At 38.6% G+C, this 72,089-nt stretch overlaps 1 protein-coding gene across 2 annotated transcripts; it reads left to right on the forward strand.

The window, feature by feature from the left end:
• The first annotated feature begins 18,431 nt into the window (after positions 1-18,431).
• RRAGB (Ras related GTP binding B) lies at positions 18,432-50,897 on the forward strand. Of its 2 annotated transcripts, XM_036931564.2 has the most exons (11): positions 18,432-19,088; positions 19,924-19,957; positions 21,849-21,948; positions 26,311-26,394; positions 28,289-28,355; positions 30,264-30,486; positions 33,519-33,614; positions 35,817-35,939; positions 48,305-48,396; positions 49,412-49,527; positions 50,364-50,897. In XM_036931564.2, the coding sequence occupies exons 1-11, from the start codon at positions 18,997-18,999 to the stop codon at positions 50,459-50,461; spliced, it is 1,125 nt and encodes a 374-aa protein (XP_036787459.1). In that variant the 5' UTR covers positions 18,432-18,996; the 3' UTR covers positions 50,462-50,897. The 2 variants fall into 2 exon arrangements, with proteins under 2 accessions (XP_036787459.1, XP_036787460.1); XM_036931565.2 differs by lacking the exon at positions 26,311-26,394.
• The last annotated feature ends 21,192 nt before the right edge of the window (positions 50,898-72,089 follow it).

The following is a 72,089-nucleotide window of genomic DNA, read 5'->3' on the forward strand; positions in this document are numbered from 1 at the left end:
TATCTCCTTTGATTCTGAATGATAATCTTGCTGGGTTGATGATTTTGGTTGTAGGTTCTACCCTTTCAGTACTTTGAATATTTCATGTCACTCCCTTCTGGCATGAAAAGTTTCTGCTGAGAAATCCACTGATAAACTTATGGACTTTCCCTTATAGGTGACTGTCTGCCTCTCTCTTGCTGCTATTAGGATTCTTACTTTATCTTTAATCCTTGCCATTTTAATTAGTCTATGTATTGGTACTGTCTTCTTGGGGTTCTTTTTGTTAAGGATTCTCTGAGTTTCCAGGGTCTGGGTCTCGAGTCTATTTATTTCCCCACATTGGGGAAGTTCTCAGCTATTGTTTCTCCAAAGAGACTTTCTAACTCTTTTGTCTTTCTCTTTTCCTCCTGGGAACCCTATTATGAAAATGCTATTTCATTTGGAGTTGTCACACAGCTCTCTTAGCATCTTCTCATTTTTCAAAATTTTTTTCTCTCTGTTCCTTGACTTGTTTACTCTGCTGTTCTCTATCTTCAATCACACTGATTCATTCCTCTACTTCCAGCAGTCTGCTATTGATTCCCTCTATTGTATTTTTCATTTCAGTTATTGTATTCTTCAGCTCTGAGTGGCTCATTTTCATGTTTTCAATCTCTTTGTTGAAGTTCTCATTGAGATCATTATTTACCTCAGCTTGGTGAGCATCTTTGACTGTTACTTGGAATTATTTATAAAGAAGATTACTAGTCTCCATTTAATTTAGCCATTTTACTGGTGTTTTATCTTGTTCAGTTATCTGGAATATATTCCTCTGCCTTGTCATTTTGTCTGGGTTTCTGTGTTTCCTCCATTGTATTAGATAAATCATCTATGCCTCCTGGTTTTGAAAATAATGGCCTTATGAAGTGGGTATCTGGTGGTGACCAGAAGCTCAAGACTCTGCTCACCAGTACCTGGTCCTGTTTTGTAGCTAAGCCACAGTTGCTGTTGGTGTGCTGTTGGCAGGGACCATCTTTCTGCTTGTCTGCTTAGAGTGTCTGACACCCACAACTCACCTCCATGTGTTCTTTGTGTGTTGTGAGGTGCTTCTGCTGGAATACATTATGGGCAGTGTTGTCCTTTTCCTGCTGGTCAGTAATAGTGGACTACTGCTAAGTCGAGCATGCCTGTAAGGTTGTGTACACAGGCAAGCACTGTCACAGGGCTGAGCTGCCAGCAAGGGAGCTGGAGAATTTCAGATCTGACTTCTGCAAGCACCCAGCAGGTTGCCCAAGTTGGGCTGAGGGAGGTCTGGGACATCCAACAAAGTGTGATCTATGCTCTGCCTGCCAGTCAGCAATGATGGACCACTGCTGGCCTGAGCATGCCTGGTAGAATGAGAGCACAGGGGAGTGATAACACATGGATGAGCCACAAGCTAGGAAGATGGAGCATTTGTACTGGTTCCTGTGAATGCCCAACCTGGTGGGCTGAGATAGGCCTAGGAAAGCATCTTTAACCTGACCTTTCTACTGTGGAGAGAGTTTCTTCTGACTCCAGCCCTTCTGGCAAACTTCCCACTGCTGGAAAACCTTTCAAACTGGTTCTTCTGTGTTAGGTCTTAGCAGTACAATGGAATGTGCCTGTCCTCCACAAGTGATAGGAGTCATGGCCCCGCAGAGTGCTCCAACTATTCCTGGTGTCCAGCACCATTAATCACCAAATCCCAATGCAATGTGGACTCATGTTCCCAGAGAAGATCTCCAGGGCCAGGTGTTCCAAAAACCTGAGCGTGTATCCCCTGCTCATTCCATTTGTTTCCCTGCCACTTGTAGGTTGGAATGGGGGAAGGGCTTGGGTCCCAATCAATCACAGCTCTGCCCCTTTATCCTTTTCAATGTGGTCCTCTTTTCTTCACCAGGTACTGATGGTCTGTTGTGCAGTCTTCAGGTCATTTTCAGAATTAGTTGTTTTCGCTGTAGCTGCTTCTTTGACATATGTGTAAGGTGGATAAGGTTTTCACCTTGTTTCTCTACTCCAACATTTCTTAGTTGATAATTCTATTTTTAATTGAACTTTTTGAGTTGTAAGAATTCTTATATATTCTTGATTTGAACACCATATCCAATCAATGATTTGCAAATATTTTCCCCAATTCCATGGGTGGCCTTTTTACTCTGTTGATTTTGTGCTTTTATGCACCAAATTTTAAATATTCATGTAGTCCAATTTACCTATTTTTTCCTTCCTTGTTTATAGTTTTGGTGTCAAATACAATAAATCATTGCCAAGTTTGATATCGTGAAACATTTTCTTTATATTTTCTTCTAAACTTTTTATAGTTTTAAGACATGTTTAGTTATTTAATCCTTTTTTAATTTAAATCCATATGGTGGAAGGTAAGAGTATAAATTCATTTTTTTTCATGTAGATATCCAGTTTTACCTACCCCATTTTTTGAAGAGATTGTTCTTACCAATTGTGTGGTCTTGGCACTCTTGGCAAAGATTATTAGACTATATATAGATAAAAGGATTTGTTTCTGGGATCTCTATTCTATTACACTGGTCTGTATGTCTTTATTCCAGTACTACAGCTTTGATTACTGTAACTTTCTAATAACTTTTGAAATCAGGAAGTATGAGACATCCAACTTTGTTCTTTTTCAAGATTATTCTGGTTAATAAGGGTACTTTGAGATTCTATATGAATTTTAAGCTGAATTTTTCTATGTCTACAAAAAATGTTTGGGTTTTTTTAATACAGATTTCATTAAATCTGTAGATTGCTTTGGGTAGTGCTGACATCTTAACAATATTATCTTTCAATCCATGAATATGATGTGTCTTCCCATTATTATTTCTTTCAAATTTTTTCAGCAACATTTTATAATTTTTCTTATACACATCTCTTGCCTTGTTGGTTATATTTATTCCTAGGCATTTTGCTCTTTTTGGTGTTAATGTAAATGGAACTATTCCCCTTAATTTCCTTCATGGATTGTTTATTGTTGTATAGAAATACAACTGCTTTTTTTCTGTTCATTTAATATCTAGAATTGTTTACTCATTTATTTGTTCTAAGAATTTTTTTGTGGAATCGGTAGGGTTTTCTGCATATAAAATAAGGTCATTTTAAAACAGAGATAATTTAATTCTTCCTTCCCCAAATTTTCTTGCCTAAGTGCTGTGGCTAGGGCTTCTGGTATTATCTTGTAAAAAATTAGTGAGGAGGGATAACAACCTTCTCTTTCTCCTTATCTTAGAGGAAAAGCTTTCAGTCTTTCACTACTGAATGTAATGCTATCTGTGGGCTTTTCATATATGTTATAGTATGTTGAGGTAGTTTCCTTCTATTTTTGCCTTGTTAAATGCTTTTGTCATTAAAGTGTGTTAAATTTTGTCAAATGCTTTTTCTGCATCAGTTAGGATGATTATGTGTTTTTTTCTCTTCATTCTGTTAATATTCTTTATTATATTGACTGATTTTTCATTTGAAACATCCTTGCATTCCAGGAACAAACCATCATGCTGTATAATCATTTTAATGTACTATTCAATTCTGTTTACTGGTATATTGCTGAGAATTTTTTTGCATCAATATTCGTAAGTGATACTGGTTGTTAGTTGTTTCTTGTGGTGTCTTTGTCTAGCTTTAGTATCAGAGTAATGCTGCCCTCATAAAATGAGTTGAGAACTGTTTCCTATTCTTTCCTTTTCAGGAAGATTTTGAGGATACTTGGTGTTCTTCCTTCTATAAATGTTTAGTAGATGTCAATAGTGAAGCCATTTGGTGCAGGCTTTTCTTTGTTGGAAGTTTTTTCATTACCTATTCAGTTATAGGACTGTTCCGATTTTCTATTTCTTCATGATTCAGTCATAGTAGTTTGTGTGTTTCTAGGAATTAATCCATTTCTTCCAGATATTCAATTTGTTAGTGTACAATTGTTCATTGCATTCTCTTATTTTCATTTTTGTTTCTGTAAAATAAGCTGTGATGTGTCTGCTCTCCTTTCTGATTTTAGTTGATTCATCTCTCCTTTTTCTTAGTCAATACAGCTGAAGGTTCAGCAATTTTGTTGATCATTTTGAAGAACTAACTTGATTTCACTGATTTTTCTCTATTGTTTTTCTGTTCTTTATTTTATGTATACTCTAATATTTATTTCCTCCCTTCTGCTGGCTTTGAGTATAGTTTTCCTTTTTCTAGTTATATAAGCTATAAAGCCAGGATGTTGATTTGAGATATTTATTCTTTTTTAACATAAGCATTTACAGCTAAAAGTTTCCTTCTTGGCACTGTATTCAGTGCATCCCATAAGTTTTAATATGTTGTGCTTTTGTTTTCTTTGTCTCAAGATATTTTTCCTTGTGATTTTTTTCTTTACTCATTAGCTGTTTAAGTGTACATTGTTTAATTTCCACACATTTGTGAGCTTTCCTGTTTTTTTTTCTTTTTTTGCTATTGGTTTTTAGTACAATTTCTTTGCAATAAGAAAATATATTTTGCATAATTTCAATCATTTTAAATTGTAAAGGTTTGTTTTGTGACCTAATATATTTTCTTTGAGAATATTGTATGTGCACTCCTATCAATTCTGCCAATATTTAATTTATATATTTGAAAAATGTATGTATTCAGCTATTTTGGGTATAGTGTTATAAATATGTCTGTTAGGTCCATTTGGTCTATATTGTTGGTCAAGTACTTTATTTCCTTATTTTTCTTATGTCTGATTGGTCTGTCCAGTTTTGAAAGTGGGATATTGAACTCTCCTAGTATTATTATAGAGCTATCTATTTCTCCCTTCAATTATGTCAATATTTGTTTCATCTATTTAGGAGATCTAATGTTTGGTGTATATATGTTTATAATAATATAATCTTGGTAAGTTGATGTTTGTCATTATATATTGTCTTTATTTTTGTCTAATAACAGTTTTTGACTTAATGTCTATGTTATCTGATATTAGTATCACCACTTCTGCTTTTTTGGTAACTTTTTATATAAAATAACTTTTTCAGTCCTTTTACTTTCAATCTTAGATTTAAAGCCAGCCTTTTGTAAACAGCATATAGTTGAATCTTATTTTTAATATATTTTGCCAATCTATGTTTTCTGATTGGAAAGGATAATCCATTCACAGTTAAAATAATTAATGATAGGGAAGAACTTACTATTGCCATTTTGTTGTTTCTTGAATGTTTTATAGCCTTTTTGTCCCTCATTTCTTCCATTATTGTCTTCCCTTATTTTAGCTGATAATTTTTGTGGTGACCTGTTTTGAATTCCTCTTCTGTATATTCTATAGATATTTTCTTTATGGTTACCATGGACATTACCTGAAATATTTTAAAGTTATAATAAATCATTTTAAAGTGATAAAAATTAAATTGCATACAAAATTTTACTCTTTTATAGCTCTGCCTCCCAAGTTTATGTCATTAATATCAAGAGTTACATATTTATATATTGTGTACCCTTTAACATATAAATGTATAAATTGTATGCTATTTGTCTTTTATTCTATGAAAAATTAAAGGTGAAGTTATAAACCAAATTAATACAGATTTCTATATTTTATATGTATTTAATTTATCAGAGAACCCCATAGGTTCATGTAGTTTCAAGTTACTCTCCAATGTTCTTTTCTTTCACTTTAAAGGACTCCAATTAGCATTTTTTGTAGCACAGTTCGAGTAGTAGTGAAATACTTCAAATTGTCTACCTAGGAATGTTTTAATTTCTCCCTCATTTGTTCCCTTTTAAATAGACTTCATTTTTTAGAGCAGTTTTAGGTTCACAACAAAACTGAGTGGAAGGTATAGTGTTCCCATATACTCCCTAACCCCACACATAAACAGCATCCCTCGCTATCAGCAACTAATACCAATGTGGTACATTTGTTACAACTAATGAACCAACTTTGATCCATTTATGATCTGAAGTCTACAGTTTACAATATGGTTCACTCTTGGTGCTGTATATTCTGAGTTTGGAAAAATATTTAATGACATGTTTCCACCAGTGTGGTACACAGAATACTTTCACTGCCCTAAAAATCCTTTGTTCTATGCCTATTCATCCCTCCCTCCCCCTAGCTCCTGGCAACGACTGATGTTTTACTGTTTCCATAGTTTTGTCTTTTCTGGAATACAGTTTGAATCATATAATATGTAGCCTTTTCAGATTGGCCTGTTTCACTTAGTAATATGCACTTAAGCTTCCTCTATGTCTGTTCATGGCTTCATTGCTTGTTTCTTTTAATTGCTGAAAAATATCCCACTCTGTAGATGTACACAGTTTATTTATCCATTCACCTATTGAAGGACATTTTGGTTGCTTCCAAGTTTAGTCAATTATGAAAAAACTGCTATAAAAGTCTGCAGGTTTTGTGTGGAAATAAATTTTCAACTCCTTTGGTTAAATACCAGGTGCAATTGCTGTATCATACAGCAAGTGTAAGTTTAATTTTATAAGAAACCACCAAACTGTCTTCCAATGTGGCTGTACCATTTCCCTCCATCAGTGAATGAAAATTCTTGTGATTCCATAATCTGGCCAGCATTTAGTCCTCTAGGTATCCTGGATATTGGCCTTTCTAATAGGTGTGTAGTAATACCTCATTGTTGTTTTAGTTTGCATTTCCTTGATGACATATGAATGAAGGATTTTCAGAAACTTTCTTTGCTATCTTTACATCTTCTTTAATGACGTGTCTGTTAAGATATTTGGCCCACTTTTTTTTTCAGTGGACTTGAAGACAGTTTATTGTATATTATTTAAACTGAATTACAAAGAGAAAAATTTGAATAATTGAACAGAGTCTCAGTGAACTATGGGAGGGATAGCACCAAGGTCTCTAGTGCGCTTTTTTTTTGTATCATTAATCTACAATTACATGAAGAACATTATGTTTACTAGGCTCCCCCCTTCACCAAGTCCCTCCTCACATACCCGTTCACAGTCACTGTCCATCTGCATAGTAAGATGCTGTAAAATTACTACTTGTCCTCTCTGTGTTGCACAGCCTTCCCCGTGCCCCCCAAGCACTATACATGCTGATCATAATGCCCTCTTTCTTTATCCCCGCCCTTATCCCTCCCTTCCCACCCATCCTCCCCAGTCCCTTTCCTTTGGTAACTGTTAGTCCATTCTTGGGTTCTGTGATTCTGCTGCTGTTTTGTTCCTTCAGTTTTCCTTTGTTCTTATACTCCACATATGAGTGAAATCATTTGGTACTTGTCTTTCTCCGCCTGGCTTATTTCACTGAGCATAATACCCTCTATCTCCATCCATGTTGTTGCGAATGGTAGGATCTGTTTTTTTCTTATGGCTGAGTAATATTCCATTGTGTATATGTACCACATCTTCTTTATCCATTCATATACTGATGGACATTTAGGTTGCTTCCATATCTTGGCTATTGTAAATAGTGCAGCAATAAACATAGGGGTGCATCTGTCTTTCTCAAACTGGAGTGCTGCCTTCTTAGGGTAAATTCCTAGAAGTGGAATTCCTGGGTCAAATGGTATTACTATTTTGAGCATTCTGAGGAACCTCCATACTGCTTTCCACAATGGTTGAACTAATTTACATTCCCATCAGCAGTGTAGGAGGGTACCCCTTTCTCCACAACCTCGCCAACATTTGTTGTTGTTTGTCTTTTCGATGATGGCGATCCTTACTGGTGTGAGGTGATATCTCATTGTGGTTTTAATTTGCATTTCTCTGATGATTAGCGATGTGGAGCATCTTTTCATGTGCCTGTTGGCCATCTGGATTTCTTCTGCCCATTTTTTAATTGGATTATTTGCTTTTTGTTGGTTGAGGTGTGTGAGCTCTTTATATATTTTGGATGTCAATCCTTTATCGGATCTGTCATTTTCGAATATATTCTCCCATACTGTAGGATACCTTCTTGTTCTATTGATGGTGTCCTTTGATGTACAGAAGCTTTTTAGCTTGATATAGTCCCACTTGTTCATTTTTGCCTTTGTTTCCCTTGCCCAGGGAGATATGTTCATGAAGAAGTCACTCATGTTTATGTCCATGAGATTTTTGCCTCTGTTTTTTTCTAAGAGTTTTCTGGTTTCATGACTTACATTCAGGTCTTTGATCCATTTGGAGTTTACTTTTGTGTATGGGGTTAGACAGTGGTCCAGTTTCATTCTCTTACATGTAGCTGTCCAGTTTTGTCAGCACCGTCTGTTGAAGAGAATGTCATTTCCCCATTGTATGTCCATGGCTCCTTTATCGTATATTAATTGGCCATACATGTTTGGGTTAATGTCTGAAGTGTCTATTCTGTTCCATTGGTCTGTGGCTCTGTTCTTGTGCCAGTACCAAATTCTCTTGATTACTGTGGCTTTGTAGTAGAGCTTGAAGTTGGGGAGTGAGATCCCCCCCCCCACTTTATTCTTCCTTCTCAGGATTGCTTTGGCTATTTGGGGTCTTTGGCGGTTCCATATGAATTTTTGAACTATTTGTTCCAGTTCACTGAAGAATGCTGTTTGTAATTTGATAGGGATTGCATCGAATCTGTAGATTGCCTTGGGCAGGATGGCCATTTTGACGATATTAATCCTTCCTAGCCAGGAGCATGGGATGAGTTTCCATTTGTTAGTGACCTCCTTAATTTCCCTTAAGAGTGTCTTGTAGTTTTCAGGGTATAGGTCTTTCACTTCCTTGGTTAGGTTTATTCCTAGGTATTTTATTCGTTTTGATGCTATTGTGAATGGAATTGTTTTCCTGATTTCTCCTTCTATTATTTCATTGTTAGCTTATAGGAAATCTACAGATTTCTGTGTGTTAATTTTGTATCCTGAAACTTTGCTGAATTCCGATATTAGTTCTAGTAGTTTTGCAGTGGAGTCTTTAGCGTTTTTTATGTACAATATCATGTCATCTGCAAATAGTGACAGCTTGACTTCTTCTTTGCCTGTCTGGGTTCCTTGTATTTCTTTGTTTTGTCTAATTTCCATGGCTAGGACCTCCAGTAGTATGTTGAATAGAAGTGGGGAGAGTGGGCATCCTTGTCTTGTTCCCAATCTCAGAGGAAAAGCTTTCAACTTCTCACTGTTAAGTATAATGTCGGCCGTGGGTTTGTCATATATGGCCTTTATTATGTTGAGGAACTTGCCCATTTTTGTTGACAGTTTTTATCATGAATGGATGTTGAATTTTGTCGAATGCTTTTTGAGCATCTATGGAGATGATCATGTGATTTTTGTCCTTCTTTTTGTTGATGTGGTGGATGATGTTGATGGATTTTCGAATGTTGTACTCTCCTTGCATCCCTGAAATTAATCCCACTTGGTCATGGTGTATGATCCTCTTGATGTATTTTTGAATTCGGTTTGCTAATATTTTGTTGAGTATTTTTGCATCTATGTTCATCAGGGAAATTGGTCCATAATTTTCTTTTTTGTCTGTGTCTTTGCCTGGTTTTGGTATTAGAATGATGCTGTCCTCGTAGAATGAGTCTGGAAGTATTCCCTCCTCTTCTATTTTTTGGAAAACTTTACGGAGAATCGTTATTAGGTCTTCACTAATGTTTGATAAAATACAGCGTTGAAACCGTCTGGTAGAGGGATTTGTTCTTAGGTAGGTTTTTGATTACCAGTTCAATTTCGTTGCTGGTAATAAGTTTGTTCAGATTTTCTGTTTCTTCCTTGGTCAGCCTTGGAAGGTTGTATTTTTCTAGAAAGTTGTCCATTTCTTCTAAGTTATCCAGTTTGTTAGCATATAATTTTTCATAGTATTCTCTCATAATTCTTTTTATTTCTGTGGTGTCCGTAGTGATTTTTCCTTTCTCATTTCTGATTGTGTTTATGTGTGTAGACTCTCTTTTTTCTTGATAAATCTGGCCAGGGGTTTATCTATTTTGTTTATTTTCTCAAAGAACCAGCTCTTGCTTTCATTGATTTTTTCTATTGTTTTATTCTTATCAATTTTATTTATTTCTGCTCTAATCTTTATTATGTCCCTCCTTCTACTGACTTTGGGCCTCATTTCTTCTTCTTTTTCTAGTTTCATTAATTGTGAGTTTAGAGTACTTATATGGGATTGTTCTTTTCTTGAGGTACGCCTGTATTGCAATATACTTTCTTCTTAGCACACCCTTGGCTGAGTCCCACACATTATGCGGTGTTGAATTATTGTTGTCATTTGTCTCCATATATTGCTTGATCTCTGTTTTTATTTGGTCATTGATCCATTGGTTATTTGGGAGCATGTTGTGAAGCCTCAATGTGTTTGTGGGAATTTTCATTTTCTTTGGGTAATTTATTTCTAGTTTCATACCTTTGTGGTCTGAGAAACTGGTTGGTACAATCTTACTCTGTGTAATTCACCAAGGCTCTTTTTGTGGCCTAGTATATGATCTATTCTTGAAAATGTTCCATGTGCACTTGAGAAGAACGTGTATTCTGTTGCTTTTTTGTGTAGAGTTCTGTACATGTCAGTTAGGTCCTTCTATAATATTGTGTTGTTCAGTGCCTCTGTCTCCTTACTTATATTCTGTCTGGTTGATCTGTCCTACAGAGTGAGTGGAGTGTTGAAGTCTCCTAGAATGAATGCAGTGCATTCTATTTCCCCTTTTAATTCTGTTAGTATTTGTTTCACATATGTGGGTGCTCCTGTGTTGGGAGCATAGATATTTATAATGGTTATATCTTCTTGTTGGATTGACCACTTTATCATTATGTAATGTCCTTCTTTGTCTCTTGTTACTTTCTTTGTTTTGAAGTCTATTTTGTCTGATACAAGTACTACAACTCCTGCTTTTTTCTCTTTGTTAGTTGCATGAAATATCTTTTTCCATCCCTTCTCTTTTAGTTTGTGTATGTGTTTGGGTTTAAAGTGAGTCTCCTGTAGGCAGCATATAGATGGGTCTTGTTTTTTTATCCATTCAGTGACTTTATGTCTTTTGATTGGTGCATTCAGACCATTTACATTTAGGGTGATTATCTATAGGTATGTACTAATTGCCATTGCAAGCTTTAGATTCATGGTTACCAAAGGTTCAAGGTTAATTTCCTTACTAAGAGTCTAACTTAACTCACTTAATATGCTGTTATAAACACAATCTTAAGGTTCTTTTCTTTTTCTCCTCCTTTTTCTTCCTCTTCCATACTTTATGTATATTAGTATCATATTCTGTATTCTTTGTCTATCCCTTGATTGACTTTGGGGATAGTTAATTTAATTTTGCATTTGCTTTGTAATTAGCTGTTCTACTTTCTTTACTGTGGTTTTATTACCTCTGGTGACAGCTATTGTACCTTAGGAACACTTCCATCTATAGCAGTCCTTCCAAAATAGACTGTAGAGATGGTTTGTTGGAGGTAAATTCTGTCAGCTTTTGCTTATCTGGAAATTGTTTAATCCCTCCTTCAAATTTAAATGATAATCTTGCCGGATAAAGTAATCTTGGTTCCAGGCCCTTCTGCTTCATATTAAAGACATCATGCTACTCCCTTCTGGCCTGTAAGGTTTCTGCTGAGAATTCTGATATTAGCCTGATGGGCTTTCCTTTGTATGTGATCTTATTTCTCTCTAGCTCCTTTTATAGTCTGTCCTCATCCTTGATCTTTGCCAATTTTTTTAGTATATGTCTTGGTGTTGTCTTTCTTGGGTCCCTTGTGTTGGGAGATCTGTGGATCTCCATGGCCTGAGGGACTATCTCCCCCTTCAGCCAGGCTTTCCACTCCCTCCCTGCTCAGTTTCTCTTCCTCCTGTGTCGTGAGCTGGGGTGGGGGAAGGGTTTGGTTCCCGCTGGGCCACAGCTTTGGTATGTTACCCTGTTCCGTGAGGTCTGCTCTTTTCTCCAGGTGTATGCAGTCTGGAGCCATCCTCTTTCCTGTTGCTCTCTCAGGTTTAGTTGCACCAACTATATTTTTTAATTGTATATGGTTTTAGGAGGAACCTTGTGTCTCTCTTCTCATGCAGCCTTCCTTAATCCTCTCTCTGAGGCTTCTTTTATGTGGTTTTGGCATGGCAGAGAGGTCCTTGATTGACAGCTGTCAGTTCTCTGGGCTTGTTCTCATTGGTGAAATGGGACTGGGGCTGGGCTGTGCCTGTGCCTCTGATGTTTCTTATGTTGGGGAGAATCTGGACATTTCCTGAGTCACCCTTGGACCCTGTGGCTTCAGCTGAATAACTCTCTGTGTCATTTCTGGCTCTCTGCCTCTATCTGATCAACTTCATGACTCATTTTTTGGGGGTGGGTGGCCCTCTCTCCTTTTCATCCCACTCATTTCTGTCTTCTTGCCTAACAAATGTAGTGGAACTAAGGTGTTAGAAGCCTCTGACAGGCAATAGGACTTGAAATAGAGGGATATTTCTATCTATAGTGTCTAACATAGTTCCTGGCACTGAATGTCTGCTCAATAAATACTCGTTGAATGAATGCATGAACAACTCTGAGAGCTTAATCAGCACTTCCTGAAAACAATCTATAATAAAAACTTTAGACAATAATTTGATAAAAATAAAAAGAAACCTTGACCTATGTAAGATTCTTTAATAAAAATGTAAAATTAAGCAGTTCAGAATACCTGGGTGGAAACCAGAATTTCAAACTCTAGACCATATAGGAATGCATTGTACCAAGTCTTGTTAGGCAGGAAAAAAGCTATGAGCTGGGTGGAGAGAGAATCCAGTAAAGCCCACTGAAAGGGACTCAAAGAGTTAACCAGATAAAACTAGAGAGCCAGAAAAGACTCACAGAGTTAATGAGTTAGTCAGTTGAAGCTCCAAAGGCCAGGAGTAAATTGGAATGTCCAAATATTCCCCAGATAAAGGAAAGTACCTGAGCACAGTCCATGTCTTCATTTTGTCAATTAGATTGTGCCACTGTAAGATTTATTTTAGCTTGCTAAAAGGCCCAGCTTATTCTTTAATTTAACCTATATGATTTTTTTGCCTCCTCCAGCTCCTAATCAAGTAATATGCAACATGGGTAGGAGACAACCATCATGATTAATTTAGGAAACAAGCCCAGATATAAACAGCATAGTAAAAAGAGGAAAGATTCCATCTGAAAGCTAAGGTTGCATTTTAAAACCCAGGAAGTTAAGAAGTAAGATTCTTAACATATTCTTTAGCCAACAGACAATAAGTCAGCCCACCTTGGGGGCAGGCAGGTGTTCTTGATTGATATGCTCCTAGAGGGAAGCTGCTACCCTCTGGAGGAACTGGATCAGTAAATTTCTTGCTTAGTCAATTTTTCAGAATTACCTAGAGGACTGATAATAGAAGAGAAGAGATGAAATGCCTCTCATCAGAGATAAACATCTTAAGGCCACTTGACAAGTCCAAACCCCTACCCTTTGTCACATTCCGGAAAAATCCTTAAAAGGGGGAGCCCCCAATATTTCAGCACACCTCTTCTCTGAGGTAGCCCACACTCCCCTTTCTCCAAGTGTGTACTCTTTCTCTTTAAATAAAACTTAAACCTTTCAGCACCTCCTCTCAGAGGTAGTCTATACTCCCCTTTCTCCGATTGTGCACCTTTTTGCCTAAATAAAACTTTTTCTCAACCTTTCAGGGTGCACCTCTGTGGATAAAATGAGAGTTCCTGTGGCCAGGATTCTCACCTGGCCCTGGTTGACTAGCTCACTGACCACCTGTGGGCAATACATGGCTGTTGACTCTATATAAAGAGCTCCGTCCACTACTCTAGGCACGACACGGTGGCAGGGCTGCAAGGCTGCAGGAGAGCAGAGGCCCAGAGGACAGCTGTGCGGGATGACTGTGCAGGCAGAGAGGCCCAGAGGACAGCTGTGCAGACAGAGGGGCCCAGAGGCCCAAGACTTGCCGCAAGCAGACTTGCTCTGAGTGAACGGGATTTTAGTGACTGACCTGCCACCGTGGGAATAAAGTTGGGTATACCCTTTCACCCCAAAGAATGTTTTGCTGTCAATTTCTTTGGTCACACTGAATCCATAGCGAACTTACCCGGGGCTGAAACCCTTTGGCAAGACAACCTCTCTCTGAGGTCACCCGCACATTCTCTGCCTTTAAATAAACTTAAACCTTTCAGGGTGCCTTTCCTCCCCGAGGTCGTCTACGCTTTTTCTCTCTTTAAGTGCCTAACTTTAAAAAAACTTTTACTGTTTCACTACTGCGTCTCTGCCCTTCAATTCTTTGTTGTGTCAGGGACAAGAACCCAGGAAAATAAACAACTCCCCCTAACATTCTTATTCATCATTCTTTGGAATCAGCTCTCAATTTGGTTTACTTCCTCAATCTTTCTTAAATCGCTTTCTGTCTACTCCCATCCTCCTACCCTATTCCTCCTCTTTCCTTTTGTCCTCCTCCTTTCTCCCCTTCCCTTTTCTCATCTCCCCACTTCTTCCCTTTTTCTTCATCCATTCTGCTCCCCTTCTTCACCTGTTCCTTATGGACCTTGAGGGAGATAGAGTGGGTAGATAAATGTGATGGTTAGGAGGATGGGATAAGGGTGACCAGCAACAAGGAGACAGTGAATTTCTATTAAAAAGTGGTTTAAGGGAACAATTTGATGGGGGTTGGAGGGTATGTTTCAAAGCTGCCTTTACATAACCACATATTACTATATTGAATGCTTTTTCTTTGTGGTGAGGTGACTGATGAAGATTATTTCAACCACTACCAACTCCTTTGGAGCTGCCAGTGTAGGAAAATCGCTTAGGATACTATTGCAATAATTGAGGACAGATATAACAATCTGGAACAAAACCAGCAGCAATAGGAAGCGAGTGGAGCAGACATATTGTATAAAATGCACTGAGAACTGCAGAACTCCCAGCGCATAACTCTGCCCAAAGCACTCACAGCCACTTGCCATGCTCCTAGGATATCACCCAGCTCCCCACTGATCTCAGCTGCTCATTAAAATGCCTGCCTGAGAAAGCTCAACACTGAAAGGAGAATTTATTGTTTGTTTGTTCTAGCCTAACGATCTGAAAGGGTATCTCCCCGCGACCCTCTGATGCCAGGGTTCTTGTTCACGAAGCCAAAGAATGAGCTTCATAAACAGTCAAGGTAGGAGAGCAAGGTACAGACTTTTATTTACAGATAAAGTGAAAGAACAGAGCTCCCGGCTTACGCCAGGAGGGGACAAGAGAGTCCGTGGTGGTGCGTTGTCTAGGGGATTTATAGGCAGTTGAGAGACCAAGAGTTAGGGATGTGGATCCACCAGCTGGTCTCTAAGTGTTTATTTTTAAAGAGACACTAAGTTTCTTATCAGTTTTCCAGACTATTTTGCGGAGTTAACATAAGAAATTTACTGTTTTGATCCTTTCTCAGAATAGCAGTTTCTTGGTTTGGGAGTATATCAGTCAAGGTTGCTTGTTTTGCTTTCAAGGTGAGCTGAGTTACTGACTTGATTAGGGCTGAAGGAGGAAAAGCAGCATCTGGGTCAAGTTAAAGATAAACTTGGCCTTTTAGCAGGCTAAAGTAAAATTTACAGTAGCCCTATTTAATTGACACAAACAAGACATGGACTATGCTGAGGTATTTTCTTATCTGGGGGATGTTCAAATATTCCAGGCTAGTTTATTCCTGGCTTTTTAGATTTAACTAATCTTCACTGAAGAATGCTTATATTCCTAGTTTGATATTTTATTTTAGAGAATTAATGTGACTCTGTCTTCGTTTAATTGTTTAATATGGAGTTTTGGTAGGGGTCTGTTTCCAGAGGCCCTCACCCTACTCTGACTACACCCACGGTCCCTGTCTCACCTCCTTACCCAGAAGGACTCAGCAGACAGGGCCCATGCAAGAGATTTTATTATCTGAAAGAGAGAGTGGCTGCCCCCAGAGGGGGGGCGGTGGAGAAAGAGAGAGCAGGGAGAGCAGGGGGACAGAGAGACAGACAAAGAGAGAGAGAGGGCAGCGAGACAGACAGAGAGACAGGGGCAAAGAGAGAGAGAGGGCAGCAGCCTGGTGCAGAGCGTTGTGTCTTTTATTGTGGTGGATCCGCTTGGCTTGTTGCCTTGGGGGAGGGTCGGGATGTTTAGAGATAAGGCGGGATAAGCATAGACAGGCCCCAGGCAAGCCCAGGCATAATTTTCACCGGTTTATGTGCTTGGGACCATGGGGCAAATGGAGGATAGATTACTATTTTCTTATATGATCTACTTTTCTCATAGCATTTACCAAAAAGTGCTTACAAGTGTGAATATGTATCTCGTACTACTCAGAAGTATCTTTCTCAAGGACCTGAGAGCCATTCCTTCAAAATGTCACCATCAGGAAGGGCAGGGCCTCTGTCTCCAGTCTTTGTGGGAAGATAGATTCCTAACTTTGGTAACTGCTAGCTAGCCAACACAGCTTAATTGCATTTACATTGACCAATCTTTTATTATTTTTCTCTTCTGTGAGCCCTAGTCTTTCTCTTCCCTCATTTTCTCTTTATAATGCCCAATTACCTCTGCAGAAATTGGAATGGAGCTCAGTTTTTCCCCCTACAGTCAGTAGTTACTGAATAAAGTCTGTTTTGACTGCTTTAACTCAGACTGTGTTTATTTTTGACACTAATCAAGGCTTAATCTCCTTGTCTGTTTGGAGAACAATAGATCTAAAGTGACTCTCTGGTTTGGGACCCCTGTTCTTTCACCACACAGGGAAAACTAAAACAGCAGCTGGTTTGGCTGAAGCTTGTGGGAAGGAAGGAGGGGATTAGCGAGTGACAGGATTAAGTAAACTGATCAGAATAGAATAAATCTGTTTTGAGGCACAAGAGCTGTGGTGATGATGCCGGGGTTCTTGTTTGGGGAGCCGAAGAATGAGCTTCACAAACAGTCAAGGTAGGAGAGCAAGGTACAGGCTTTTATTTAGAGAATAAGTGAAAGGACAGAGCTCCCGGCTCACGCCAGGAGGGGACAAGAGAGTCCGTAGTGGTGCGTTGTCTAGGGGGTTTTATAGGTAGTTGAGGATTTTTCGAGAACATGAAAAAATTTAGGGGTGTGGACTTGTTAAGTGATCCCTGAATATTAAAAATGAACTTAAGGTAGTGAATTTCCTGCCTTGATATCTCTCTGGGACACCTGTGCCTTGGTCTGGGAGCACATCAAAAGGCTTCCTGCCCAGCCCCCAAGGTGGGCTGAGGTATTGTCTATTTGCTAAAGAATCCTGCCTTTTGAACTACCTGGGTGTTAAAGTGCAATCTTATCTTTAATATGGAATCCTTCCTGCCTTTTACTGTGTTGTTTATGCCTGGGCTTACTTGCTAAATTAGTTGCCCAGCTTGCAAAATCACTTCATCAGATCTGAAGGAGGAAAGACAGCACATAGGACTGGGCCTTTTAGTTGCTAAAGTGAACCTTACACATGATTATAAATGGTTAGCATAATAAAACATGTGCTACTCTTCTTTATCTGGGGAACATTAACTGATTTCACTGAAGAATGATTCTAGAGCTCAATGTTTAACATAGTTTTAGCAGGGGGGTTTCCTTGCATGTAGTTACATTGCTCTGACTGCAAATATCTCGCCCTGCCCCCTCTGGAGGCCCTCACCTTACGGTCCCTGAGAAGTGATCGTATAGGATCACAATTGGGGACGTCTGGGAACAAACAGCACTCGGTTTCTGTCCAGTTTCCCTTCCCTTCCCTTCGTTCCTTCGTTCCTTCATACCTTCCTTGCTTACTTACTTCCTCTGGTCCTTCTTTCCTTCCTTTTTTTTTCTTATCAAGTAATATACATGTGGCATATGTGTACAGTACAAAAGGGCTTAAGATTAAAAGCAACAGTCTCCTCACTTCCTAGCTCCTACCCCTCTTCGGAAGCAACTCATTTTTTCGACCATTTTTCATAGTGGTCTCCATATGTAAATGTATGTAGTATGTATATACTACTAGTAATCTTTCAGTTATCAAGTCTAGACTTTTAGCTCTTGACTTCTTACTATGGTATATGAGAATTTATGTCCCTTTCAGTTTTAAACAAGTGGGGAGATGTATGTCCTAAAAATCCCCGACGAGTCCCTGGTCCCTGCAATAACTTTTATTGTCCGCTTACTAAGTGAAAGACATAATTATAATCACTTTGGATGTACTACTCATTAAATTACAAACTCGGTTACAGGAACTAATAACAAAACAGATAGAGAAAGACAATTGCTCAGTCTTCCCCACCCGAAAAACTGTAAGGGTGAAATAGCAGTAAAAAAAAAAACAAAACAGAGGCTAGCTTTGAGGCACTGAAATTGCACCCGTCTCCTTTAATTCTCCGCAGAAGGTAGGTGGGGCCAGGGGAAGGGCTGAGGGACTGGGGGAGGGGACGGGTGGGCGCATGTGGCTGGCGGAAGCTCACTAGAGAAGCGCGGGGAGGCTGGCAACGCCCCATCAGGCCAGCGTCCAGTGAAACCATGGGCACGTGACGGCGACAGGCGGCACTCTGTCTTCCTCCGCACAATCTCTATGGTATTCTTCCCAGTCCGACCTTCGTAGCGGCAGTCACGTGACAGGCTCTGGGTTTACGGCAGGTGCCCACGTGATCCTAGCCTGCAGTCGGGTTCCTTCTTTGAGGTACCTGGTTGCCTGAAGGGCAGACGGTTAGGCCGTTACTGCTGCCGACCGACTCTCGTGGGCGACCAGGCTGGGAAACAAAAGAGCCGACTGAGGCGTTCACCACTTAGTGCGTACGGCAAGGGTTTGCTCTTTCTACCACCTCCGCCATCCCCACCTCTGCGGGTGAAATTACCTTTTGGTTTCGAGACCTTGTGGCCTGAGGCCCAAACTCGAGACGAATCCCCACTCCTCCTTCCCTCTCATCCTCCATCTCTTGCTGCGTACCACCGAATCACTAGCCTTTGAGCTGGCCTGCTCAGCGGTGCCTTGAAGCCAAGTTCGAGGCGGTAAAGGTAACCGTGGGGAAAGCAGCCCTCCAGTGGACAAAGGCGGAGGCAAGAATAGAGCTGACCTACGGGCCTCATGCGATGAGAATAGGAGGCTGAGGGGTTCAAGAGGGCAAAAAAAGCGGGCGGAGGGGTGGTGGTGAAGAGAGCTGCGGCTTAGAAGGTACTGGAAAGGACTTGTTGCACGATGGAAGAATCTGACTCTGAGAAAAAGATGGAGAAAGAGAATCTGGGACCGAGACTGGATCCTCCCATAGGGGACTCGGAAAGATCGCTAGGGTGAGTGAAAGATATGTCAAATGTGGAAGCGGGGGATGGGGGGATTGTAATGGAAGAAAGTATTGTGATTTAGAACGTGCCACCGTGATAAACTGCTTCAGTTTACTAGTGAAGTTGATCTGTATGCTTTTGGTGACACTGATTACGCTAACTGACCAGAAACAACCCTTGGGCTGGGCTTGATAACCAGTTCTGGGGAGGGGTGTTCTAATTGAAGAGGCAGTTCTGAGTTGCTTTGAATTATCAGTAAAGGAGATCTGACATCATGTTATGGAGAAGACTAGAAAGAGGGTTGGCATTTCTTGGCAATGATCAGTGGCATGACAGTGTATTCTATGCCAATTTGTACCTGAATTTGAGACTTGTGTTTTATATACTTTGGCCTGTAATGAGTGAAATACGACTTGGAAGAACAGCTGAGAGACTAAAGCTACTTACAGATTTTAAAAGTAGGAAGCTGGCTTTAAAAAATAGAAGATACTCAAATATGGCAATATTGTTTGGTTTATCAAAGCTCTTGGTGTATGTTGCTTTGATACATTTTTTAAGATGATGAACAATTGAATCTTGAATTTGAATGGCTCATTTATATTCCTAAATAAATCTTCCTAGAGTCTATTTCCTGAGCATGTAATGAGGGAATAGAAGCCATAAATCCAGTTTTATAATTTTGGACAATGAGGGCCTCTACTCAGTTGAGGTCCCACAAACAGCTGTACTTAGCTGTTGTGTTAAACTTGCTCTTTTGTACTTCCACATTTATTTGTATTTCTTTAATTCCAATTTCTAAGGCAGTTGGATAATGGAAGCTCTATCTTTTGGTTAATATCTGCAGGTGGGTGCTACCAAATACAGCCATGAAGAAAAAGGTAAGACGTTTTAGGTACATCAGAAACATGAAGGTAAAGGTGAGAAGTTAACTATCCAAGAAGTATATGTGTAGGTGTATATATACCATCTTTCCTAGACTGTTGCAGGAACCTTCTGCATGTTCTCCTTGACTCTTGTCCCCTTCTTTGCTATCAGATTTAATTTTTCCAATACATAGATCTAATTGTGTCATTCACATACTTAAGAACTTTTTGTAACTTCCCAAATCCATAGAATCAAATCCAGATGACTTGATTGCAACGAATGCCCTTTGAAAATCTATTCCTCACTAAACCATATAAAGCCATGCCTGTGTACTCTTATCAGAGCCATATAGAATCTGGTTTTCTCCAAATATACAAATTAATTTACGTTTTGTGCAAGCTGTACACACACACTACACAGGCCTCTGCCAGTACATTTATGTGGACCTCAACTCAAATGTTACCATATAAGGTCTTATGAATTCTCTGGATGAAATTGCACAGTCCTTACCTTGTGCTCTTATAGTACTGTGCCCCACCTTGGGGTTTTGTCTGAATCAGTAACAGCACAGCTCTGGAGCAAATTTTTGAACCTTTTGAGCTTTCAGTTCATTTGTAAAATGGTGATGATGATATTATCTGTCACAGATTTTGTTATGAAGTTTAGTGAGCAAATGCATGTAGAGCATTTAGATTAGAATCTAACAGCGTTCTAAGTCTTTCATAAGCAATTGAGGTAAGATTTCTTAAATTAGAAAGCAAAAATGCACTGTAGGTAGCCTTAACTTCGTGTATTTCAATTGTATAATTTCAGTTTACTAAGGGAATGTTCTTGATGAGCCTATCTAAAGTTGCTATCAACAAATATTCTTAAAAATACCAGAATTTTCTACATGATTAAGAATAAAAAAAAACTTGACATACAACATCTGTCATATATTAGGCACTGGATATACAAAAGGGGTTCTCCCTGTCATTCAGGATCAGAGTCTTGTGAGAGACAGACCAAAAAAATAAAGGATAACTGCAATGCATTATGGTCTTCGTGGTGCTGTAAGACTGCCATGGGAGGAGAGAAGTGAGACACATCTAAGCCAACCTAGGGCACTGGGGTCAGAGAAGCTTCTTGAGTTGATGATTACTGAATCAAGTCTTGAAGGCTGAGTAGAGCTTAGCTGAAGGAAGAAAAGGGAATAAAAAGTTACTGGCAGAGAGTACAACATAAAAGAAATATAGAGTGGGGCTCCCTGGACATCTGGGAATAATCAAAGGGACTACAAACTGCTCAGTTCAGTATAACTGGACTCTATATTAAAGTTCCAGGCCAGGAGGGTCAGAAGAAGGGGGCAGAGGAGTAGGTAAGCCAAATCAAGGAGGGTCTTATATGTAGTTTAAGGAGTTGATCCCGTAGGCTATGGGACACTTTTGAAAAGAAAAAGATATAGACTAATTAATGGAACAAAATCATGGAGGTAAATGGAAGGGATGAGATTAAGGTTAGAGGTGGAAAGGTTGACTTTGAGCAGGAGAAAGACCTTTCAGTTATGATGAATTCCCCTGCCGTGTGGTTCAGTCCATAAAACATATTATGAGAAGTCAGGATTCAGTTTCCTTTCAGGTTGGTATTTCTCTGCATATATGATAGTGCGTATCAATAGCATAATTCACTGCAGTTATATTGTCAAGAAGATGTATGATCCATGGTACATAAGTGCTTGGACCCTGGAATTCCAGGTATCTGCATTCACCATTGGTTAGAGTACTAGTTAGTTACAAGTATCTGCACCAGGTTGTTGGTACTGTCACAAGTAAACCATGAAGTGCAGGAGAGAGGTAGATCCCTTTAGACTTGATTTGCTCTAGATTGCTAACTTACTTACTTTCTGTTTTCCCACTTTGTTTTTAGGTGCTGCTGATGGGTAAAAGTGGGTCTGGTAAGACCAGCATGAGGTCTATTATCTTTGCAAATTATATTGCCAGAGACACACGTCGCCTGGGTGCAACAAGTAAGATGTTTTATCCTATCATAAAATCAGGTGATCTTAACTATTAATAATCTGCATAACACACCTGGTTGCAGTAACTTGGGGATGCAAAGTTTGAGAAATTTGTTTTGAAGCATGTTACCCCCTTTTTTCATTCCTTCTCAGAGGGGTATAGCCTAATTCTGGTTACTACTGCTTGTTCTCTTGGGAAGGTTCTTTGCTCTCTAGATTGCTTACCAAGTGGGATGACCTTGTCCAACTTCTTTTTTATCCTGCTTTTTCTTAAACAAGCATAGGGACCCTTTTGCTTGTTCGTTATTTTGGGAGCGTGTTTGTTTTTAACTACTTAGGGCAATTAATTGATAGGTATTTAATTAGCATAGTAATAAAAACTCCTAAGATTTTTCTAAAGTGCTAAAAGAAAGATTTTTTTAAAGCATTAGTCTTCATTAAAAGGTAAATTGCTGTAGGTAGGGGGCTATGGGAGAGAGGTTAACCTGATCTGTCCTCTGACGTTTTTCTTTCTGGATACACACAGGTGTTCGCAACAGTTCCAGCTCTGACTTGAAAGATGTTTCATTGCCCTTTATGGTTTGAATGTTAAATCTGGCTTCTTAGTATATGCTAGCTGGGCTGCCATGGCTGCCAGTTCAGGGGATCTATGCTCCTGGGAGACCGTTTTTGACTCTAGGCTGTCATGCCAGTTTACTTGGCAGTATCCAAGCAGTTTTGGATTCTGCCTTACTCCTTGGCCTCTAGGTAACAAAAGCATTTCTGTACCTTGCTTTCAAAGATTTCTGATCTGGATTTCTAGCATCTTGAACACTTAGGGACAAGTTATCCACTACTTCATAAGGTGTTTCACTCTGATTTCAAGAACACAAACACTCTTAAAAACACCTTATATTCTAGAGTCTAGGATACAAAGGAGAAAGAAACCTCATTTCTGTTCTTAAAGTGCTTAGAGTGTATTATATATTCTCACAATTGGGCACCTTTAATGGCTAGACAACTATTTCTTAGTGAGAGCTCTGAATCTATTTCCATTTATTTGTTTTAGCTAGTCCTCTTTCTGTTCTCTTGAGCTTGATTTAAGCATGATTAATGTCTCAGTCTATCTTAGCTGTCCCTTGCATCCCAAATCATATTTTCATTAAGTTAAACATCACCAGCTTCTCCATTTATTCCCCATTTTACATCATTTTGAAGCATTTTTTAAGAACTTGTTTGAATGTGTTTACATCTTAAAGTGCTGAAACTTGAATGCAGATATAGTCTGATGAGGGCAGAGTAGGATTATTATCTCTCATTCTGGGCATTACCTGGTGTTAGCACGGCCTAGCTCCTACTCTCCTTTTGTACAGCAGCCATTATACTGAATCGTACTGAAAAAAAAATTCTTTTCACATACATCATTATTAAAACAGGTATCTTCCTTCTGATTCTTGTGCAGTTAATATTTTGAACCTAAGATTAAATGCCTATCTCTATTAAATTATTCAGTTTTGTTTGTTTTAGCCCATGATATGTTATTAACTGTGAAGTCCAGGAAGAGTCACTTGCTTACTGGGTCTCAGTTTCTTTATCTGTAGAAAAAAGGTTGGATGCTATTTTCATTTTAGCTATTTATTACTCACCTGATACGTTAGCTATCCTTCCTAACTTTGTGTAGTTTGTACAATTTGATAAGCATGTTACTTAGTTTTCATTTAAGTCATTCATCTTGATTTTTGTTTAGGATAGGGTCCTGTGACCTATCAAGAAACTTTGTTCTTGATTTGCTAGATTTTAGATTTTGTCCAAACTTCTTCTTTTGATTTGCTTGATTTTAGTGTTTTTTTCTGTTCTCCCAAGATAATATCTGGACCTAATAGTCATACAGTTTCAGTGGATTAGAGGAAGCTAATGTTTATTGTATGTTGTTTTATTTACTTTGGTCCTCATATCAACTTCATTTTAATAGCTGAAGTAAGTAAGACCTGGAAGATAAACTTACTCAACTAGTAGAGGTTAGAGCTGGAATGTCAATCTGTGCTGCTCTCTGTTCAGTATGCTACAACCACAATTCCTGGCAGAGTTCTTTTTCTTTGTATTTTAATTCCACACATTTTATTGAAGCACTTTTTTCTAGTCCAGTTAATTTTTTTTGTTTTGTTTTCAACTAATCAGCAGACCCTAAGTCTACTGAAGAGTCTTGCAATTCAAATTTAGAAGACTATTTAAGCTATTTGAAATAGTTTTGAAATAATCTAGCAGCATCATTAAAAAGTTACAAACAGAATGTTGCAAATTATATGGACCCTTATACATTAAAGCAGGCCATTTATTCAACAAGTGCTTTTCTGGAACTTGCTTGTGCCAGGCACTGGGAATGGGACAGGACCCTTGCCCTTAAGGGTATCTCAAGTGAGACCTTTATTGATAATGCTTTGTTAGCAATTATTGTGTTTCCTTAAAGGTAGTAAAAGTATAATTTAAAATATTATATTGACCTTAGTGCTTTAGTCTATCATTAGCTAGTTTTGTCATTGCTGAGAAAAGGTCTGGGTTCTACTGCTAAACATATAAGCTAATTAAAAATGCATATAGTACATTAAATTTTACTTGTTATTCCCTTTTATGCAGTTGCTGGTTTTCTTTAAAGGTAGTAAAAGATTACTTCTTCTAAAATGTTACATAACCTTTAATGTGTTAGTGTTATTCTAGTTTGTCATTGCTGAAAAAAGTTGTTTCATTTTGTTAAACTTAGAGCCTACTGTGTTTTGAAATTTGAAGTAAGAATACAGAATGGCGATATAATTAGTTTTTTAGGGAACTGTTAAAATGTATTTGTTGGAATAGTAAACTTGTCAATAAAAATATGATTATAAAGCATTTTAGTCTCAAGCGCTGTTGACACCTCAAAGATTTCCTACCTTCTCAAAATTCCGTTTCCCTGGCTTTTATTTAATGCTTTATTTCCCTGGTTTTCTTCCTTTATCTTTTAACCATCCCTCCCCTGCCATAAGAAAAAAGAACATTTTCTTCTTTCTGCCCCTTAAGTGTGTGTGATTTCCTAAAGCTCTGTTCTTGGTTGGTTTCAGTTGCTTTCATGATAACAGGACAGGAAAACTAGGAAAGGCAGATTGCCATATGGGAGACAAGAGGCTAAAGAGGGAGGTAAAGAGGGTGGTTAATGATAAAAGTGCCTTATAAGCCAAGTCAGGTAGCTTGACCTGGGCAGAGGGCAGCACATAGAGAGTTTAAACAGAAAAATAACATGACCAGATTTTATTTTTAATTTTCAATTTTAATGGCAAAAGTAATATTTGTGAAAAAATTCAAACATTACAAAAGTATACAAAGTCTATTTCTTCCCTCATTCTCTGGTCTACTTTCCAGGGGACAACCACCGTTAGTAGTTTGAGGTTATCCTTCTGGCATTTTTTTTCTGGGTATATACAATCATACATATACAGAGACATTTTTTTTTCTTTTTAAAGAAGAGTGGAATAAAAATAATGCATTTTGGAGATATCATTATATTTGTAATATGAAGATAGATTGAAAGGAGGCAAGGGTAAAAACAGGTTGACAAATTAGGAAACTATTTTAATAAACCAAGTAAGAGATGATTAGGGCTTGACTTGGTTTAGGGTGGTGGTAGTAGATACAGTGAGAAGCAAATGGATTTGGGATATACTTAATAGGACTTACTGATAGATTTATGAGGAATGGTGGGGGAAAGAGTAGACTCAAGGATGAAACTAAGGTTTTAACTTAGGCAACTGGTGAAATTCACTGAGGTGGAGAAGACTGAAAGAGGAATAGATTTTGTGGGAAGAATAGGGAGATGATGAGTTAGTTATATTTGGATATATTGAGTTTGGGATATTTGTGGATTATTCAAGTGAGATGTCTAATATATGTTTCAGAAAGGGAGGAGAGATGTCTACAAGATACATATTTATGAGTTATCAGTATCCAAATGGTAAAAAAATAGATTAGCTTGCTTGAGGGAAGAATCGATAGAAGAGTAGGTGCCAAGGACAGAATCTTGAAGAACTCCCAACATTTAAGGGACAGAAAGAAGAATAGGAACCTGTGAAGGAAGATATGCCAGAGAGGTCATGGGTATGAGATCAGAGGCCAAGAGAAGATAATTTTTTGAAAAGAGAGTAGTCAGCAGTGTCCTGCTACAGGAAGTAAGACAAGGACTAAAAAGTCCACTGGATTTGGTAATGGGGCAATTGGTCACTTGATGAGAACAATTTCTATGATATGTGAGTAGAAACCGGATTTCTGTCCCATGTGCTCCATATCTAAAAAGTCACTGAATCCTGTCACTTCTTTTTGTTATTGTCTTTCCCTTTCTCAGTAGTACTTCTTTCCATTTTTTTTTAGTACTAGACGGTTTACATAGTCTTCAAATTAATAGCAGTTTGAGCACCTACTCTCTCGTAGACTCTGTTGGAAATACAAAGACATGTAAGATATGATTCCTTTTCGAAGGAGGGGGAAATAAGGGGAAGAAGGGAAGTAGTTTGAGCACCTACTATGTGCCAGGCACTTTATGATAACTCCTGTAATCCTCACAGTAATGCTGTGAGGTCAGTAGTATGCCTCCGAACTTTTTTTAAGAGAAGAGACTTAATACTCAGAGGTTAAGTGACTTGTACAAGGTCACACAGAGAGGTAAAGCTGGTATTTGAACTAAGAACTGGATCCAATGCCCATGTTTCTTTTTCAATAATGCTTTGCTGTTTATGAGAGGATAAAATTGCACAAAATTAGATAGTCAATTTAAGCAACAGCTTCAAGATAGTCATAGAAGAAACACCACTATGTGATTATCACATAAACTGTAAGGATGATAATTGCTAGATTTTGAGAAATTTTAGAACAAATTTTCATTATTCCTTGTGATTTTTAGTGCCTGGCAGAGAGTAGATGCTTAATAAATGTGTGAATGTATTCAGAGTGTTGATGGTAAGTGGGGGGTGGCCAGGTAGGGCTTTGAGAGGAGGTGGGATTTAAGTGGGTCTTAAAAGATGAATCTTACTTTGAAACAAAAGTGGGGAGGACTTTCTGGGCTGATGGACAGAGAAGGCGAAGTATAGGGTGGGGAGAGGAGTGTAAGGCAGAGGTCGCAAACAGGCAGCCTATATGTTGGACAAGGCCTGCCGATGTGTTTCGTTTGGCTTGTGAAATGTTATAGAAAAATTGGAATTAGTTATCAATATGTAAAAGTTTTCTTGAAAATTGGTATTTCCCACTGCTATTGAAAAATTTAAAGATCTGGTAATCCTGACCCCACATTTCTGCATGGCAAATGAGCTAGTGCTGAGTAACTGCCACCCACTCCATTGTCCCCTTGGGTGGATGTGTATTTTCTATACATGATAAAATTTGCTCTTGTATGTTTACTGGCCTGGCCCTTATTAACAAGTTTGCGACCCCTGATGTAAATAAAGTTATATTGCAAGCTGGGGAGGTAGTGGGTTTGGGAGGACTCTGAATAAACCAAATTGGACTGAAACAAAATGCTTTATTAATGTGAATCTTTGGGGAATATAAAGGTAGATTGGAAGCCAAATTCTGAAGGACCTTGAATGCACCCCCACCTCCCATTGGCAGGGAGAAGCCATTGAATGTTTTTTGAATGGGGAGTGACATGTTCAAAGTATTGTTAAGAAGATGAACCTGCCAGTAGCCTATAGGATTAAGTAAAGTGGGTAAGGCTTCCTGGTGGGAGGTAATTTTGGAGCTATTTGTAGTTGTATAGGCTTGAGAAGGTAAGGCTCTTCCTTATTGTTATTGGCAGGTTGTAAAACCAGGAGTGGAATTGAGAGATTACTAAGGAATAGCAATGAATGGAATGTGGACAGAGGAGTCAAAAATGCCCCCCTCCCCACCCACCCCCGCATAATGGGAAAATGGTAGGGTCATTAACCAAAATAAGGAAATAATAAAGGGAGTGAGTTTGGTTATATTTATGTTTGTTTGGTATTTGGTTTTTGTCATGTTTTCATTTTTTTGTGGAGGACATGGTGAGTCAGGGAAGAGCTATTAATGGTATATGTCTCTGTCTTACATGTAGAAAATTTAACATTAGTAGTATAATTGGAGATGTTTCTGCTTTAAGCACTAAACTACTAAAAAGTAAAATGACTTACATGAGAGCCAGTTTTGTAACTCAGGGCAGTTTAGGTACCCACCCTGACACTAAACTATACTACTTAGCTGAAAATCACCTTCTTGCTGTGGCTTTGAGCATTTCACTCCACTTTGGTCCTTCTAAATTCCATGGGTTAGCAGTTTGCTTATTTTGAGTATCTGTTCACATGCTAAAATTACTAGGTCTGTCATATTTGTCTTCCAGTTGATGTAGAACATTCTCATGTTCGATTTCTGGGAAACCTGGTATTGAACCTGTGGGACTGTGGTGGGTAAGTTCCAACTGCTTACTTGCTTTTAAAGCCAGTGTCAGTAATCATGGTATCTAGTGTAATCTACTCAGAGAATACTAGAATAACTATCATTTGTAATAGATTGGATAAAAATTACTTCAGAATTAGCACTTGATTAAATAAAGATCTCTGATTTATATGTAATTTAATATGTGAAAATACCTCTGCATGTAACATATTTAAGCAGCACTAACACAAGCTGTATCTGAAGTATAGGATAGATTACTCCCCAATTTTTGCAAGTGAAGAAATTAGGTGTCTGTCGCAGGTGACCTAACATCAGTGCCAAGCACTTAGTTATCACATCATACCATCTCATTCTTTGTTATTTCAATAATTATCTCCAGGCAATCTAAGCACTGTAGATCAGACCTGAGCACATATCCTCCAGCTGAGTACCCACTGTTACAAGAGTAGGAGACAGTTTTTCTGTCATTGCCAAGGCACTTCCCAAATATCCTATCACAAATGCACATTCACTGTGCTTTTGTGCCGGTATTGCTCCCTACCCTGAGGCCCTTTGCATCTCTCAGCTGAAGCAGCAGCATGTAGTTCAGTGGTTAGAACCTCAGCTCTGGAGTTAGATTTGGGTTTGTATCTCATCTCTGTCAGTATGTTCTATTGAGTAGATCATTTAAACTTTCTGAGCCATAGTTTCTCCATGTGTACAATAGGGATAAGGATGGTACCAACGCATAGGATATTTTATGATGATTAAGTAGATAATACATATAAAAATACATGGCAATGTACCTCACAAAATAAATAGACATTATTATTAGCTCAGTGTTTCCCAGTTCCTAGCCCAGCCATGGAATAGCTCAAAGAGCATTTATTAAAAGAATAATGAAATAGTCAAGTACTTTGTAAGAAAATGAGTCCATTATTACTAGCAGATGGATCACTCAGCACCCTAGCAGCTCTCTCCATATAAATCCTTCCTCATAATCATTCCTCCAGTTCTGTAATCAGTGTCCAGAGATTAGTCCAAGACCCTTGCTTTTAGGCACTAAGATGTTATCATCAATTTTACAGGTAAGGCTGCTGAGATCAAGTGAGATGACTCTCCCAAGGTCACGCAGCTAATTTGTAGCAAAGTACAGGACTAGACTCTGAGGTTCATGATTTTTTTTTCTCATGACAAAGCTCCATTGTTTCTGTTAAACAACTGGTAATTGAGATCTTCTTGGGAAGTAGCACATGGTCTAAGAAGCAAAGAGTAACATTCTGCTAAAAAGATATCTTGGAGTCATTTTCATATAATTTAGGGTATCTGACTAGTTATTCAATAAATATTCATCTAGCACCTACTATATGGCAGGCTCTCTGCTAAAAGCTAGGAAATAATGGCAAACAGTAACAGACATGATCTTTGCCTTCATAGAACTTGCTGTATAGGGAAGTGAATGCTATTAATTAAAAACTCACACAAATGTATAAAAGCATACTTGTGGTAAGTGTTACAAATAAGAACAATATATTGATTTAAGGGCCTATGGTGATTGGGTCAAGTCAAGGGAAATCAAGGGAGTTTCTGTGAGGAAGTATGGATTTAACTGAAATCCAAGAAACGAGTAGGAGTTAATTAGATGTAGAGGTAGGGGAATAAATATCACAGTTTGTATAAAGGACCTTAGGTGGATAGACCATGGGTCACCAGAATTGAGGGAAGGTCAGAGTGTATTTGGAGCAAAAGGAGAGGGACAAAGGATGGTGCAGGGTGTGGCTCAAGAAGAAAGAAGGTGAGGCCAACTGATTTGCTATTATTTGTCCTTTACTTTGAAACTTCAGGTTATCTTTCACATTGGTTAAGCCAAACAAATAGATAATAAGTAGGAGTGACTAAACTGAGGACTTGCTTACTACCTAGATTTCTTTTCCTATTAGACAGGACACCTTCATGGAAAATTATTTCACTAGCCAACGAGACAACATCTTCCGAAATGTGGAGGTGCTGATTTATGTCTTTGATGTGGAGAGCCGAGAACTAGAAAAGGACATGCACTATTACCAATCATGCCTGGAGGCCATTCTGCAGAACTCTCCAGATGCCAAAATCTTTTGTTTGGTGCACAAAATGGATCTGGTACAGGAGGATCAACGGGACCTGGTAAGAAACAGAAAGAATACTACACAAAATGATTGACATGCTTTGTAAACTTCTCTTGTAGAGATCTAAGTAAGTTTGTGCCATTCTATTTTCAGGAAAAAAAAATCTCAGCATAGCTTTCAAAATAAAGTTCTATGATTTGTTTTTAAAAGCACTCAAAATTTCCATGTTAAGGAAAAGATAATATTCATTTAGCAAATAATTTTCATATTTAGGTAAATTCTATCACATAGGAGTATGTGATATCACTAAGTAGCTTTTATGTATTTTTTAAATGTTTGCTGTCCCTGTTTTACCATCCTTCAGAGCAGGCACTTATAGTCAAGTCTAGAAGACCTACCAGGGGTGAGATGAGGAAAGGTCATAGCTGTCAGTAGGTTGACTTAGAAACAGGTATGTACCAATTCAGGTGCCAGCCACATTGTGTTAGGCACAGTGCCAAGTCCTGCATAATCGCATTGGCACAGTATATTTCTCTTCTCTTTATTTTAATTGAAGTATAGTTGATGCACAATAATATATTGGGTTCAGGTATACAACATAGTGATTCAGCACCTATGTACATTATTAAATGTAGCAGTATGGTTAACTATCTGTCAATACAGAATGATGTTACAGAACTATTAACTATATTCTCTATGCTCTGTTTTCATCCCTGTGACTAATTTTGTGTTTCCTTAGCCCCTTCACCTATTTCACCCACCCACTCTAGTCCCTCTCCCATGGTAACCACTCACTTCTCCAGTGCCTATGGGTCTGTTTTGTTCATTTTTGTTTTGTTTTGTTTAGATTCCACATATAAGTGAAATCATATAGTATTTGTCTTTTTTTGCCTGGGTTATTTTGCTTAGCATAATACCCTCCAGCTCCATCCATGTTGTTGCACATGGCAGGATTTCATTCTTTTTTATGGCTGAAAAGTTTCCATCATGTAGATGTACTACATCTTTATCCATTCATCTGTTGATGGATACTTTGGTTGCTTCCATATCTTGGCTTTTGTAAATAATTCTGCTATAAGCATAGGAGTACATCTGTCCTTTTGAATCAGTGATTTTGTTTTCTATGTTTCTCCTTTTCTAGTGAAGGAGTTAGTACATGTAAATTTAAACCAGAGAACACACAGTAGGAAAGGCAAACTCCTAGCTAGCCATGAGACTGAGACTCTGGGACTAGCAAGTCACAAATATAGTCTAGCTTTAATTTGCTTATTACAAAATAAGAAGGTTGGATTTTAATGTCTAAGCTGAATGAGAAGATCCAAGGAAAGCAGTTTTAGAATATGTAGGTGATAAGGAAGAATACAGTTCCTCTTTGGGTTGAAGCCTAGGAGTCTAAGGATACCCTTTATTTAACTAAAGGATTTTTTTTGCTAATAGCTGTTGTCAGGAATACTTTTCTTCCGTAACAAGTCACAGTATTGCCTCCAGCGTTCCATAGTTTGGGTATGTTTTGGTGTTTTTAGATTAGCTTACAGACTTAAAATAAACCACTTGACAGGGTTCCCTATTTAACTCTGTAAACTTGTATCTTACCTTTTTAGTTCCTTCTCCCTTTCCCTAATTCTGTTTCCATTCAGCAGAAAGTCCTACATGTAGCTTTGGTCTTGAGATTGTGAGGGCTTTTATTGTTATTCTTGCTGTTGTTTTGTTTTCTGTTTTGTTTCCTTTAAAAATCACTTCATTCCTTGGACCAATTTGCAATAGAAAAACCTAGGCTTTTCCAACAAATGAACTCCTTGTGTATTTTTTAATTACTTCTACTTTTTAATGATCAACTTACTGTTTTCTAAATGCTTATATAAATATCACCAAATATAGATTAATGTTCTTTGTGGGATTTTAAGCTTAAGTATACTGTAGTTCATTAAAGATCCAGACTTGGAAGTTTTGACATAAAAATGCATACGGTGTTTCCCTAAATACCAATTTCAAGCAAGATAAATATTTTCCTCTATATGTGTATATTAGGGTTCCCTAAAGACACAGAACCAGTAAGGTGTGTGTGTGTGTGTGTGTGTGTGTGTGTGTGTGTGTGTGTGTGTGTGTAAGAGAGAGAATGAGAGATCGATTGATTTTAAAGAATTGACTCATACAGTTGTGGAGTTGACAAGTCTGAAGTCTGCAGGGTGGGCTGATAAGCTAGAGACCCAGAAGAGTAGATGTTGTGGCTTAAGTAGGAAGGAAATTGGGAGACAGAATTCCCTTTTCCTGGGGGATGGTGGTCTTTTTGTCTTAAGGACTTTAACTGATTGCAAAAACACACCCACATTATAGAAGGGAGTCTGTTTTACTCAAATTCTACTTATTTAAATATTCATTTAATCTAAAAAACTACCTTAACACCAGTATCTAAGCTGGTGTTTGACCAAACATCTGGTACTGTGACCTAGCCAAATTGATACATAAAATTAATCACAATAGTGTGTACATGCACTCACTACAAACCCAACCAGTCATGGAAAATATCTGTATATATTTGTATAAATAGATACTTTTCTAGGTGTATGTGACCATAGATACATAGACAAGATGGATGGGTATTTGTGTGTGGTGGGGGGTTATATCTGTATAGCCAAATAAATACAGTCCTTTTAGAAATAATTTATGAGTGTATGCAGATATGTGTGTGTGAGAGAAAGAGATCTATAAACATTAATGTATTTTGATTTACAAAATCTTGGTATGGGTTTAGCAATCTTATAATGATCCAGTTTAGGTGATTTGGAATGTTAGATACATTTTATTAAGACTCCTCTGTATGGCAAATTTAATTTTCCAACATAGTCCTCTCAGTGAGTACTCTGCACAAGCAGCACAGGCCTGAAGAATTCTAGTAGCTGTTGCACTTCATTTTCATGACTTTAAATCATTTCTGCCATCCTAGTTTGTGAAGTAGTATACACACTGAAAAATTCCTCTGCAGAAAGAGAAAATGCTGCTGTTTAAAATATGCCAAAATACATCTCAGAATTTGCAGTGAAGGAGGAGAGCTGTTAAATTCTGATCAGTATGTTGGACCCTTTAATTCAGGTTTTTAAAGAGCGAGAAGAAGATCTGAGGCGTTTGTCTCGCCCATTGGAATGTTCTTGCTTCCGAACATCTATCTGGGATGAAACTCTCTATAAGGTGTGTATGTTTCCCTGAGTTACCTCATTTTGAGAGCATGAAAAACAGCTAGAAGGGTATTATCAAAAGTGAAAGATTTCAGACTCTTTCATAGCCATCTATGTATGTTAAATTTAAAAAAATCTACAGTAAATTATTCAAAATAATATCAAACTCAGCCTTTAAAGATTTTGGCTTTGATCTTAGATTGGGTTAACATACCTACCAAATCACACTGAATTAGCCAGTTTGGTCATGATTAATTTGATACTGATCCTTGTGACAGCAGAGTTTTCATTGGCCATCATCCATTTTAACCTGTGGTAGGCTGAGTGCTGATGGGAGCTATGTCTAACATTCAGATAGCTTTATGGGATATGAGCTAGTTTGGATAGATTTGGATATAAGCTAGTCTGCCTAATTTTGGATGGCAATAAAAGGATAATATTTAGGGGGGAGAGATTAGAGAAGGGAGTCAAACAAGACATGTTATGCCTAGAGTATGGTAGCTTCAACTAACGTGCCAAATTGGAGACTTGTATTCTTTTCAACCAGGATTGTTTCTATTGCTGAAATGGATACCACACTGCTTGCAGTAGTTGTAGAGGTTACACTAATAGCTGTGTTATGGATTAAGCTGAAATTACCTTATTGGCACATAGGGTCCTCATCCTGCTTCCTCCCTTTCACCTACTGATCTAGTGATTTGAAATACTGGCTCCTTTTGGGCCCTTCTCTGGTTAGACTTTTCCTTCAGACTGCTTCTGGGATCCATTGACAAATCTGACTCTGGGTGGGAAAGCTTCCTTCTCTGTCACTGGTAGCTACAGCCTCAGTATCAACTGCATCTGACAAGTATCTACAACCAAAAGCACAGAAACCTGATTTTCCAAGGAGAAAAACCACTGGACTTTAAAAACAGCCACTGATTTTTTAACTAATCCATTTTTTCCCCCAATATTATGTTGACCCAGCCTCACTCTAATAACAGATCATTTTGAGATACCTGTCTAGGAAATACTGTTCTAGAATAATTTGGGCCGAATTTCTCTCAAAGCCTTATTCCCATAGAACAGGTAACCGTGAATAAGGATGGACATGACGCATGATAAGAACCAACTGCGGTGTGAAGGATGGCAATACATAACACGACCAAAGACAATTGGCTAATCACAACACTGCTGTGAGTGACAATGTCTCTGCTGTGGTTAGCTTTGGTGCCTTCTCCAAGGTAAATTCAGCAGTGACATTAACACCGACCTGGGAACTTGGAACCTGAACTCCTATGCCTAAGTAATAAAACTAATTGAAACAGAGACATGGCACTACTATCTCTTACATTAATGTTGCATAGAGCTAACTTCAATTTTTATATTAAATTTTGTTCTACAAGTACTCATTGCCTATCTGCTTGATGCTGTTGGACACACAAATGACTAAGACCAGGTTCCAGTCCTCTAGTAGGAGACAGAAGAAGATCGTACGTCCTACCAGACAAATTGTAGTGATTGAAGGAAGTATTATTAATGGACATTCAAATAAAAGAACTTGAAGAGAATAAAGGGAGGGTATGGTAAATTTCAACTCCTTACATTAATCATACTCTTCTGGATGAAGTCAGTTTTAGGGAAACACACAGTTGACTTAATTCAATTGAATCAATAATTTATACAGCTGACTATAAGCCTTTTGGAATGATAATGCCACTAATATCTCTTGTAATTTCTCTTGAATGTTATCTCATTGAGGGGAGGGGCCATTTGTCCATGTGGCTCTGATATTTTCACAAAGTTGATTCTTGGATATATGTTAAATACAGCATTTTAGGTTTTGATCTTTAGAGTGATCTTCAGTATTAGACTTAAATATTTGTTGAATGGCTGGATTAGCAGCTTTTTATTTAGTCCAAGTAGATCAGTTTTCAACTGTTCCTAAGGCAACATGATGGAATCAAATTATTATTTTTAAAAATTATCAATGGAAAGAAGTTCCTCTAGCATTTTCTGAAAGTGTTTGAAATTTTTAAAAATCTAACGCAAGGATAAAAACCAGTAGTAGCTTCATTTTCTCATTTGTGTTCTGTCATATTTGTTATTAATATTTGTTTGGGACTCAATTATCATCATATTTTACTGCCCATATATTATAGTGTACTTACTCATTTGTAAAGGTCTGGGACTGGCTACTTGTTACTAATTTTGTACTGTGCTTCTGTTCTGTTAGGCTTGGTCCAGCATTGTTTATCAGCTGATTCCCAATGTTCAGCAGCTGGAAATGAACCTAAGGAATTTTGCTGAAATTATTGAGGCTGATGAAGTGCTTCTGTTTGAAAGAGCTACTTTTCTGGTGAGAACTTTCTGCTCTGTAGATGTACTTCACATTTCCCTTCCATTCAGCAATAGAGAGCAACATGTTGCCACTTACAGAAAGAACTTTTTTCCCTCTCGTCCTTACCTCAACATGTTTAAACTTGTAAGTAAAATTAGGGTAGTATTGTCAACAAGTGACCTGAAAAAAGTCCTTTGGTAAATAGCTCATTAATAGTAAAACTTAGGTTTTTGCAGGTATATCTTATTATAGCATTTTGATTATTTTTGCTAATAATTGTTCATTTGTGTTAAGATTCCTATTTCCTACTGACTTTTATTATGAAATGAGGGGTATTTTCCTTTTGAGAAAACTTCTACCCACCCGTTTCTCCAAAAGACTGAGTTGAAAACTTTCAATATGGAAGAGATGTAGTGGTCAACTCAGTGACATAACTGAGTTCAGATGGACAGATGAAAGAGAAATAGGCATGTTAGTATTTCTATTTTTCTTATAAAGTTAACTTAAGCTATATTAGACCCTACTCTGTGTATGGCCCTGAGGGGGAATGCAAAACCAATATTGTATTTATAAGTACATTTTAAATAACAATAATAGAAACTAATTTGAGATGTCACAAAGAACTGCATAAGAAATTGCTGATTAGTTAAGTAAATGTAACTTTAAAAAGCAGCTCACAGAAAATAATTTGTTTCTGAGCTCTACCAATGCTTGGTGATTTTAGACACATTTCTTAAACTCTCTGAGCTTGGTTTTCCTTCTATAACATGGAGATAATGTCTGTATCATTTTTTGAGGTTTATTTTGTGGATTAGAATGGGGCAGGTAACATTAAGCCCTAGCACAAAGCTTAGCATATAGTTGGCAAACTATTAAATGTTAGATACTTTTGCAATTATAGCAACAGAGGGCAAAGAATTCAGAATGCAGTTTTTCCTCCTTCCTCTGTGGAAACATTATTTGTAAATGTTGCTGTATTTGCGAGTCACCCTTCCTTATAGATGGCACAGCTAAGGCATGGAGTCCTAATTAGAGTGCCATTTTGCTTCAGCCCACTGGCAGGATCACTTGCTTGGAATTACACTGCCTTGAGCCCTGTTTTTCCTGTTACTGTGAATAGCATCAAGCAGGTGAGCTATGCTCTTTGTCTTGATGTATGTGGCATGGCAGAATCCTGCTTCAGCAGTAGTCTCCTGCCACATCCACCATGCATGATCATAGTGATTAATGGAATATCTAATATAAGCTCCCTGTTCCTCACTAACAGTGACAAGTGGCTTTGGTTTCTCTTGAAGACCAGGTTTAGGTGTGATTGACCATTTCAGTGAGGGGGTTGAAATCCAGCAATGGGAACCTGTTCCACCATTGGTCTAAAAATTATGTTTTAAAAGTTTCACATGATTTCAGAGAATTGCCCTTTGAATTTTCTTTTGGTGAGTGACTCAATTTTGCTTCCAACTAGAAATTTTATGTCTGTATATTTAGCTTATAGGAAATACTTGCATGGTTTTATTAAGATCTGAAAGTGCTAGGGGAAGTATCTTCAGCTGGCATGGATATACATCATGAATGACTCAGTTGTAAATAGTAAATCCTTGGTAGAATCATTCAGTATAGATTCTTTTTTTAAAAAATTTTATTTTGGTATAATTAATCTACAATTACATGAAGGACATTATGTAATTCCTTCCCCCTTCACCAAGTCCCCCCCACATACCATTCACAGTCACTGTCCATCTGCGTAGTAAGATGCTGTAAAATCACTACTTGTCTTCTCTGTGTTGCACAGCCCTCCCCGTGAACCCCACACACTATACATGTTAATATTAATGCCCTCTTTCTTTTTTCCCGTGCTTATCCCTCCCTTCCAACCCATCATCTCCAGTCCCTTTCCCTTTGGTAACTGTTAGTCCATTCTTGGGTTCTGTGATTCTGCTGCTGTTTTGTTCCTTCAGTTTTCCTTTGTTCTTATACTCCACATGTGAGTGAAATCATTTGGTACTTGTCTTTCTCCGCCTGGCTTATTTTACTGAGCATAATACCCTCTAGCTCCATCCATGTTGTTGCAAATGGTAGGATCTGTTTTTTTCTTATAGCTGAGTAATATTCCATTGTGTATATGTGCCACATCTTCTTTATCCATTCATCTACTGATGGACACTTAGGTTGCTTCCATTTCTTGGCTATTGTAAATAATGCTGCGATAAACAGAGGGGTGCATCTGTCTTTTTCAAACTGGAGTGCTGCATCCTTAGGGTATATTCCTAGAAGTGGAATTCCTGGGTCAAATGGTAAGTCTATTTTGAGGATTCTGAGGAACCTCCATACTGCCTTCCACAATGGTTGAACTAATTTACATTCCCACCAGCAGTGTAGGAGGGTTCCCCTTTCTCCACAACCTCGACAACATTTGTTGTTGTTTGTCTTTTGGATGGTAGCCATCCTTACTGGTGTGAGATGATATCTCATTGTGGTTTTAATTTGCATTTCTCTGATGATTAGCGGTGTGGAGCATCTTTTCATGTGCCTGTTGGCCATCTGGATTTCTTCTTTGGATAACTGTCTATTCAGCTCCTCTGCCCATTTTTTAATTGGATTATTTGCTTTTTATTTGTTGAGGTGTGTGAGCTCTTTATATACTTTGGATGTCAATCCTTTATTGGATCTGTCATTTATGAATATATTCTCCCATACTGTAGGAAACCTTCTTGTTCTATTGATAGTGTCCTTTGCTGTACAGAAGCTTTTTTTTTTTTTTTAAATAATTATTTTTTATTGAAGGGTAGTTGACACACAGTATTACATTACATGAGTTTCAAGTGTACAACACAGTGGTAGAACATTTATATACATAATTCTAGGTTCCAGCTATCACCCTACCAGGCTGTTACAATATCTTGACTATATTCCTTATGCTATACATTACATCCCGGTTACTAATTTATTTTACCATTGGAAGTCTGTCCTTTTTTTTTTTTTTTTTTTTTTTTTTTTTGTGAGGGCATCTCTCATATTTATTGATCAAATGGTTGTTAACGACAATAAAATTCTGTATAGGGGGAGTCAATGCTCAATGCACAATCATTAATCCACCCCAAGCCTAATTTTTGTCAGTCTCCAATCTTCTGAGGCATAACAAACAAGTTTTTACATGTAGAACAAATTCTTACATAATGAATAAGTTACATAGTGAACAGTACAAGGGCAGTCATCACAGAAACTTTCGGTTTTGCTCATGCATTATGAACTCTAAACAGTCAGTTCAAATATGAATACTCATTTGGTTTTTATACTTGATTTATATGTGGATACCACATTTCTCTCTTTATTATTATTATTTTTAATAAAATGCTGAAGTGGTAGGTAGATACAAGATAAAGGTAGAAAACATAGTTTAGTGTTGTAAGAGAGCACATGTAGATGATCAGGTGTGTGCCTGTAGACTATGTGTTAATCCAAGCTAGACCAGGGCAATAAAACATCCACGTATGCAGAAGATTTCTCTCAGAACGGGGGGGTGAGGTTCTAAGCCTCACCTCTGTTGATCCCCAATTTCTCACCTGATGGCCCCCCTGCGACTGTGCCTGTCTTAGGTTGTTCCTCCCTTGAGGAATCTTACCCGTCTCTGGCTAACCAGTCATCTTCCGGGGCCATACAGGGAAATGTGAAGTTGGTAAGTGAGAGAGAAGCCTTATTGTTTGAAAAAGTTAGCTTTTTACTTCTTTGCATATTTATGCCCTGTGGCTTCTATGCCCAGCATTTGTCTTGAGGTATCTTTACCACTTGGAAGAATTATGATACTCGGTAAATTTGATATGAGGCACGAATTCTATTTAAGGGTTGTAATTAGGAAGGAAGAAGAAAAGCTATAGAAGTAGCAGGCGGAAGAAAACTTGGGAAGATTGATTATTTCTTTGATATATCTTCTTGTAGAGTAACTTCAGCATGTATAGGTTTTAAGCTACTACTTAAATTGCACACACACATTAACATAATAGGAGTATAGTTACATAACCAAAGCATATCTGTAATTACCAGCCATCTGCAGTGAAACCAAGAAAACCAGTTAGGCACCTTAGGCATTTGTGAAAACTTATCTATGATATGGTGGATATTGTCCAAATGAACTTGAACAGTCTGAGAGAAATCAGACAAATTAAAACAACCCATTCCTGGGGACTGTTCACATGCCATATGTTCTTTTAACAATAAATAGTTTGTAGTTGTAAGACTTTGGAGCGCTACAATTTGCACTTCTCCAAATTCTTGGTTGAGTTCCAACAGTATAGATCCAGTCCAATTTTGTTGTTTTACTATATGCACAGGCCAGCTTAGATATCTCCTTCCTCATTCCCATGGCAGGTCCAGGAACTGGTGGGATGAGTGCATCTACAGCTGTAGCAGTGCGTGGATCTTTCTTGGGGTTTTTTGATGATCATCTTCTGGCATGAGTCTTCCAGAGAGTGCTGATGTTGGAAGTTCTTTTTCATATCGTATCTTAGTTCATTTTCGGGGTAGCCCAATTAGGCTTTGATCCTCTGTATAAACACAAACAGACCCTTTGCCTACACTTTTATATGCCCTTTATACCCTTGTGTAGAACTCGTTGGAGGTTACCACACAGGAACTGCCCTTTTTTTTTTTTTTGCTTTGTTTTTGGTATCACTAATCTACACTTACATGACGAATATTATGTTTACTAGGCTCTCCCCTATACCAGGTCTCCCCTATAAACCCCTTTACAGTCACTGTCCATCAGCATAGCAAAATGTTGTAGAATCACTACTTGCCTTCTCTGTGTTGTACAGCCCTCCCTTTTCTCCTACCCCCCCATGTATGTTAATCTTAATACCCCCCTACTTCTCCCCCCCTTATCCCTCCCTACCCACCCATCCTCCCCAGTCCCTTTCCCTTTGGTACCTGTTAGTCCATTCTTGAGTTCTGTGATTCTGCTGCTGTTTTGTTCCTTCAGTTTTTCCTTTGTTCTTATATTCCACAGATAAGTGAAATCATTTGGTATTTTTCTTTCTCCGCTTGGCTTGTTTCACTGAGCATAATACCCTCCAGCTCCATCCATGTTGCTGCAAATGATTGGATTTGCCCTTTTCTTATGGCTGAGTAGTATTCCATTGTGTATATGTACCACATCTTCTTTATCCATTCATCTATTGATGGACATTTAGGTTGCTTCCAATTCTTGGCTATTGTAAATAGTGCTGCAATAAACATAGGGGTGCATCTGTCTTTCTCAAACTTGATTGCTGCGTTCTTAGGGTAAATTCCTAGGAGTGCAATTCCTGGGTCAAATGGTAAGTCTGTTTTGAGCATTTTGATGTACCTCCATACTGCTTTCCACAATGGTTGAACTAGTTTACATTCCCACCAGCAGTGTAGGAGGGTTCCCCTTTCTCCACAGCCTCGCCAACATTTGTTGTTGTTTGTGTTTTGGATGGCAGCCATCCTTACTGGTGTGAGGTGATACCTCATTGTAGTTTTAATTTGCATTTCTCTGATAATTAGCGATGTGGAGCATCTTTTCATGTGTCTGTTGGCCATCTGTATTTCGTTTTTGGTGAACTGTCTGTTCAGTTACTCTGCCCATTTTTTAATTGGGTTATTTGTTTTTTGTTTGTTGAGGCGTGTGAGCTCCTTATATATTCTGGACGTCAAGCCTTTATCGGATGTGTCATTTTCAAATATATTCTCCCATACTGTAGGGATCCTTCTTGTTCTATTGATGGTGTCTTTTGCTGTACAGAAGCTTTTCATCTTAATATAGTTCCACTTACTCATTTTTGCTGTTGTTTTCCTTGCCCGGGGAGATATGTTCAAGAAGAGGTCACTCATGTTTATGTCTAAGAGGTTTTCGCCTATGTTTTCTTCCAAGAGTTTAATGGTTTCATGGCTTACATTCAGGTCTTTGATCCATTTTGAGTTTACTTTTGTATATGGGGTTAGACAATGGTCCAGTTTCATTCTCCTACATGTAGCTGTCCAGTTTTGCCAGCACCACCTGTTGAAGAGACTGTCATTTTGCCATTGTATGTCCATGGCTCCTTTATCAAATATTAATTGACCATATATGTCTGGGTTAATGTCTGGATTCTCTAGTCTGTTCCATTGGTCTGTGGCTCTGCTCTTGTGCCAGTGCCAAGTTGTCTTGATTACTATGGCTTTATAGTAGAGCTTGAAGTTGGGGAGTGAGATCCCCCCTACTTTATTCTTCTTTCTCAGGATTGCTTTGGCTATTCGGGGTCTTTGGTGTTTCCATATGAATTTTTGAATTATTTGTTCCAGTTCATTGAAGAATGTTGCTGGTAGTTTCATAGGGATTGCATCAAATCTGTATATTGCTTTGGGCAGGATGGCCATTTTAACGATATTAATTCTTCCTAGCCACGAGCATGGGATGAGTTTCCATCTGTTAGTGTCCCCTTTAATTTCTCTTAAGAGTGACTTGTAGTTTTCAGAGTATAAGTCTTTCACTTCTTTGGTTAGGTTTATTCCTAGGTATTTTATTTTTTTTGATGCAATTGTGAATGGAGTTGTTTTCCTGATTTCTCTTTCTGTTGGTTCATTGTTAGTATATAGGAAAGCCACAGATTTCTGTGTGTTGATTTTGTATCCTGCAACTTTGCTGTATTCCGATATCAGTTCTAGTAGTTTTGGGGTGGAGTCCTTAGGGTTTTTTTATGTACAGTATCATGTCATCTGCAAATAGTGACAGTTTAACTTCTTCTTTACCAATCTGGATTCCTTGTATTTCTTTATTTTGTCTGATTGCCGTGGCTATGTCCTCCAGTACTATGTTAAATAACAGTGGAGAGAGTGGGCATCCCTGTCTATTTCCCGATCTCAGAGGAAATGCTTTCAGCTTCTCGCTGTTCAATATAATGTTGGCTGTTGGTTTATCATAGATGGCCTTTATTATGTTGAGGTACTTGCCCTCTATTCCCATTTTGCTGAGAGTTTTTAACATGAATGGATGTTGAACTTTGTCAAATGCTTTTTCAGCATCCATGGAGATGATCATGTAGTTTTTGTCTTTCTTTTTGTTGATGTGGTGGATGATGTTGATGGACTTTCGAATGTTGTACCATCCTTACATCCCTGGGATGAATCCCACTTGGTCATGGTGTATGATCCTTTTGATGTATTTTTGAATTCGGTTTGCTAATATTTTGTTGATTATTTTTGCATCTACGTTCATCAGGGATATTGGTCTGTAGTTTTCTTTTTTGGTGGGGTCTTTGCCTGGTTTTGGTATTAGGGTGATGTTGGCTTCATAGAATGAGTTTGGGAGTATCCTCTCCTCCTCTATTTCTTGGAAAACTTTTAGGAGAAGGGGTATTATGTCTTCCCTGTATGTCTGATAAAATTCCGAGGTAAATCCATCTGTCCCGGGGGTTTTGTTCTTTGGTAGTTTTTTGATTACCGCTTCAATTTCGTTGCTGGTAATTGGTCTGTTTAGATTTTCTGTTTCTTCCTGGGTCAATCTTGGAAGGTTATATTTTTCTAGGAAGTTGTCCATTTCTCCTAGGTTTCCCAGCTTGTTAGCATATAGGTTTTCATAGTATTCTCCAATAATTCTTTGCATTTCCGTGGGGTCCGTCATGATTTTTCCTTTCTCGTTTCTGATACTGTTGATTTGTGTTGACTCTCTTTTCTTCTTAATAAGTCTGGCTAGAGGCTTATCTATTTTGTTTATTTTCTCTAAGAACCAGCTCTTGGTTTCATTGATTTTTGCTATTGTTTTATTCTTCTCAATTTTATTTATTTCTTCTCTGATCTTTATTATGTCCCTCCTTCTGCTGACCTTAGGCCTCATCTGTTCTTCTTTTTCCAATTTCGATAATTATGACATTAGACCATTCATTTGGGATTGCTCTTCCTTTTTTAAATATGCTTGGGTTGCTATATACTTTCCTCTTAAGACTGCTTTTGCTGTGTCCCACAGAAGTTGGGGCTTAGTGTTGTTGTTTCATTTGTTTCCATATATTGCTGGATCTCCATTTTGATTTAGTCATTGATCCATTGATTATTTAGTAGCGTTTTGTTAAGCCTCCATGTGTTTGTGAACCTCTTTGCTTTCTTTGTACAGTTTATTTCTAGTTTTATGCCTTTGTGGTCTGAAAAGTTGGTTGGTAGGATTTCAATCTTTTGGAATTTTCTGAGGCTCTTTTTGTGGCCTAGTATGTGGTCTATTCTGGAGAATGTTCCATGTGCACTTGAGAAGAATGTATATCCTGCTGCTTTTGGATGTAGAGTTCTATAGATGTCTATTAGGTCCATCTGCTCTACTGTGTTGTTCAGTGCTTCCGTGTCCTTACTTATTTTCTGCCCAGTGGATCTATCCTTTGCGGTGAGTGGTGTGTTGAAGTCTCCTAGAATGAATGCATTGCAGTCTATATCCCCCTTTAGTTCTGTTAGTATTTGTTTCACATATGCTGGTGCTCCTGTGTTGGGTGCATATATATTTAGAATGGTTATATCCTCTTGTTTGACTGAGCCCTTTATCATTATGTAGTGTCGTTCTTTATCTCTTGTTACTTTCTTTGTTTTGATGTCTATTTTATCTGATATTAGTACTGCAACCCCTGCTTTCTTCTCACTGTTGTTTGCTTGAAATATGTTTTTCCATCCCTTGACTTTTAGTCTGTACATGTCTTTGGGTTTGAGGTGAGTTTCTTGTAAGCAGCATATAGATGGGTCTTGCTTTTTTATCCATTCTGTTACTCTGTGTCTTTTGATTGGTGCATTCAACCCATTAACATTTAGGGTGACTATTGAAAGATATGTACTTATTGCCATTGCAGGCTTTAAATTCGTGGTTACCAAAGGTTCAAGGTTAGCCTCTTTAGTATCTTACTGCCTAACTTAGCTCGCTTATTGAGCTGTTATATACACTATCTGGAGATTCTTTTCTTCTCTCCCTTCTTGTTCCTCCTCCTCGATTCTTCATATGTTGGGTGTTTTGTGCTGTGCTCTTTCTAGGAGTGCTCCCATCTAGAGCAGTCCCTGTAAGATGTTCTGTAGAGGTGGTTTTTGGAAAGCAAATTCCCTCAGCTTTTGTTTGTCTGGGAATTGTTTAATCCCACCGTCATATTTGAATGATAGTCGTGCTGGATACAGTATCCTTGGTTCAAGGCCCTTCTGTTTCATTGTATTAAATATATCATGCCATTCTCTTCTGGCCTGTAGGGTTTCTGTTGAGAAATCTGACGTTAGCCTGATGGGTTTCCCTTTATAGGTGACCTTTTTCTCTCTAGCTGCCTTTAACACTCTTTGCTTGTCCTTGATCTTTGCCATTTTAATTATTATGTGTCTTGGTGTTGCCCCTCTTGGATCCTTTCTATTGGGAGTTCTGTGTATTTCCATGGTCTGTTCGATTACTTCCTCCCCCAGTGTGGGGAAGTTTTCAGCAATTATTTCTTCTAAGATACTTTCCATCTCTTTTCCTCTCTCTTCTTCTTCTGGGTCCCCTATAATACGGATATTGTTCCTTTTGGATTGGTCACACAGTTCTCTTAATATTGTTTCATTCCTGGAGATCCTTTTGTCTCTCTCTATGTCAGCTTCTATGCGTTCCTGTTCTCTGATTTCAATTCCATCAATGGCCTCTTGCATTCTATCCATTCTGCTTATAAACCCTTCCAGAGTTTGTTTCATTTCTGCGATCTCCTTTCTGGCATCTGTGATCTCCTTCCGGACTTCATCCCATTTCTCTTGCGTATTTCTCTGCATCTCTGTCAGCATGTTTATGATTCTTATTTTGAATTCTTTTTCAGGAAGACTGGTTAGGTCTGTCTCCTTCTCTGGTGTTGTCTCTGTGATCTTTGTCTGCCTGTAGCTTTGCCTTTTCATGGTGGTAGGAATAGTCTGTAGAACTGGGACGAGTGACGGCTGGAAGGACTTCCTTTCTTGTTGGTTTGTGGCCCTCCTCTCCTGGGAGAACAGCGACCTCTAGTGGCTTGTGCTGCGCGCAGACAGGGTTTCTGCTTCCTGCCCGGCTGCTGTGGAGTTAATCTCTGCTGTTGCTGTGGGCGTGGCCTGGCTCGGGCCTCTGCTCCAAAATAGTGGAGTCGCGTTGGAGCAGGAGCTGCTGGGAGGCTATTTATCTCCCTAAGGTGCCTCCCTGCTCCCTGCAGCCCAGGGGTTAGTGTGCCCAGAGATCCCGGATTCCCTACCTCTGGATTAAGTGACCCGCCCTGCCCCTTTAAGACTTCCAAAAAGCACCCGCCAAAACAAAACAACGACCACCAAAAAAAAAAAAGAAAAAAAAAATTTTTAATTAAAAAAAAAAAATTTTTTTTAATTAAAAAAAAAAAGGTGGTCGTTCGTTTTTCTTTATTCTCTGGTGCCAGCCTCAGGCCTCTGCTCACCGGTCTTTCTGCCCTGTTTCCCTAGTATTGGGGTCCCTATCCCTTTAAGACTTCCAAAAAGCGCTCGCCAAAACATAAACAGCAAAAAAGCAAAAAAAAAAAATGTTCGCGCGCTTTTCTTATGTTCTCTGTCGCCCAGCCTCCAGTGCCTGCTCACTGTTCTTGCTGCCCTGTTTTCCTAGTATCTAGCGCCCTGCACTCTGGCCCGGATTGCGGGGGCTGGTTGCTCGGCAGCCCTGTGCTCCGTCTCCCTCCCGCTCTGCCTTCTCTTCTCCCGCCGGGAGCTGGGGGGAGGGGCGCTCGGCTCCCGCGGGGCCGGGGCTTGTATCTTACCCCCTTCGCGAGGCGCTGGGTTCTCTCAGGTGCGGATGTGGTCTGGATATTGTCCTGTGTCCTCTGGTCTTTATTCTAGGAAGGGTTGTCTTTGTTATATTTTCATAGATATATGTTGTTTTGGGAGGAGATTTCCGCTGCTCTACTCACGCCGCCATCTTCCACCCCAGTCTCCCTCTGCCCATTTTTTAACTGGATTATTTGATTTTTGGTTGTTGAGGTGTGTGATCTCTTTATATATTTTGGATGTCAAGCCTTTATCAGATCTGTCATTTACGAATATATTCTCCCATACTGTAGGGTACCTTTTTGTTCTATTGATGGTGTTCTTTGCTGTACAGAAGCTTTTCAGCTTGATATAGTCCCACTTGTTCATTTTTGCTTTTGTTTTCCTTGCCTGGGGAGATATGTTCATGAAGAAGTCGCTAATGTTTATGTCCAAGAGATTTTTGCCTATGTTTTATGCTAAGAGTTTTATGGTTTCATGACTTGCATTCAGGTCTTTGATCCATTTGGAGTTTACTTTTGTGTATGGGGTTAGACAGTGGTTCAGTTTCATTCTCTTACATGTAGCTGTCCAGTTTTGCCAGCAACATCTGTTGAAGAGACTGTCATTTCCCCCATTGTATGTCCATGGCTCCTTTATCGAATATTAATTGAGCATATAAGTTTTTTGTTAATGTCTGGAGTCTCTAATCTGTTCCACTGGTCTGTGGCTCTGTTCTTGTGCCAGTACCAAATTGTCTTGATTACTATTGCTTTGTAGTAGAGCTTGAAGTTCGGGAGCAAGATCCCCCCCACTTTATTCTTCTTTCTCAGGATTGCTTTGGCTATTCGGGGTCTTTGGTGTTTCCATATGAATTTTTGAACTATTTGTTCCAGTTCGTTGAAGAATGTTGTTGGTAATTTGATAGGGATTGCATCGAATATGTATATTGCTTTGGGCAGGATGGCCATTTTGACAATATTATTTATTCCTAGCCAAGAGCATGGGATGAGCTCCATTTTTAGTGTCCTCTTTAATTTCTCTTAAGAGTGTCTTACAGTTTTCAGGGTATAGGTCTTTCACTTCTTTGGTTAGGTTTATTCCTAGGTATTTTATTCTTTTTGATGCTATTGTGAATGGAATTGTTTTCCTGATTTCTCTTTCTATTAGTTTATTGTTAGTGTATAGGAAAGCCACAGATTTCTGTGTGTTAATTTGTATCTTGCGTCAGTTTAGATTCTTGAACATAATACCAAAAACCACTTGGTTATAGCCTTCATTAAAATTAAATACATTAAATATACCTCAAAAACAACTGAGAATTTTTTTTTTTGTTTTTGATTTATACTTTTCTTTGAAATCAAAGACCACCCTGTGAAATATTGAATAAGATGAAAATTGAATGATTAAAGTGAGAAAGAATAGTAGTGAACCAAGATAGATAATACTTAAATAATCAATATAATTATAACCAAATTGTACTGGATGGGAAATCCATAGGATTGTTGAAATTATGCAAATCATTGGCAGGATGTAAGAGAGAAGAAAGACAGTAAACAAGTTGCCAAGCCTGCTCTGAAAATCGGGTTGGCCAAGGGACTGACAGATTTCTGCCTTGATGAGTAACAGTGGGTGATATGACTACACTACATGGATTTAAAGGGCTTTACTCTTTTTCATAGGTGATTTCTCACTATCAGTGTAAAGAGCAGCGTGATGCCCACAGATTTGAGAAAATCAGCAACATTATTAAGCAGTTTAAGCTGAGCTGTAGGTAAGAGATCTTGTGTAATCTATATATCTCTGGAAAAAATTACTGTCATTTTTGAGAGGTTTAAATAATTATAGTGTTCTACACTTCTATGTACTGAATAGTTCCTGTGATTGAAAAAGAAGCCAAATTCTAAGGGACCTTAGAGTTGACTGAGGTGGAAGTCATTGTCCTTTAATGCAAACTCAACTGACATAGAAGAAGCATATGAAAAATATCTAAGCACAGTACCCTTTTGAGATGTTTGATACTATTTGGGAGGAAATAAACAGGAACTGTCCAGGAGGGTTTTGAAAAAGAAGGAAGAAGGAAAATTTATCCTACCAATACCAAAATTTACTATAAAACTACCATTAATAGTGAGGTACTGATTTGGGAATGGTACAAAATAGAGAGTCTAGAAATGTCTAATCATTTTGTCTCAGCTTTGATTAAATAAAATTTGAATTTTAGTATTGTGAATATAGGAAGAAGGAATGGCTGAATATCATAATTTGGTAAAGATTTAATGATCAAAATTCTTACCCTGGTAAAACTCTTAGCCCGACAATAGAATAGGTATATGTTTACTCTTTTTATGCCTTAGCATACTTTAAGACTTTCTGGTATATTTATGGTAACATTTTATGGAAGAAAGAAATAGCAAATAACATGCAAATATATATGCTTATTTCAAAGAAATGAGATCATTTTTCTGGAATTTCTGTATAACATTCAGAAGATATAGTTATTAATGTCAATGGTAGGGAAATTACAGCTTAACCTTCTATAACATGATTTTAACATGGATCTAGGTCTAGGCACTTCCTTAATGCACTTTCTAGGTTGCTTTCCAAAACATGCTAAATTCAGATTTAGAATTTCCTTGGAAAACAAAATGGGGTTAGTGAATAACTGCCTTAATGAAGTGGTAAACTGAGGTGTAAAATGCTATGAAAATGTTTAACATGAAAGGTAAGAATTTCTTACATTCCTATTATTTTCTGTTCTTTGCTCACTTTTATCCTATATCCTATAGCAAACTGGCTGCATCTTTCCAGAGCATGGAAGTCAGGAACTCTAACTTTGCTGCTTTCATTGACATCTTTACATCCAACACTTATGTAATGGTCGTGATGTCTGATCCATCCATTCGTAAGTTTAAACTTAGCTGATGTAGATTTAAAGCCACATATTCTTTAAAGTAATTGCTGTAGAGGTAGTACTTTATTAGATCCTGAAAATCTATTTTATAATGGGGATGGTTGCAGAATAGTGTGAATGTAGTTAATGCCGCTGATTTGTACATTTAAAAGTAGTTAAAATGGTCATTCGTTATGTATATATTTTAAAGCTTAAAAATAGTATAGAGTATTATGTTTTCTTCATGGGAACTTCAGAAATCAAGTTACTCCATCTAGAGATTTTAAACAAAAGAGAACCTAAGTGTATGATATGCTCCATATAGTATAGATTTTTTAAAGATTAATCAGTCTAAGCTCTGAACTAAATGTTGAACCATTTTATATGTCATTGTATATTCCTAAGTACCATATTCCTGTATTTGTGTTACATGCATAAAGGAAGGTATTTGAGGCTTCCGTGCCACAATAGCCATATCCATCACAACCATTGAAATGAAAGTTCCAGCAGTATTTCCAAATGTTTATAGTAGTTGAAATAATTCCGATCCACTGGCTTTTGTAGCTTAGGTTAATATAAAATACAATATAAAATAATGAGTTTTATACTACTGGCCCCAAACCAAAAGATTTTGTAAATTTATTTTGTAAATTTTGTGTTTAGAATACAAACAAATCTACTTATTTGGAAAACTTAAGCCCTAGTTAACTTAGCACCTCCTATTCCTATATGTTCTCTGTGCCATCTATTGAGGGATTTGGTTCTCTTTGATTTGTTTTTACTTGCCAGACATTTCTTTGGCTGCCCCTACTTATTCTGTTGGTTATCTCCCCCATCCCTACCCTCAGCTTCTGCAGCTACTCTGATCAACATCCGCAATGCCCGGAAACACTTTGAAAAGCTGGAAAGAGTGGATGGACCAAAGCAGTGTCTCCTCATGCACTAAACATTGCCAAATGTTGTTTCAGAAAAAATGTTGAAATACTGTTAATTAATGTTAATGTTAATGTAATATATGTAGGCTCTGAAATGTTGTGATGCTTAACAATTCTGTGTTTCTTCCCTACTCCCCACTGTTACTGTTTAACCTTGAATGCTATTTACTCAAACAGCCAGTGGGGAATTAGGAGGTGAGCTGTCCATGAAGTTGGTGTGACATAAAAGTAGGTGATATGTAAGTGTTCTGATAATAGGGTTTTAATAGTGTTAAGTGTTCTTATATCTTATAACCTGGTTCTAGCAGTTGTTTATGCCAAAGCCTTTCTGAATACTTGTATTCCTTATCAGATAGTAACTTGTAAGATTGGAATACTACTGTTTTGTTAGCATGCATTAAAAATATTCCTTAACTTCAATTGCAAATAAACTTTTGCTGTTAGGGATTTCAGTGTCTGTTTTTCTTACCCTTTTTTCTTGCAGTTATTCCCTAGGAAGGGCAAATGAATTTCACAGTTATTCTAGGGGAAGGGGACATGTTGATTGTGAAACAGTATAAGATAAAATTGGATGGTAAGGACAGAGCCAGAGTTTATCCTTAGAGCTAGGCAGAAGAGTTTATATATAATGTGATAGTAAATAGCCATTGGAGGCTTTTGAGGAGGGGAATTACATGAAAGGAATTTTCAAAGAAAATTAAGCTAGACTATATAGGCTGACTGGATAGCAGTTGGAGAACCTATGGTAATATTCTAGGCCTGAGTTGTGTTGAAAATAAATATGTTCCAGGATGTTAACTAGAGAAGGAATGAATAAAAATTTGAGGGAAAATAGGATTTATGAGATATAAGTCTTCATTCTTTGAGGTCTGGGAGTAGTCAATTTTATGTATTTCATAACATCTAACAGGATGTGCTTTCATTATGCTAGTCAAATAGTAGTAAAACTTTTTCATTCTGGGAGTTGTATTTGAATTTATCCCCTAAAGAAAAAATGAAGCATTGTGAACTGGAAGAACTGGAGCTTGGCAACACTAACTAGAAATATTCAAGGCCCTAACTTTTTCAGTTTCCATAGATAGGATGACAGAACACGAAAGCACTGAGAGAATCTACAGCACAGTAGAATTCTCTTCTCTCTATGCCATGAAGAAACTTCGTCTAGACCACCAGAACTTCACATTTCCTTATCATATTATCCTCAGCTGAGAGATAGTTTTCATTCAGCAGCAAAATCATGTTATTTTTGGGGGTAACCTATGTTTATGTAGATTAAAAATTTCAAGGGTGAGTCCAGGGGAAGATGGCAGAATAAGAGGATCCTGAGTAACCTCCCATGGACACATCAAGGCAACAACTACATATAATGCAACTTACTCTGAAAACCTGAAGACACAACAGATCTTCCATAGCTAAAGACATAAGGAGAAGGCCACATCAAGAAGGGCAGCGGGGCAGAGATGTGGTTGGAACCAAGCCCCAGGCATGGCAACACACAAGCAGAAGGAATATCACAGGTGCAGAGGCCCTCCCTGAGGAGCAAGGGGATCAAACTCCACATCAGGCACCTCCAGCCCTGGAAACCTGCACTGGGAAGGTGACGCCTTATGTCTGGTTTTGAAAATCAGTGGGGCACAACCTGGAGAACCTGAAAGCTATAGGAAACTGACTCCATTCTTAAAGGGCCAGTGTGCTATATCACTCAGTCTGGGACCCAGCACAGAAGCAGCACTTCACAAAGCACCTGGGTTATACATGAAGATTTATTGACTAATTTCAGGGTGTGTGCCAGAAGGGCAGGGATCTGTAGGAACTTTCTCCAGGAACAGAAGTGATGTTGAGTACCATTTTTCTTGCCTTCCTTCAGCCTAGCTGGCAGAACACTTGTGGGAGCCAGTTCTGACACTCCCATTGACCTTGTTAGCACTAGTTGCCCTCCCCTGGCATTTCCTTGCAGACCTGCCCCACCCCACCACCCCAGCAGGTGTCCCACAAAGTGGATCTCATACCTCCAATGTGGATCTTGCTCTACCACACCCAGGAGACAGATTCAGTAAAGACCATCATCTTCCCCAAAGTGACTAGCCCACTGAAACACCCCATGGGCAGCCCTGGATGGACCTGGTATCCTTCCAATATGACTCCTGCACTGGAGATGGGAGGGGTAGCTAGTCCTGCCCACAACCATATCTGCAGCAACTACAGTTGGATTTCTCAGCTAACCATGCCAGAGGGAAGCCCTGTCCACCAAGTCACCCACAGCAGTCATGACTAATCAATGCAGCAAGCCAGGCTGGGGTACCAGCCCTGCCCACCACTGTACTTGCTGTAGTCATAGCCCAACATCACTAAAGCCAGACTGAGAGCCATCCCTGTCCACCAATGTACTCACAGCAGTTACGGCCCAGTCACAACAGGAGGGCACATGCAGCCTATGCAGGGAATGCACCTGGAGTACCTGGTTCTGATGACCAGGGATATTGTGCTATTGGGCTCCACAGGATACCTTCTACATGAGGCCAGAGAGGGCAGCAAAAAGATGTAGGACAGCAAAGAAAAAAACTCCCACATATAAACAGAGGAAACAACTACAGCAAATACAACTAACCCTGGAAATGACCTGAAAAATACAGAACAGGGGCTGGAGCCAAGATGGCAGCATGAGTAGTTCAGTGGAAATCTCCCAAAAGCATATATATTTATGAAAATATAATAAATACAACTATTCCTAAAAGAGACGCCAGTGGATACAGTACAACAGCCAGGCTACATCTACATCTGTGAGAACTCAACATCACATGAAGGGGGTAAGATACAAGCCGTGGCCCGGCCGGACCTGAAGGACCCCCCCACCCCAGAACCCAGTGGGAAGAAAGGAGTCGGAACGGGGAGGGAGTAAAAGCCCAGGACTGCTAAACAACCAGCTCTAGAAATCCACACCCGGAGCAGAGACACATGGTGCATGGGGTGCTGGATATTAGAGAAACAGAAAAACAAAACCTGTAGGCAGCTCCCTGCAACTGGCTCCCCTGAGACAAAAGAAAAGCGAGTGCTTTTTGCAAGTCTTAAAGAGACGGACCCCACAGCTGGACGAAGTCATCCCGGCACACTTAGCCAGCAGCTGAGAATCCTGGGGAACTTTAGGCACCCTAACCCCCTGGGAGGCAGCGCATCTCTGAAGACCCTCACAGCAATAAGCAGCCTGCCAGTCGTTCCCCCAACTGGCGCGGACCCCGACACACCGGCCCAGCAGTTGGAGAGTGGCAGCACGCGCCGGCGGCGGCGGTGCCAGAGGGGACCGGGAGCGTCCCGCGTGTGCTGGCAATGCCAAAGGGGACCGGGAGTGGCCCATGCGAGTCTGCCATGGCGGTGACCGAGCAGCCCGGGAGCGGCCCGCATGCGCCCGCGGCCGCAGAGCCAGAGGGGCCCGGGAGAGGCCCGCGCGAGCCCGTGGTGGCAGCAACTGAGCGGCGCAGGAGCGACCCGCACGTGCCGGCAGTGGTGGAACGAGAGGGGCACAGGAGAGGCCCGGGCGCACCTGCAGCGGCATCACGGGCACGGGAGTGGCCCATGGGAGCCGGTGGCGGTGGTGGAGGAGCAGCCCAGGAGCAGCCATGTCCCCAGGAGCCACCCAGAATCCCAGCCCGATGCACAGCCACCCGGGACAGATACAAAGGCTGCTGCCGGCACACAGCTGCCCAGCAGGGGCGCCGCTTTTGTGGGGGAGCGCACGCGGCGTGCCTGCCACTCCATGCAAGGCTCTGCGCTGCTCTGACGGAGACCCCTCCCACAGCAGCTTAGGGAATTAACCCGGTGGCTGCTCCAGGAGTGCTGGTAACTGACACAGGCAGCGGAGAAGGGTAAGGTGTCCAGCAAGTAGGAAAGGACTTTCTTCTCCCAGCTGACACACACACGACCGGCCTACAGACACCGCTATTACCATGAAAAGGCAGAAGAACTTAGTCCAGTCCAAAATAGTCCAGACAACCCCTGAGAGAGGACCTGCGGAGATAGACCAAACCAGTCTCCCTGAAAAAGAATTAAAAATAAAAATCATAAACATGCAGATGGATCTGTAGAGAAATATGCAAGAGCTAAAGGAGCAAGTACAGAGGGAGACTACAGAAATAAAACAATCTCTGGAAGGACTTAAAAGCAGAATGGACAGGATGCAAGAGGCCATTAATGGAATAGAAACCAGAGAACAGGAACACATAGAAGCTGATACAGAGAGAGATAAAAGGATCTACGGAAAGGAAACAATATTAAGAAAACTGTGTGACCAATCCAAATGGAACAATATCCACATTATAGGGGTACCAGAAGAAGAAGAAGAGAGAAAAAGGGATAGAAAGTGTTTGTGAAGAAATAATTGCTGAAAACTTCCCCAAACTGGGGGAGGAAATAGTTGCTCAGACCACAGAAACATACAGAACATCCCAACAGAAGGGACCCAAAGAGGACAACACCAAGACATATAATAATTAAAATGGCAAAGATCAAGGACAAGGAAAGAGTATTAAAGGCAGCCAGAGAGAGAAAAGTCACCTACAAAGGAAAACCCATCAGGCTATTATCAGACTTCTCAACAGAAACCTTACAGGCCAGAAGAGAATGGCATGATATATTAAATGCAAGGAAACATAAGGGCATTGAACCAAAGATACTGTATCCAGCATGATTATCATTTAAATATGAAGGAGGGATTAAACCATTCCTGGACAAGCAAAAGTTGAGGGAATTTGCCTCCCACAAACCACCTCTACAGGGTATCTTAGAGGAACTGCTCTAGATGGGAGCACTCCTTAAAAGAACACAGAACAAAACACCCAACATATGAAGAAGGGAGGAGGAGGAATAAGAAGGGAGAGAAATAAAGAAACATCACAGTGTTTATAATAATAAGCGAGTTAAGTTAGACAGTAAGATAGTAAAGAAGCTAATCTTGAACCTTTGGTAACCACAAACTTAAAGCCTGCAATAGCAATAAGTACATATCTTCAAATAATCACCCTAAATGTAAATGGACTGAATGCACCAATTAAAAGAGTAATAGAATGGATATAAAAGCAAGACCCATCTATATGCTGCTTACAGAAGACTCACTCAAACCCAAAGACATGCACAGATTAAAAGTCAAGGGATGGAAAAAGATATTTCATGCAAACAACAGGGAGAAAACAGGTGTTGCAGTACTAGTATCAGACAAAATAGACTTCAAAACAAAGTAACAAGAGATAAAGAAGGACATTACATAATGATAAAGGGGTCAGTCCAACAAGAGGATATAAGCATTATGAATATATATGCCCCAATACAGGAGCACCAACATATGTGAAACAAATACTAATAGAATTAAAGGAGGAAGTAGAATGTAATGCATTCACTTTGGGAGACTTCACACCAATCACTCCAAAGGACAGATCCACCAGACAAAATAAGTAAGGACACAGAGGCACTGAACAACACAACTAGAACAGATGGACCTAGTAGACATCTATAGAACTCTACATCCAAAAGCTACAGGATACACATTCTTCACAAGTGCACATGGAGCATTCTCCAGAATAGACCACATACTAGGCCACAAAAAGAGCCTCAGTAAATTCCAAAAGATTGAAATCCTACCAACCAACATTTTAGACCACAAAGGTATAAAACTAGAAATAAATTGTACAAAGAAAGCAAAAAGGCTCACAAACACATGGAGGCTTAACAACATGCTCCTAAATAATCAATGGATCAACAACCAAATTAAAATGGAAATCCAGCAATATATGGAAACAAAAGACAACAATAACACAAAGCTCCAACTTCTGTGGGATGCTGCAAAAGCAGTCTAAAAAGGAAAGAATATAGCAATCCAGGCATATTTAAAGAAGGAAGAACAATCCCAAATGAATAGTCTCATGTCACAATTACCTAAATTGGAAAAAGAAGAAAAAATGAAGCCTAAGGTCAGCAGAACGAGGGACATAACAAAGATCAGAGAAGAAGTAAATAAAATGGAGAAGAATAAAACAATAGAAAAAATCAGTGAAACCAAGAGCTGGTTCTTCGAGAAAATAAACAAAATAGATAAGCCTCTAGCCCGACTTATTAAGAGAAAAAGAGTGTCAACACACATCCACAGAATCAGAAATGAGAAAGGAAAAATCACAACGGACCCCACAGAAATACAAAGAATTATTAGAGAATACTATGAAAACCTATATGCTAACAAGCTGGGAAACCTAGGAGAAATGGACAACTTCCTAGAAAAATACAACCTTCCAACACTGACCCAGAAAGAAACAAAATCTAAACAAACCATTTACCAGCAACGAAATTGAAGCGGTAATCAAAAAACCACCAAAGAACAAAACCCCGGGCCAGATGGATTCACCTTGGATTTTTGTCAGACATACAGAGAAGACATAATACCCATTCTCCTTAAAGTTTTCCAAAAAATAGAAGAGGAGGGAATACTCCCAAACTCATTCTGTGATGGCAACATCACCCTAATACCAAAACCAAGCAAAGACCCCACCAAAAAAGAAAACTACAGACCAATATCGCTGATGTACATAGATGCAAAAATACTGAACAAAATATTAGCAAACCGAATTCAAAAATACATCAAAAGGATCATACACCATGACCATGTGGGATTCATCCTAGGGATGTAAGGATGGTACAACATTTGAAAATCCATCAACATCATCCACCACATCAAAGAAAACCAGGATAAAAACCACATGATCATCTCCATAGATGCTGAAAAAGCATTCTACAAAATTCAACATCCATTCATGATAAAAACTCTTAACAAAATGGGTATAGAGGGCAAGTACCTCAACATAATAAAGGCCATATATGATAAACCCACAGCTAACATCATACTGAACAGCGAGAGGCTGAAAGCTTAACCTCTGAGATCGGGAACAAACAGCGATGCCCACTCTCCTCACTCTTATTCAACGTAGTACTGGAGGTCCTAGCCACGGCAATTAGAGAAAACAAAGAAAAGAAGGAATCCAGATTGGCAAAGAAGTAGTTAAACTGTCACTATTTTCAGATGACATGATATTGTACATAAAAAACCCTAAAGACTCCACTCCCAAACTACTAGTACTAATATCGAAATTCATTAAGGTTGCAGGATACAAAATTAACACACAGAAATCTGTGGCTCTCCTATATACTAACAATGAACTAACAGAAAGAGAAATCAGGAAAACAATTCCATTCACAATAGCATCAAAAAGAATAAAATACCTAGGAATAAACCTAACCAAGGAAGTGAAAGACCTATACCCTGAAAACTACAAGACACTCTTAAGATAAATTAAAGAGGACACTAACAAATGGAAACTCATCCCATGTTCCTGGCTGGGAAGAATTAATATCGTCAAAATGGCCCTCCTGCCCAAAGCAATATACAAATTTGATGCAATCCCTCCCAGCAAATTACCAACAGCATTCTTTAATGAATTTGTACAAATAGTTCAAAAATTCATATGGAAACACCAAAGACCCCGAATAGCCAAAGCAACCCTGAGAAGGAAGAATAAAGGGGGGATCTCGCTCTCCAACTTCAAGCTCTACTACAAAGCCACAGTAATCAAGACAATTTGGTACTGACACAAGAACAGCACCACAGACCAGTGGAACAGAATAGAGACTCCAAACATTAACCCAAACATATATGGTCAATTAATATTCGATAAAGGAGCCATGTACAGACAATGGGGAAATGACAGTCTCTTCAACAGATGGTGCTGGCAAAACAGGACAGCTACATGTAAGAGAATGAAACTGGATCACTGTCTAACCCCATACACAAAAGTAAATTTGAAATGGATCAAAGACCTGAATGTAAGTCATGAAACCATAAAACTCTTAGAGAAAAACATAGGCAAAAATCTCTTGGACATAAACTTGAGTGACTTCTTCATGAACATATCTCCCGGGCAAGGAAAACAAAAGCAAAAATGAACAAGTAGGACTACATCAAGCAGAAAATCTTCTGTATAGCAAGGATCACCATCAATGGAACAAAAAGGTATCTTACAGTATGGGAGAATATATTCATAAATGACAGATCCGATAAAGGGTTGACATCCAAAATATATAAAGAGCTCGTGAACCTCAACAAAAAGAAAATAATCCAATTTAAAAATGGGTAGAGGAGCTGAGCAGACAGTTCTCCAATGAAAAAATTAAGATGGCCAACATACACATGAAAAGATGCTCCACATCGCTTGTCATCAGAGAAATGCAAATTAAAACCACAATGAAATATCATCTCACACCAGTAAGGATGGCTACCATCCAAAAGACAAACAACAAGAAATGTTGGTGAGGTTGTGGAGAAAGGGGAACCCTCCTACACTGTTTGTGGAAATGTAAATTAGTTCAACCTTTGTGCAAAGCAGTGTGGAGTTTCTTCAAAATTCTTAAAATAGAAATACCATATGACCCAGTAATTCCACTTCTATTAATTTACCCTAAGAATGCAGCAGCCCAGTGTGAAAAAGACAGACGCACCCTTATGTTTATCGCAGCACTATTTACAATAGCCAAGAAATGGAAGCAACCTAAATGTCCATCAGTAGATGAGTGGATAAAGAAGATGTGGTACATATACACAGTGGAATATCATTCAGCCATAAGAAGAAAACAAATCCTAGCATTTGCAACAACATTGATGGAGCTCAGTGAAATAAGCCAGGCGGAGAAAGACAAGTACCAAGTAATTTCACTCATATGTGGAGTATAAGAACAAAGAAAAACTGAAGGAAGAAAACTGCAGCAGATTCAAAGAGCCCATGAATGGACTAACAGTTACATAAGGGAAAGGGACTGGGGAGGATGGGTGGGAAGGGAGCGATAAGGGCAGCAAAATAGTAAGGAGGCATTACAATTAGCATGTATAATGTGGGTGGCTATGGGGCGGGCTCCACAATACAGAAGACAAGTGATTCTACAGCACCTTACTACGCTGATGGACAGTGACTGCATGGGTATGTTGGGGGGACTTGGTGAAGGGTGAGCCTCGTATACAATGTTCTTGATGTAATTGTAGATTAGTGATACCAAAATTTAAAAAAATGCAGAAAACACCATCTACACCTGGTAAAAAGGAATAAGGGGCAGAGCCATGATCAATTGGAACCCAAGCCCTTCCCTCATCCCAGCCCACAGGAACAAAGCTGCAGTCCAAGTTGCTGACTGGCTGGCAGAGGGCAGACTAAACTGTCCTGGCTCTCCTAGCCCTGCCTCAGCTCAACTGGCCAGATGCTTTCAGGAGCCAACTCTAAACTTTCCACCTACCCCACTGGCTTTACCCCAGTGCTCCATGGCATGCCTGGTCTGCCTAGCACACTCAGCTCAGCAGTGGTCCACCATTGTTGGGTCACAGGCAGATGGCCCTGACCACAGTGAAGCCCAGGGCAAAAAGAAAGGTTGGTGCCACCTATAGCTCATCACCAGCAACTATTGCTCAACCACAATAGAAAGCCAGACACTGGTGAGCGGAGTCCTGAGCTTCTGGGCACTATAGGACTCCCACTTTATAAAGCCATTACTTTCAAGACAAAGAGGCATAGCTGGTCTATCTAATACAAAGGAAGAAACACAAACCCAGACACAGTGAAGAGGCAGAGAAATACGTTCCAAAGAAATGAACAAGATAAAACATCAGAAAAAGGGCTAAATTAAATGGGATTAGTATCTTTTTGATAAATAATTTCAAGTTACAGTCATAAAGATTCACTGAGCCTTGGAGAAGATTATCTCAGTGAGAACTTCATCAAAGTGATAGAAAATATGAAAATGAGCCACTCAGAATTGAAGAATACAATAACCAAAATGAAAAATGAATGAGGCCACTAATACCAAAACCAGGAGATGTAGCTCACCTACCTAATACATGGAGGCAAATGGAGAATCACAAAAGGAGACAGAGGAATATGTTTGAATTGCATAAACAAGACAAACCCTCAGAAAAAGGATTAACAAAATGGAAATAATGCAATCTACCTAATAAAAGAGTCAAAGTTATTATGGTCATAAAGATGCTTTTTGGACTTGAGAGAAAAGTGGATGAACTCAGTTGAGAATGTCAACAAAGAGAGGGAAAACATAAACTAATCATTGCTAAAGAATACAATAACAAATGAAAAATACAATAGAATCAAAACAGCAAATTAGAGGATGCAGAATGGATCAGCAATCTGGAAGACAGGGTTGCTGAATAGGAGAAAAAAAGAATTTTAAAAATTGAAAATAGGTTATGTGACATTGAGGGCAACATCAAGGGTACTAACAATCACATTATATGGGTCCCAGAAAGAGAAGAGAGAGAGGATGGGGAAGAAGACTTTCCTAACCTGGGGAAGGAAACAAATCCAGATTCAGGAAGCACATGAAGACATATTAATTAAAATCACAAAGACTCAAGATAAAGAGAGAATCTTAAAACTGGTAAGAGAAAAGCAAGTAATTACATAAAAGGGAAGCCCCATAAGGTTATCAGGTAATTTTTCAGCAGAAATTTTGCATTCCAGAAGGGAGTGGCATGATACACTCAAAGTGATGGAAGGGAAAAAGCCTAAAACCAAGAAAATCCAGCAAGATTACCGTTCAGAATTGAAGGAAAGGTAAAGTTTTCTAGTCAAACAAAATTAAGGAAGTTCATCACTAATGAACCAACCTTAATAAGAAATGTTAAAGGGACTTCTCTATGTGGAAAACTATAGCCATAACTATAAGTAAGAAAATTATGGAAGATTTCACTAAAAGCAAACATATAATAAAGGTAGTAGATGAATCATTTTTAAAGCTAGTATAAAGGTTGAAAGACAGAAGTAGTAAAATCATTTATATATACAAAACAGGGGAATACACCAAATAATAAGACATCATGTACAAAGCATGAAGAGAGTAAATATAGTGCTGTTAGGATGTGTTTGAATGTAAGTGACTCTCTGTAGGCTGTTAATACACACAGGATGTTACAGATGAGCCGTGTGTTAAAACCTATAATAGATACACAAGAAATAAAGAGAAGGGAATCCAAGCAATACCATGAAAGTCATCAAATCACAAGGGGGAGAGCAAGAGAGAAGAAATTAATAGAGAACTGTGAAAATAACCAGGAAACAATTAAGAAAATGGGAACAAGTACATACCTGTCAATAATTACTATAAATGTAAATGGACTAAACTCCAATCAAAAAGGACAAAACTGAAATAGATTAATGAACATGGAGAACAGACTGGTGGTTACCACAGTGGAGGAGGTTGAGGGATGGGTGAAATAGGTGAAAGGAAAAAGTTAGGATGCTTGATATTTTGATCTGGGTGATGGTTATCTGAATGTGTACACATGTCAAGATTCACCAAGCTGTACACTAAGATTTGTGCATTTTGTATATATCTCAATATAAAAAATAATAGCTTGGAATATAGGAAAAAAAGACATTGAATACATAAAAGCATGAGACCCTTCTATATGCTGCCTGCAAGAGGCTCGTTTCAGACCTAAATATACATAAAGACTTGAATATGAAGGGATGGAAAAAGATACTACAAGCAAATAGAAGTAAAAAAAAGCTGGGGTAACAATATTTATATCAGACTAGATAAACTAAAACAGACTATATCAAGAGACAAGGGCATCACATAAGGATAAAGGGTTCAATCAAACAAGAAAATGTAACAATGGTAAGTATCTCAGCACCCAATATAGAAGTACCAAAACTTAAAGAGCATACTAACTGACGTAAGGGAGAAATTGACAGCAATTCAATAATAATAGGGGACATTAACATCCCACTTACATCAATGGATAGATAATCCAGGCAGAAAATTGATGAGGAAACCGTAGCTTTAAATGATATGTTAGACGAAATGGGCTTAACAGATAGATACAGAACATTTATTCCCAAAACAGTATAACAGATTTTTTCAAGTGCACATAGAATGTTCTCCAGGATAGATCACATGTTAAGTCACAAAACAAGTCTCAATAAATTTAAGAAAGTTAAAATCATGTCAGGCAACTTTTCTGACCACAATGGTATGAAACTAGAAATCAATAACAAGAAAAAAGGTAGAAGAAACAAACATGTGGAGGCTACACAGTATGCTATTAAACAAAAAATGGGTCAAGGCAAAAATCAAATATCAAATCAAAAATACTTGGAGACTAATGAAAATGGAAATACAATGGTTCAAAGTATTTGGAACACTTCAAAAGCAGTTCTAAGAGGAAAGTTTTTAGTAATGTAGGCCTACCTCAAAAAACAAAAAAAAAATCTCAAACACATAACTTCAAACCTTAAGGAGCTAGAGAAAGAGGAACAAAGCTCAAAGTTAGTAGAAGGAAGGAAATAAAAATCAGAGTGGAAATAAATGAAATAGAGGACAAAAAAGCAACAGAAAAGATCAATGAATTTAAGAGGTGGTTTTTTAAAAAAGATGAAATGATAAACTTATAGCCAGACTCATCAAGAAAAAGGACTCAAAATAAGAACTGAAAGAGAAGTAAAACAAAGAGATAATTATGAAAAATTATACATCAATAAATTGTATAACAAACTTCTATTTTATAAGTAATGTGTTGCAAATAGAAACCATTTCTAGCACAGAGTATGGGTAGTAATTTATATAGGGACCCAGCTTTTTCCAGTGTCAACCAACTTTATTTGCTAACTCAATAGGATATCATTAAAACTAGGTAGGTTGCCAAAAATGAAAACAGTGCTACCTTCAGTTGAGTATTTGCTGTCAGGTTGTAAATGCTTTATAAGGATTATCCCACTTAGTCTTTATAAGAACCCCATGAGGTAAGTATTACTGCTACTCTATTTTGTTCAATGGGGAGATGGCACAGAGAGCATAAGAAACTTGCTCACAGTTATGCAGTAATAGTGAAGCTAGGATTTGAATTCAGGCAGTCTACTCCAGAGCTTCTATGACCTTCCCGAGTTTAAAGGCCTACTCAGAATGGAGAGTTTGAGGTGCACCCAGAAGTGTTACCTATCTGTGAGACAACTATGGAAATAGTAAACCAAATGCTTATGAAACTATCTTACTCCTGTTTTCACAGGAGCTTTGCCACATAGAATAAGAAGCTTTACCACAGTAGGCAGTGAAAAAGCAGAGTCAAAAGAAGTAAAAATAACCCTCCCATTTGAAGGATTTAGATGAAACCTAAGCAGTTTTTCAGTATTTAGTTCTCCACCCCTCCCCTCACCACCCCTAATTGGGCTACTGTAAGCAGTTATAGTCTCTCCTCTGGGGCCCTTTAAAAACAGGAGGGGAAAAGTTTGTAACTTTTTTAGGCCTCCAACAAAAATGTTTTGCAAAGGGCACTTAAGATTTCCCACTTAAATTACTGACTTCCTTACAACAGAAAGGCAGGGTTTTTCTTGTAGCCTTCACTAACGATTTCTGGCCTTGTTGCATGTGTATTTCCTCTCTACATGTGATTTAGTAGAATACAATCAGCATTTTTTCCATCTATATTGAGATGATTGACAAAAATTGTACGTATTTAAATTTTGCAATGTGATGCTTGCTTTTTTTAAGTTGTACAGTGTGAGGAATTAAATGAATATACATTGTGAAATGATTGCCACAATTAAGTTAATTAACACATCTGTCACCTCACATAACTACCTTTTTATTTTCTTTTGAGAACACTTAAATGTACTGTGTTAGTAAATTTCAACTATATTGGATACAGTATTGTTAACTATAGTCTCTGTGCTTAGTTATACCCACAGACTTATCTTTTTTTTTTAATGAATAGACTTTGTTTTTTTAGAGCAGTTTCAAGTTGACAGAAAACTGATTAGGAAGTACAGAGTTTTCACCTGCCCACATCCCATCCCTAGGTTTCCCCAAATCTACATCCATGTCAGCAGAGTGCATTTCATACAATGATGAACCACTGTTATTGTTCACTCATGTCCATAGTTTTCACAAGGGTTCATTCTTAGTACTATACATTCAAAAGATTTTGACCAATGCACTATGACATGTTCATCTTACTATTTCATACAGAGAATTTTCACTGCCTTAGAATCCTCTGTGCTCTGCCTATTTATCCCTCCCTCTTCCCACCCTGGTAAACACTGCTCCTCTTTTTAAGGTTCCTCCATGACATTTTTTAGTCTGACAGCTCATTTCTTTTGATCTCTGATTATATTCCATTGTCTGGATGCACCACAGTTTATGTATTCATTCAGTCATCAAAGGACATCTTAGTAGCTTCCAAGTTTTCACAATTATGAGTAAAGATGCTGCGAATATTTGTGTACAGATTTTTTCTTATTGAAGTTTCGTTGATACACAATCTGATATTGGTTTCAGTTATCCAACACAGTGGTTCAACAGTTACCCATATTGAATCCTCAACCTGACTAGTGCAGTCACTATATGTCAACATAGGAAGATATTAAAGAATTATTGGCTATATTCTCTATGCTGCACTGTGATCCTCACGACCAATTTATGATTGAGAATTTTTGATCCCCTTTAAAACCCTCACCCTCGCCACTCACCCATCTCAATCCCTCCCCGATGGCAAGCACAAGTCATTTCTCAGTGTCTGAGACTACTGCTATTTTGTTCATTCTGTTTTGTTCTTCGATTCTGCAAATAAGTAAAATCATCTAGTATGTGTCTTTCTTTGCCTTCCTTATTTCACTTAGCATAATACCCTCTAAGTCCATCCATGTTGTCCCAAAGGCAAGATTTCTTTCTTTCATATGGTTGAATAATATTCCATTCGGTATATTACCACATCTTTATTCACTCATCTATGGATGGGCACTTTGGTTGCATCTATATTTGGTTTTGTAAATAATGCAGCAATAAACAGAAGTACATGTATCTTTTCAACTCATGGATTTTGTTTTCATTGGGTTAATTCCTAGAAGTGGAATGACTAGGTCATATGCTATTTCTATATTTAGTTTTTTTTTGTATTGAATGTATTTTTTTAATTTAATTTTATTTTGTTATCATTAATCTACAATTACATGAAAAACATTATGTTTACTAGGCTCTCCCCTACCTCAAGTCCCCCCCACAAACCCCATTACAGTCACTGTCCATCAGCATAGTAAGATGTTGTAGAATCACTACTTGTCTTCTGTGTTGCACAGCCCTCCCCTTTCCCCCACCCCCCACATTATACATGCTAATCATAATACCCCCTTTCTTCTTCCCCGCCCTTATCTCTCCCTACCCTCCCATTCTCCCCAGTCTCTTTCCCTTTGGTAACTGTTAGTCCATTCTTGGGTTCTGTGATTCTGCTGATGTTTTGTTCCTTCAGTTTTTCTTTTGTTCTTATACTCCACAGATGAGTGAAATCATTTGGTATTTGTCTTTCTCCACTTGGCTTATTTCACTGAGCATAATACCCTCTAGCTCCATGCATATAGTTGCAAATGGTAGGATTTGTTTTCTTCTTATGGCTGAATAATATTCCATTGTGTATATATACCACCTCTTCTTTATCCATTCATCTACTGATGGACACTTAGGTTGCTTCCATTTCATGGCTATTGTAAATAGTGCTGCGATAAACATAGGGGTGCATGTGTCTTTTTAAAACTGGAGTGCTGCATCATTAGGGTAAATTCCTAGAAGTGGAATTCCTGGGTCAAATGGTAAGTCTATTTTGAGCATTTTGAGGAACCTCCATACTGCTTTCCACAATGGTTGAACTAATCTACATTCCCAACAGCAGTGTAGGAGGGTTCCCCTTTCTCCACAACCTCACCAACATTTGTTGTTGTTTGTCTTTTGGATGGTAGCCATCCTTACTGGTGTGAGGTGATATCTCATTGTGGTTTTAGTTTGCATTTCTCTGATGACAAGTGATGAGCATCTTTTCCTGTGTCTGTTGGCCATCTGAATTTCTTCTTTGGAGAACTGTCTGTTCAGCTCCTCTGCCCATTTTTTAATTGGATTATTTGCTTTTTGTTTGTTGAGGTGTGTAAGCTCTTTATATATTTTGGATGTCAAGCCTTTATTGGATCTGTCATTTACAAATATATTCTCCCATACTGTAGGGTACCTTTTTGTTCTATTGATGGTGTCCTTTGCTGTACAGAAGCTTTTCAGCTTGATATAGTCCCACTTGTTCATTTTTGCTTTTGTTTTCCTTGCCCGGGGAGATATATTCATGAAGAAGTCGCTCATGTTTATGTCCAAGAGATTTTTGCCTATGTTTTTTTCTAAGAGTTTTATGGTTTCATGACTTACATTCAGGTCTTTGATCCATTTTGAATTTACTTTTGTGTATGGGGTTAGACAGTGATCCAGTTTCATTCTCTTACATGTAGCTGTCCAGTTTTGCTAGCACATCTGTTGAAGAGACTGTCATTTCACCATTGCATGTCCATGGCTCCTTTATCGAATATTAATTGACGATATATGTTTGGGTTAATGTCTGGAGTCTCTAATGTGTTCCACTGGTCTGTGGTTCTGTACTTGTGCCACTGCCAAATTGTCTTGATTACAATTGCTTTGTAGTAGAGCTTGAAGTTGGGGAGTGAGATCCCCGCCACTTTATTCTTCTTTCTCAGTATTGCTTTGGCTATTCGGGGTCTTTGGTGTTTCCATATGAATTGTTGAACTATTTGTGCCAGTTCGTTGAAGAATGTTGTTGGTAATTTGATAGGGATTGCATCAAATCTGTATATTGCTTTGGGCAGGATGGCCACTTTGACAATATTAATTCTTCCTAGCCAAGAGCACGGGATGAGTTTCCATTTGTTAGTGTCCTCTTTAATTTCTCTTAAGAGTGTCTTATAGTTTGAGTGTCTTATAGTTTTCAGGGTATAGGTCTTTCACTTCTTTGTTTAGGTTTATTCCTAGGTATTTTATTCTTTTCGATGCTACTGTGAATGGAATTGTTTTCGTGATTTCTCTTTCTATTGGCTCACTGTTAGTGTATAGAAAAGCCACAGATTTCCGTGTGTTAATTTTGTATCCTGCAACTTTACTGTATTCCGATATCAGTTCTAGTAGTTTTGGAGTGGAGTCTTTAGGTTTTTTTATGTACAAAATCATGTCATCTGCAAATAGTGACAGTTTAACGCCTTCTTTACCAATCTGGATTCCTTTTATTTCTTTGTTTTGTCTAATTGCTGTGGCTAGGACCTCCAGTACTATGTTAAATAACAGTGGGGAGAGTGGGCATCCCTGTCTTGTTCCCGATCTCAGAGGAAAAGCTTTCAGCTTCTCGCTGTTCAGTATGATGTTGGCTGGAGTTTATCATATATGGCCTTTATTATGTTGAGGTACTTGCCCTCTATACCCATTTTGCTGAGAGTTTTTATCATGAATGGGTGTTGAATTTTGTCAAATGCTTTTTCAGCATCTATGGAGATGATCATGTGGTTTTTGTCTTTCTTTTTGTTGATGTGGTGGATGATATTGATGGACTTTCGAATGTTGTGCCATCCCTGCATCCCTGGGATGAATCCCACTTGGTCATGGTGTACGATGGTTTTGATGTATTTTTGAATTCGGTTTGCTAAAATTTTGTTGAGTATTTTTGCGTCTACGTTCATCAGGGATATTGGTCTGTAGTTTTCTTTTTTGGTGGTGTCTTTGCCTGGTTTTGGTATTAGGGTGATGTTAGCTTCATAGAATGAGTTTGGGAGTATCCCCTCCTCTTCTATTTCTTGGAAAACTTTAAGGAGAATGGGTATTATGTCTTCCCTGTATGTCTGATAAAATTCCAAGGTAAATCCATCTGGCCCGGGGGTTTTGTTCTTTGGTAGTTTTTTGATTACCGCTTCAATTTCGTTGCTGGTAATTGGTCTGTTTAGATTTTCTGTTTCTTTTTAGGTCAGTCTTGGAAGGTTGTATTTTTCTAGGAAGTTGTCCATTTCTCGTAGGTTTCCCAGCTTGTTAGCATATAGGTTTTCATAGTAGTCTCTAATAATTCTTTGTATTTATGTTGGGTCTGTTGTGATGTTTCCCTTCTAATTTCTGATTCTGTTGATGTGTGTTGATTCTCCTTTTCTCTTAATATGTCTGGCTAGAGGCTTATCTATTTTGTTTATTTTCTCAAAGAACCAGCTCTTGGTTTCATTGATTTTTTTCTGTTGTTTTATTCTTCTCAATTTTGTTTATTTCTTCTCTGATCTTTATTATGTCCCTCCTTCTGCTGACGTTAGGCTTCATTTGTTCTTCTTTTTCCAATTTTGATAATTGTGACATTAGACTATTTATTTGGGTTTGTTCTTCCTTCTTTAAATATGCCTGGATTGCTATATACTTTCCTCTTAAGACTGCTTTCGCTGTGTCCCACAGAAGTTGGGGCTTTGTGTTGTTGTTGTCATTTATTTACATATATTGCTGGATCTCCATTTTAATTTGATCGTTCATCATCGACTATTTAGAAGCGTGTTGTTAAGCCTCCATGTGTTTGTGAGCCTTTTTGCTTTCTTGGTACAATTTATTTCTAGTTTTATACCTTTGTGGTCTGAAAAGTTGGTTGCTAGGATTTCAATATTTTTGAATTTACTGAGGCTCTTTTTGTGGCCTAGTATGTGGTCTATTCTGGAGAATGTTCCATGTGCACTTGAGAAGAATGTGTATCCTGTTGCTTTTGGGTGTAGAGATCTATAGTTGTCTATTAGGTCCATCTAGTTCTAGTGTGTTGTTCGGTGCCTCTGTGTCCTTACTTATTTTCAGTCTGGTGGATCTGTCCTTTGGAGTGAATGTTGTGTGGAAGTCTCCTAAAATGAATGCATTGCATTCTATTTCCTCCTTTAGTTCTGTTAGTATTTGTTTCATATATGCTGGTGCTCCTGTGTTGGGTGCATATATATTTATAATGGTTATATCCTCTTGTTGGACTGAGCCCTTTATCATTATGTATTGTCCTTCTTTATCTCTTGTTACTTTCTTTGTTTTGAAGTCTATTTTGTCTGATACTGGTGCTGCAACACCTGCTTTTTCCTCCCTATTGTTTGCATGAAATATCTTTTTCCATTCCTTGGCTTTTAGTCTGTGCATGTCTTTGGGTTTGAGGTGAGTCTCTTGTAAGCAGCATATCGATTGGTCTTGTTTTTTTATCCATTCAGTGACTCTATGTCTTTTGATTGGTGCATTCAGTCCATTTACATTTAGGGTGATTATCGATAGGTATATACTTATTGCCATTTCAGGCTTAAGATTCGTGGTTACCAAAGATTCCAGATTACTTTCCTTACTATCTAAGAGTCTAACTTAAATCAGTTAGTATGCTGTTACAAACACAATCTAAAGGTTCTTTTCTATTTCTCCTCCTTTTTCTTCCTCCTTCATTCTTTATATATTAGGTATCAAATTCTGTACTTTTTGTCTGTCCCTTGATTGACTTTGGGGATAGTCAATTTAATTTTGCATTTGCCTCGCAATCAGCTGCTCCACCCTCCCTACTGTGATTTTACTACCTCTGGTGACAGCTATCCAACCCTAGGAATACTTCCATCTATAGCAGTCCCTCCAAAATAGACTGCAGAGATGGTTTGTGGGAGGTAAACTCTCTCCGCTTTTGCTTATCTGGAAATCATTTAATCCCTCCTTCAAATTTAAATGATAGTCTTGCTGGATAAAGTAGTCTTGGTTCCAGGCCCTTCTGCTTCATGGCATTTAATACATCATGCCACTCCCTTCTGGCCTGTAAAGTTTCTGCTGACAAGTCTGATGTTAGTCTGATGGGCTTTCCTTTGTATGTGATTTTATTTCTGCTTCTGGCTGCTTTTAACAGTCTGTCCTTATCCTTGATCTTTCCAATTTTAATTACTGTGTGTCTTGCCGTTGTCTTCCTTGGGTCCCTTGTGTTGGGGGATCTGTGGATCTCCATGGCCTGACAGACTATGTCCTTCCCCAGACTGGGGAAGTTTTCAGCAACTACCTCCTCAGAGACACTTTCTATCCCTTTTTCTCTCTCTTCTTCTTCTGGTATCCCTATAATGCGAATATTGTTCTGCTTGGATTGGTCACACAGTTCTCTCAATATTCTTTCATTTTTGGAGATCCTTTTTTCTCTCTGTGCCTCAGCTTATTTGTGTTCCTCTTCTCTAGTTTCTATTTCATTTATTGTCTCCTCCACCATATCCAACCTGCTTTTAATACCTTCCATAGTGTTCTTTAATCATTGGATCTCCGAACTGAATTCATTCCTGAATTCTTGGATGTCTTTCTGTACCTCCGTTAGAATGTTGATGATTTTTATTTTGAACTCCCTTTCAGGAAGAGTCAAGAGATCCATATCATTTAAATCTTTCTCGGGAGTTGTATTAACTATTTTACTCTGGACAAGGTTCCTTTGGCATTTCATGTTTGTATATGGCACCCTCTAGTGTCCAGAAGCTCTATTCTGGAGCTGCTCAGCCCCTGAAGCAATGTCGGCGGTCGCAGGGGAGCGGTACTGGTGCCTGGGGGTAGGAAAGAGCTGTTCTCCACCTCCTGTGCCTGTCTCCACTTCCTGAGCCAATGGGCTGGTCACACAGGTATAAGTTTTTGTCCCAGAGCAGCCAGATATGGATCCCTGCTTTCCACAAGCAGCTGGAATCCCAGTCTCCCCAGGAACTCTGCTTGTATTAACTTTCCAACCCAGTAGTCATGCGATTCTCATGAAAGCACCATGAAATGTAGGTTTGTGCTCCCAGAGTAGATCTCCGGGGCTAGGTATTCAGCAGTCTCAAGCCTTCCACTCCCTCCCTGCTCCATTTGTCTTCCTCCCGTCGCTGAGCTGGGGTGGGGGAGGGTCTCGGGTCCTGTGGAGCCACAGCTCTGGTACGTTACCCTGTTCGCTGAGGTCTGCTCTTTTGTCCAGGTGTGTGCAGTCTGATGCCGTCCTCTTTCCTGTTGTTCTCTCAGGATTAGTTGCGCCAATTAAATTTTCTAATTGTATCCAGTTTTAGGAGGAAGCCTCTGTCTCTCCTCTCATGTCGCCATCTTTTATATTTAGTTTTTTGAAAACCACCATATTTCGTTCCACAGTGGCTGCACAAATTTATGATCCCACCAACAGTGTAGGAAGTTCCCTTTTCTCCACATCCTCACCAACACTTGTTATTTCTTGTTTTTAAATAGTTGCCATTCTGGCTGGATATCTCATTGTGGCTTTGACTTGCATTTCCCTGATGATTAGCAATGTGGAGCATCTTTTCATGTGCATGTTAGCCATCCATATTTTTTCTTTGGATAAATGTCTGCTCAGGTCCTCCACCCATTTTTTAATTGGGTTATTTGTTTTCTTGGTGTTGAGGGCATATGAGTTCTTTATATATTTTGGATGTTAACCCCTTACCAGATAAATCATTTATGAATATATTCTCTCATATTGTAGGTTGCCTTTTTGTTCTGCTGTTGGTGTCCTTTGCTGTACAGTGTCCTTTTAGTTTGATGTAATTCCAATTGTTCATTTTTGATGTTGTTTCCATTGCCCTGCAAGATTGTCCAGGAAAAAATTGCTCATGCTTGAGTTCAAGATACTTCTGCCTATGTTTTCTTCTAAGTTTTATGATTTCCTGTCCTGTAATTAGGTCTTTAATCTATTTCCAGTTTACTTTTGTGTATGGACTTAGACAGTAATCCAGTTTCATTCTCTTGCATGTAGCTGTCCAGTTT

This window comes from Manis pentadactyla, chromosome X (genome assembly GCF_030020395.1).
Source record: "Manis pentadactyla isolate mManPen7 chromosome X, mManPen7.hap1, whole genome shotgun sequence".
NCBI classification, from domain to species: domain Eukaryota; kingdom Metazoa; phylum Chordata; class Mammalia; order Pholidota; family Manidae; genus Manis; species Manis pentadactyla.

Bases quoted from the DNA above. Each gene is read 5' to 3' on its own strand.
- RRAGB (XM_036931564.2), top strand. From the start codon at position 18,997: ATGGAAGAATCTGACTCTGAGAAAAAGATGGAGAAAGAGAATCTGGGA. The intron at 26,395-28,288 runs GTAAGATATGAT...TTTGTCTTCCAG, and splicing joins TGTTGGAAATACAAAGACAT to TTGATGTAGAACATTCTCAT. The intron at 35,940-48,304 runs GTGAGAACTTTC...TCTTTTTCATAG, and splicing joins TTGAAAGAGCTACTTTTCTG to GTGATTTCTCACTATCAGTG.